General features: G+C 50.0%; 3 protein-coding genes across 5 annotated transcripts; 2 read left to right on the forward strand and 1 right to left on the reverse strand.

Moving 5' to 3' along the window:
* The first annotated feature begins 8955 nt into the window (after positions 1 to 8955).
* On the forward strand, positions 8956 to 21523 carry Gipc1 (GIPC PDZ domain containing family member 1). 3 transcript variants are annotated; one of them, XM_055621295.1, is made up of 8 exons: positions 8956 to 9034; positions 17861 to 18181; positions 18785 to 18970; positions 19065 to 19245; positions 19852 to 19964; positions 20655 to 20736; positions 20842 to 20978; positions 21401 to 21523. In XM_055621295.1, the coding sequence occupies exons 2-8, from the start codon at positions 17894 to 17896 to the stop codon at positions 21413 to 21415; spliced, it is 1002 nt and encodes a 333-aa protein (XP_055477270.1). In that variant the 5' UTR covers positions 8956 to 9034; positions 17861 to 17893; the 3' UTR covers positions 21416 to 21523. The 3 variants fall into 3 exon arrangements, with proteins under 3 accessions (XP_055477270.1, XP_055477268.1, XP_055477269.1); XM_055621293.1 differs by having other exon boundaries at positions 21405 to 21523; XM_055621294.1 differs by lacking the exon at positions 8956 to 9034 and adding an exon at positions 9054 to 9440 and having other exon boundaries at positions 21405 to 21523.
* A 3110-nt stretch (positions 21524 to 24633) lies between these two features.
* Ptger1 (prostaglandin E receptor 1) lies at positions 24634 to 26268 on the forward strand. Its single transcript, XM_055621306.1, has 2 exons — positions 24634 to 25581; positions 26002 to 26268. The coding sequence occupies exons 1-2, from the start codon at positions 24634 to 24636 to the stop codon at positions 26266 to 26268; spliced, it is 1215 nt and encodes a 404-aa protein (XP_055477281.1).
* A 557-nt stretch (positions 26269 to 26825) lies between these two features.
* Pkn1 (protein kinase N1) lies at positions 26826 to 55972 on the reverse strand. Its single transcript, XM_055621288.1, has 22 exons — positions 55758 to 55972; positions 49358 to 49658; positions 45851 to 46002; positions 45203 to 45347; positions 41622 to 41767; positions 41063 to 41276; positions 40387 to 40581; positions 37715 to 37824; positions 37484 to 37627; positions 34398 to 34473; positions 34172 to 34313; positions 33993 to 34086; positions 30257 to 30336; positions 30110 to 30185; positions 29931 to 30022; positions 28736 to 28912; positions 28528 to 28590; positions 28352 to 28428; positions 27945 to 28087; positions 27584 to 27691; positions 27403 to 27483; positions 26826 to 27100 (listed from the first exon to the last, which is right to left on the reverse strand). Exons 1-22 carry the CDS (start codon positions 55776 to 55778, stop codon positions 26897 to 26899), a joined length of 2841 nt encoding a protein of 946 aa, XP_055477263.1. The 5' UTR covers positions 55779 to 55972; the 3' UTR covers positions 26826 to 26896.
* Positions 55973 to 69456: the final 13484 nt, after the last annotated feature.

The following is a 69456-nucleotide window of genomic DNA, read 5'->3' on the forward strand; positions in this document are numbered from 1 at the left end:
ATGCTGCTGCCGTGATGATTACACTTGTTTACCAACGTGATGGGATCTAGAATTGCCTAGGAGACAAATCCCTAGGCAGGCCTCTGAGGAAATGTCTAGATTAGGTTAACTGAGGTGGAAAGACCTGTTCCCTGTGAGCAGCTCCATTCCATGGGCTGTGGTCAGAGACTGAATAAAGAGGAAGTGAGCTGGGTGCCAGCATTCGTCTCTCTGCTTCCAGACTGTGAACACAATATGACCAGCTGCCTCAGGATCGGGCTGCCTCAACTTCATGATGGACACCCTCAGACTGTGGGCTAGAATGCGCCCACCCTTCCACTGGTGAAGTGTCTAACATGGGGGCCTGAGGCAGCTGTCAGAGTCCCATCATCACCCCCTAGGATGTACAGAGAAGGCCTGGCTGTCACCTCAGAGAATGTGATGCTTCCTGTAGGGTTGAGCCTCAGTCCAGTCATCAGGAAATGAGCATATGCAAATGGATACAGCATCATTTTGTCAGTCTGCTGGCTTGGGCTCTTGGAAAAGGTCAAAGCTGAGCTACAGAGCAGAGGTGAGACCCTGCCAAATGAAAGGTGTCAAAGGGCAGGATGGGATATAGCCAAGTTTGTAGAGTACTTGCCTAACATGCACGTGTCCTGGGCTCCGCTCTCAGAAGTACTCAAATCAGGTATGGTGACAGATACCTGCAATCCCAGCATGCAGGAAAAAAGGGCAAAAAGATCCGCAGCAGTCCCAGGTCCAGCCTGGGTTATACGAGACTCTGTCACAGACAAGAAGAAACTCACAAAAATTATAGAGGTATACAGTTTCTGTATGAGACATGTGATAGAGAACATATTAGCACACATATGTCATTTTTCTGATGCTTCTATAAAACAGCATTATAGAATATAAAGGCAATATGTAGAAATATGTTTATTTAGGCTTCTGTTTCAGAGGATTGGAATCTATGATGGTGAAGTAGGGTCAGCAGGCAGCCGCAGGGTGCTAAGCAGGACACTGAGGGCTCACATTGGGAACCACAGGCACAGAACAAAGAGAGTGAACTGGGGGTGCCGTAAGGCTTTGAAATCTCAAACCTCCATGCCGAGTGATATAATTTGCTCCAGCAGGACCACACCATGTAAGTCTACACAAACAGCACCACCAACTGGAGACCAACTGTTCAAACATCCGGGCCTGTGAGAAAGAGCATAAATATGGCTAAAAATTAGCAGTTGCTAATTATTATCTCTCTCTTTCTTAGATGGTACTAGAATTGAGCCCAGAACCTTGACCATGCCAGGAAAATGCTTCACCACTGAGCTATAGCTCCATCCCCACCCTGCTCTCTTTTTAATTTTATTTCCAATTAAATAAAATTTAGGGTCTTTCCAATTCTAAGCTGGCCTTGAACTTGAAGTTCTTGGGAGTGCAGGTATGCTCCATATCCACTGCACTGGAACAGTTTTCTCTCAGCCACATCTTTTGTTATTGGAGATGCTTCACCCTCATCTTATTTTCCTGTGCCCAGGGATGGAAACCAGGAGCTCCAAGAGCCTTCAACAAGTCCCTGGTGGCCGCCTCTCTAGGAGGGTGCTCTTAATGACTTGATATCCTGGCCAGATGTCCCCAGTCATTCCTGAGAGCCCCATTTCCCCAAGCCACCTGTGTCTCAGGCTTCAGCTGGCTTGCTCTCTCTCTCTCTCAGTCTCTCTCTCTCTCTACCCGATTTTTGTTTGTCTGTTTTGTTTTGTTTTTGAGACAGGGTTTCTTTGTGTAGCCCTGGCTGTTCTGAAATTCGATCTGTAGACCAGGCTAGCCTTGAACTCACAGAAATCTATCTACCTGCCTCTACTTCCCATTTTAATATCTGACAAAAGAGACTTCAAAACAAAACTATCAAAGACATAGGGAAGGACATTGTATGTTCATCAAAGGAAAATAAAGTCCACCAAGAGAATATTACAGTTTTGAATGCCCATGCACCAAGCACAAGGGCACCTAAGTTCATAAAAGAAGCACTAAACAACTTCAGCTAAAATCACGTATTGACCCTCACGCAATGACAGTGGGTGACTTTAATACCCCACACTCACTAATAGACAGGTCACCGAGACAAAAGGTAAACAGAGAGAAGGAAGACAGAGACCTGTCAAGCACCATGCCACACGGTGTGGTTGGCAAGGACAGAGGCCCACAGACATGCCTTCTGCTGCACAGTGCAGGTGGCTCTAGATACACAGAGACCCACGTACCACCACGTAATGGGGTGCAGGAGGAACAGATGTCCACGGTCCTGGTGGACCCTTGCCACATGGGTGGAGCGTGAACACCCAGAAGCCACCACACCACACAGTGCAATCAGAGAATGTCACCTAGAGGACCACCGGCCACATGGCCTTCTTGCACTGGGAGCCACTCACTATACAAGAATGTGATGGACAGATGGGAGAAAAACAGAAGTGGAACCGTTTGAGCGTTATAAAGAGAGATGGAACTGGAGACTCGAGGATGGAGAGGAATATAGCCTGTTGTGTCACCTGAGGCCTTGGGGAAGTCCCAAGCCATGTTGCCTCTGAGGGCCATGGCTGGGTCCATGACAATTCAGTGGCAGGGTCTGTGTTGATGTCCGTGGCTTGTATTACCACTAAAGATCTATGGATGTCCCTGGTCTGGGCAGCAGCCTGAGGCCACGTGGATGTCCAGAGGCTGTGCAGAACTGGCCCAAGCCCTCACTGGCTGTGAAATTCTGGGGAGCTGGCCTGACCTCTCACTGTTTGCAACACTTGGGAGAGCAGGCATTGCACCTCTCCTGGACAACACAGTAGAGCTGATCCTGGTGGAGGGCACCAACCCAAGTACAAGCCCTTTGGTCTACAGTGGTGGCTTGCCTGCAGGATATGCTGGTGCAGGACTGGCACAAAGGCTATAGGAGTAACCAACTATTATCTGATTGGATTTAAGGCACTCTGTGAGATGGAACCCATGCCTGACACTGCTCTGGTGGCCAAGAACCTAGATAAGCTGTGGGCATAGGGGAGAACCAAACATCAATAAAATATACCCATAATGTCTTGCTCGGCCATCATCAGAGAGTCTTCATGCAGGAGATGGAAACTAATACAGAGACCCACAACTGGTCAATGTGCAGAGTGGGAGATTTTGTTATGAATGGAAAGGAACATACTGGCTTCTAGACACAGCAGGGCTGATGCACATTTGGCCTCATAGAGACTGTGGCAGCAGTAGAGGGCCTGCCCAGGTTCAAGACAGATGGTTCCAGTGCTGAGAGGGGAAGTGGACACAGCCCCCATTCCAACCAGAGAGCTATCTATAATCACCTGCTCCCAAAGGAAAAACTAGCTTTCTGCAATGGACTCTCATGGGGTAGATTAACCACACTTAAGGGCAGGCCCCATGCTCAGCAGTGTATGGCTGACACAAAACAAACTCAACTGAGTTCCTGTAGATATTTTTTTTTGTCTCATATTGATTTGTTTGGGCATTTTTGTTTCTTTCTGATATTTTGCTTGTACATTATGGTTCCTATGTAGCAGAGAGCACCAGTGGCACTCTTTTTTAAAACTCTATTTGGAGTGTTTAGGCCTCTACCTCCCTTCCATCAACCCCCAAGCCTTAAGTAGGAGAGAGAAAAGGTTAGTGAGGAGAGGGGCCCAGACCCCTTTACTTCTTCTGGCTATTTAGGATCACAGGGTTCTTTTAGGGCTCTGGACCAATCTCCATCAACAGCAGACGCAGCTAGCAGTCTCTTCTACACCACTGCACCCTGAAGCGTTTCTTCTGTCTGTCTGCTCCAAACTGACACACCATCTCTGGTCTCTCCAAACTGCTACATGCCACATGCCAACACCAAACTCCATACAGAACTCCACCAAACACCACACTGTCTCTTCCTAGGCCTCATATTTCTACTCTCAGAGTCCTAGACCAAGCCCTTCTCCATGCGGCATGTGGAAGGCAGTTACCAGCTGGCAAAGATCATGCTCCCCACGTAACAATTAACAGGTGTGGGCAAACTATAGCCCAACTAGAATTGAACACTTGGGATTAACACAAATGCATATTACATAACATACAAAGAAACCAAAACTGCCATTACATTTCTGTTTTGTGATTTTCATGGTTTTAAAATGTATGTCTATTATGTGTTTTTCTTGTGCTTTTTCTTTCTTTTGTAAAAATCTCTTTTGTTTTATTTGTCTGTTTTCTAAAAAGAGAGAGAGAGAGAAGGTTGGATGGGTTGGGAGGTGGGAAGGATCTTGGAGGTGGTATGGAAAGGGAAATCGTGATCAGAATATATTGTATAAATTTTCAACAAAAAATTTAAAACGAAAAAAGGAATGTGGATGGTAAAGTCTGTGCTCATGAAGTTTCAGAGTGGAACAATAAATCTACTAGGAACCGGGCCACAGGCTTTTGGTTACATTCTGGCAAAGAATATGACTGTATTATATCTAAAAATATGAGTGAAGCTGAATTAAAATGTAAGCAACTAATGTTTTATAGCAAAAAAAAACCTTCAGACCAGAATAATGTTCATGTGGTAGCCAGCATTCACAGTGTGGCATGGTTCTTGTTCACTGGTCTTTTCCAGCATTACATTGAGAAAGAGCAGGAAATACAGCAGAAAGAGATGAAAATTATTGTTTTGATGGGGAAAGGAGTTTGAGTGGTTTTAAAGTTTCACACAAGGTAAGTACAGAGAAAACAGCTGTAATTGTTTACAGAAAGAGACAAGCCCCATTAAAGAGACCCCTCCTGCTCTACACTAGGACAATGTGTACCTTTAGGGAAAGACCTTACCAACTGAAGGCTTCAACGTCTGAAAACTCAGATTCTTTTGAAAGCAGAGGTCTCAGACTGAACATGCTGTCACTGGGTGTGATGGTTGGAATAAGAATGCCCCCCATAGGCTCATATATTTGAATGCTTAGTCAAAATCAGGGAGTGGCACTATTTGAAAGGATTAAAAGGACTAGGAGATGTACAGGAATTGTGTCACTGGGTTCAAAACCTACACCAGGCTAGGCTCTCTCTCTCTGCCTACACATCAGGGTGTAGCTCTCAACTACTCCAGAACCACACTTACCATGCCTGCTGCCATGTTCTCTGCCATGATGATAATGGACTAGACTTTTGAAAGTGTAAGCCAGCCCCAATTAAATACTTTCTTTTATAAGAGTTGCCATGCCAAGGTTGTCTCTTCACAGCACTAGGACAGTATCTAAGACACATGAGTTCCCTGCCCTTAAATGACCACACATGGACATGTTCCCTCAGGGTCAGCCCAGAAGGTGTATAAAGGCCAGTGCAACTGTGTTCATTGTGGTCTACCCACAACATGTAGCTTGTAGGGACAAGCTACATCTAAAGCTGGCACTGGAATCTGGAAGTGTTATCTCCATGGTACTGTTTTAACATATAACCAAAATACAATTGTTAGTGGGACACAGAAGTTTGACCAAAGTTGCAGAAAGCCAAGAAATGTGTGGCAGAATTTGGTTCCCTGCAAGGAAGCCTTAAGAAGCCACTGAATAAGGCTAGAAAGGTACAGTTTAAGTTGCAATGGAAACTCCAAATTATTGGAGATGGCAGGACTATGGGACATCTGCCAAGGAAAGCTTTGTGTGTGGAGTGGTGCTAGCACATGGGAGAGGGGGTGTAACAGAGGCAGCAGAGCTGGGGAGGCAGGCCTACCTTCGCCCTTTGGAGCCCAGATGCTGCACAGTTTGACATTTTCCCTGCTTGGGTTTGGTTTGCTTTGAGCCAATCTTTGCCTGTGACATTCCCCACTACTCCCTTTTGGAATGGCAAGGTTGACTTTGTGCCATCATACATATTAAGTATGACTTGACTTTATAGGGGCTCTGTCTTAGTTTCTGCTTCTATGATAAAAATACCCTGACAAAAATAAGTTAAGTGACAAAGGGTTAGTTTTGGCCTGCTTTTCCACTCCATCATGGTGAAGAAGACCTAGCAGCAGGTGCATAGCCAGCTGTCGTGGTGCATTGGCAGTCTGGTAGCTACAAGTGGAACTAGGCTACAAACTTTCAGCGCCAGCTCTCAGTGACATGCTTCCTCCAGCAAGGTCACACACAGTAAGGGTTCCATAACTTTCCCACACAACACCCCCAGCCTGGGACCAAGTGTTCAAACATATGACCCAATGGGGGACACTTCAAATTCAAACCTCACCCCGTTTACAGTGCAGCCTGCTTTCAGTCTTAGAAGACACTTTGGACTTTTGAACAGAGTTGAGACTTTGAAGGCTTAAGAGCCTTTTAGAGATAGACTAAATGAGTTTTAAATGTGAAGTGACTTGGGGGCCAAGGGTCGAATGTTACTACTTAATGTGCTGTAATTTGGTGTCACATTGACAAAAGATGGAGTTGTGCTGGTCCATCTTCTTTGTCAGCCTGAATGGATTTAGAATCACTATTGCACTAGGTTTAACCAGGGGAACCCTGAAGAAGAATAGGAGGAAGAATTTTAGGAGCCAGAGGGGTGGAGGACACCAGGAGAACATAGCCCACAGAATCAACTAATCAGGGCTCACAGGGGCTCAGAGAGGCAACAAAGGCGATCCCTGTATGGCTCTGAGCTAGGGCCTCTGCATATACCTTACAGTTGCATTAGCTTGGTGTTCTTGTGTAACTGGTAGTGGTAGTGTCTTTGACTTTTTGGCCTGTGCTTGGTACCCTTTCCTCCTACTGGGTTTCTACATCTGGCCGTGACATGAGGGTTTGTGCCCAGTCTTACTGTATCCTGCTACGCCATGTTCAGTGGATATCCCTGGGAGGTCTCCTCCTCCTCCTCATCTTCTTCTTTTTCAGGGAAACAGGAGGAGCTGATCTGGGGGAGAGGGGAGGTTGGGAGGGAAGGGACTAGGACAAGTGAAGGGAGGGGAAACTGTAGTCGGGATACAATGTATGAGAGAATAAAAGTTAAATTAAAAAAAAAAAAGAATCGCTATTTCAGGCAACAAAGCGGGAAGGGTGGATATATCTAAGGCCTTTGACAAGAGATGTGAGCTACAGAATTCGGGATTTGCCCTGATGGGTTTTGGTCTTGCTGTGGTTCACTATTTCCTCACTATGTCCCCATTCCTTCTTTTTGGAATGGTGATGTATATTCTGTGTTGTTCTATATTGGAAGTATGAAATTCACTGTTTGTTTGTTTGTTTGTTAGTTAGTTAGTTAGTTAGTTTGTTTGTTTGTTTGTTTTACAGAGGGTTACAGTTAAGGGATTTCCGGGAGTCCCAAAAGAGACTTTCATTCTCTGTTGAGACTGTTACAGACTACAAGGGCTTTTGAAGTGGACTAAGTGCATTTGCATTATGATATGGCTACAAGCCTAAGGGGACCAAAAAAATGGAATATGGTACTTTGAATGAGGATGACCACCATAGATTCATGCTTTAATATGTGGTACCCTCACTGCCGGGTATGGTGGTATCTTTAATCTTAACACTTGAGAGGCAAAGGCAGGCAGATCTTTGTGAGTTTGAGGCCAGGTCTACAGATTAAGTTCCAGGACAACCAAGGCTGTTACAGAGAGAAACCAAAAAAGAAAGAGAGAGAAAGAAGGAAAGAAGAGAAAGAAAGGAAGTGAAAAAGAGAAAAAGAGAAAGGGGAGGGCATGGAGGGGCTTACAGCTGGGATACAAAATGAATAAGCTAATTACTATATTAAAAATAAAATTTTAATAAAAAAAGAAAGAGAAAGAAAGAAAAAGAAAGGAAGGAAGAAAAAGAAAAGAAAGAAAGTGAAAGAAAGAAAGAAAGAAAGAAAGAAAGAAAGAAAGAAAGAAAGAAAGAAAGAAAGAAAAGAATCCCCAGTTGATGGAATCGTTTGGGAAGGTTTAGGAGGTTTGTTCTTGTTGGAGGTGTGTTACTGTGGGAGGGCTTTGAGCTTTCAAAGATTCAAGCCATTCACACATACACACTCTTCCTCTCTCCCTCCCTTTCTCTCTCTCTTTCTCGCTCTGTGTAGAAGTAGGAAAGTGGATGACAAGGTGTGCCCACATTTAATGTAGATAAACCCATGAAAGGGAAGCAACAGACATGGCTTGAAGGAAGACTGTCTGCCTAGAATCCACCAGTGACAATGTCTCAATCTTGAGCACTTGCTCAGCATGCGCGGACAGTGGTTTGATTCCTAAAACAAAAGGAGGAGGCACTGAGAAGAGGCTCAACCTTAGCACACGTAGGAGAAAGAAGGGGTGAATATAGTCAATTTCCCGTGTGGGTAGAGGCCTGGACTAGTTGGTCACCATCTTTGATTCTGCACAGTAGGTGCTAAACTGGCAAGCGACTGTTCTACTGTTCTGATATGTCCCATAGTGTCTTCTTACATGGCTTTGGTAGCAAACGCTCTGTAGCTCTCTGTGCAGCTTCGGAGCCTTTGCACACCCTGTAGCCGACGTTGCGCATACTCCATCCCATTTGTCTGTAGAGATAGGACCGAGCCTGGTACCAGGCAGGCGCACTTAAATACTGAAAGATCGAATGAATGCACGATTGCCTTTGTCTATTGTGTAGACGGGAAGAAGCAGAGACACGCGGGACCCTCCCTATTCACTGCAGTCCACCCGTTGGAATCAAAGCATCTTTCTGGGAGGGAAGCTGGGCTGGGGGCTGCCCTCGGGGGGGGCCCTCGCTGACCTCCCAAAGAGCGCGCTTTCCTGGAAACAGAGCACAGTCCTCCAAACCCGGTCACCTGACTCTCCTGCCAGAGCTCCGCCGGGTCCACCCGTCTGCCCACCCGCGCAGCCCCCGTAATGGTTCAGCCCGACGTCATTTAGACCGAGGAAGGTTGGACCACTGCGCGCGCGGTAGGGGGAGTCCGAGGCGCGGCGGAGGGATCCCCCGGAGCGGACCGACGGGAGGCGCCCATTGGCCGCGAGTGCGGACGGCCGCCGCTGATTAGTCCTCTCGGGTCGCCGGCCCCGCCCAAGTCCCGGAGGCCGAGGGAGAAGCCGGGCGGAGTTTCCAGAGGACCGAGAGGGGCGCGCGGGGTGGCGGCGGCGCAGGTGAGTGTCCCCCGCCTGGTGTGGAGCCCGTGGCGGCGGGGTGGGGTTGGCCGCGTCGGGACCCCCAAATACGGACCGCTCCCCGCTGGCCGGGGCCTCCGGTCCGCCCCTGCTCTCTGCTCCCGGGACGCTCCCCGTTGGTGGTGGGTCCGTGTTCCCGACCCTTCCCAGGCCTCTGCCCAAAGCTGGCCAGCGGGGACACGAAGACCACTCAGGGTCGGATAACAATCACAGCTGCAGTGCTAGCTTGATGACTGCCCCCTCGCTAGCCCGGACCCAGCGCTTCCTCGTCCGATGTGCACAGCGTTGAATCAAAACACCCTCCTGGGAGGGGCTGTTAACTTCTTTTATAAGTGAGGCACCAGTTCCAGAGAGGTGGAGTGACTGACTCAAGGTCACACAGCCAGTAAGTGGCCGGTGGGAAGGAGGGGCTCGTACTCTTTGAGTCCAGAAACTAGTCCCAGAGATCAGGTGCTCCTAACCAGCCCCGGACTTATTGCCCACCCGTCCCTGAATTCACTTTGGAACTGCACCTGCTGGTTTTTGCTTTCCTCCTTGCGCCCACAGGCCACTAAACAGCTTCCAAGTTGCCCTCTGGTCCTTTCTCTGAGCAGGAGAGGCAAGGCCAAAACACGATGAGTCGTTTAATCCTGTTCCCTCTCCACCCACCCAGTCCACTCTGTGAAGAGAAATGACCGGGAGTGTAGAGACTGGGTGTCTGGGGAGCTGAGCTAAGGCGATCGGGCAAGCAGTGCATTCACGCCCCTCCGCCCCCGCCCCGGAAACACTGGAGAGCTGAAACCTTCAGGATCCGGTTTTTCAAGAATGAATCAGAGGCCTCCTGCCCTGCACCCCAAAGCAGTACGGTGCTGGGGCTTAGGAGAGAGGGACGGCTCGGGAGCAGGTGTGGTGTCTAAGCCAGGAGTTATCTGAGCCACAGGATAACTCTGCTTCCTGCTTCCCCCCACCCCCCACCCCTTAGCTTTTCTGTGACTGCCGGGTTGCTAACTTTCAGGCCCTTTTTGGGACGAGAGTACTGGACTCCGGAAATACATCCAACCCACTTCCCTTCAGCTCCTTGCTGAAAGACTGGAGGGGTGCTCACACTTAGATGTGTAGCAGTAGGGATTTGGCCCACAGTGGGTCCGGGATATATTCATTTTACAGTTCAGCTGCCGCTGCCTCTCCCCCCTCACCCCCACCCTGTGGAACCCTAGGCCTCACACATGCAAGGTAGGTGCCCCCCTGCTGAGCTACACCCCCATCACTTACAAATACAGAGCAGCCACTGTGCCAGGCACCGTATTTTGCTTGGAGGAAACTCCTCCAAATGCAGGATGGAATTTCCTGCATTCTGGTGGGGAACAGGCAACAAGTTAACATGAGCAGCCACGGTAGAGCTTTCTAAGTGCTGAGTGGCTTCTGAGAGAGCAGGGGGTTCTGGAACAATATGCCTTTTGCAGTCTGGAGATCACACACCAGGTAGAGCAAAGTGTAGAATAGCTGATACAGGGAATGAAGCTAGAGATGAATGAAGCTATAGGAGTTAGAGGTGCCTGATACACAGGACACATCTTTTATTTTTAATTTTTAAGGGTTCTTCCCTATACGGTGGGATCCCACTGTCAGATCGGACATAGATGAAGGATGCCATCTGGTTCGTGTTTTAAAGAGACATAGGGGCTCCAGAGACAGCTCAGAGAGCTGGGAGTTCGATGCCCAGCACCCAAGGGGTAGTTCACTACCATCTCTTAACTCTCACTTCCCTCTTCTGACCTCTGCAGGCACCAGGTACACAAGTGGTACACAGACAGACATGCAGCAAAGCCCTCAAAGACACTAAAAACAAACAAACAAACAAAAAACAGACACAAAGTTAAACAACAGCCGGTAGCTTAGAAGATGAGGTCTGTCGGTCAGGGCTGCAGATAACTAAGTTCGTAGGCCTGAGTCCTGTGAACCATGGGAGCTGCTCCACTGGGCTGGGGCAAGCCAGCTGCCTGGAAAAGTCTGGAGTAGGCATTGCCAGGCATAGGGCCTGGGGTGCTCCTGGGCCAGGGAAGGGGTGATGCAATGGTGGTGAAGGCTAGAACAGTCTTTAGGCATGGGTCGGCAGTGCAGCCCCTGCCTAGAATCCGTCAGTGAGGGTGGCATAGGGTGCGTGTGGCTCAGCAGTGGAGTGCCTTCCTAGCAGATAAACGTACTAGTGTCTGTTTCCTTTACTTGCAAATAACACTTCCTGAAGTGGTGAACTAAAGTACTGAACAGGTTGCATGTAGCACAGTTTTTAGAGTCCCTCCCGGAAGGGCCAGAATTCTGCCAAATTTTCAGATGGAAAACCGGAGCTTCATGAAGTTAAGCAACTTGGTTTTGTCTGTGCCACTGTTAAGTGGCAAGGGTAGGACTTGAAACCAGGCTGCCCCACTGTATCTCAGTGTCTGTAGTACTAACGTCTTAGTCACTCATTTTCCTCAAGACAAAACTGTAGGGTCCATGTAGACCATGGAGGTGGCTCACCAGGTAAATTGCTGTGCCAGCCGATTTTGACAGTCAGAGCCCACATGAAAATGCAAGGCACAGTGGTTTGCACTTGTTACCCCATTTCTGAGAGGACATAAATGGGCTCTTGGACAACCAGCCTAATTGGAAAGCGACAAAGTGGGCCTGGGGATATGGGCTATAACTTAGTGATAGACCCCTTGCCTGTCATATGCAAGGCCCTGAGTTCACTTCCCAGTACAGAAGGGGTGAGCACCCTGGAGAGGTGGCTCAGCAACGTGAAGGCGTGCTGCCATGCCTGTGACCTGAGTTTGGTCCGTGGGACCCACATGATAGAGGGAGAGAACTGACTCCCACCACCTCTGCAGGCTTACTGTGGGGACACACATGAACACAATAAAAAAAAGATTTGTTTTTTCCTTGAGACGGGCTCACGATGTAGTTCTGGTTGTCCTAGAACTTGCTGTGTTGAGCAGCCTAGCTTCTGCGTAATACTTTTTATTTTGTGTATGAGTGTGTTACCTGCATGCATGTCTGCACACAGAAGAGGGCATCATTCCCTCCCTGCAACTAGAGTTAGAGGCAGTTGTGAGCTGCCCTGTGGATGCTGGGAAGAGTAGGCAATGCGCTTAACCATTGAACCATCTTTCCAGTCCTCCTTGAGGACTGATACCCAAGGTTGACCTCTGAACTCCACACATACCCACACATCTTTGGCATGAATGAGCACAGTAGAGCTGGAGACATGGCTTGGCACTTAAGAATGCTTGCTGCTCTTCTGGAGGACCTGAGTTTGGTTCCCAGCACCCATGTTGGGCAGCTTACAACTGCTTATCGCTCCATATCTAGGGGATCCAGATGCGGGGAGTTCTGGCCTTTGCAGTCACCTGCACGCAGGCCTACACACCCACACAGAGACTCATACCTGTACACAAAACAAAATGCAGTCTTTTAGGAGGTGAGATGGCTCCATGGGTAAAGGCAGTTGCCACCAAACTTGATGGCCTGACCCCACTCAGGAAGGTTGTTCTCTGACTGACAAATATGTTGAAGCATGCACACCTACACACATGCACACAGAATAAGTAAATGTAAATAGAATATGTAAGTTAAAAAAATAAAAAAGACCGGGTGGGAGCGGAGCACTCCTCCAATCCCAGTACTCAGGAGGCAGAGGCAGGTGGACCTCAGTGAGTCCAATGCCAGCCAGGGCTACACAGACAAAAACTATAGGGAGGAGGGATTCACTAAATTTAGGCAACTTGATAAAAAGTGGATCAAGATCATTAAATATGTATAAAAAGGTGTTTGGCGCTATTGGTTAGCCCAGAGCGCAAAGGCAATCCTACAGCAAAAAGTCAGGTTGTGTCTCCCTGCCCAGGCGCTGTGCTGGGAACAGAATGAGGCTCATGAAGTGGCCTGGGGAAATGGCCAGTCCTGCCTTTCTTCCCCCAGCCACACAGGGCACTCCCGCATCCAACAGTGACTTATCTGTAACAACCGCTGTTACACAGGGTTAGACATTAGTGACACGCAGATCTCTCCCTGCAGCAGACAGTGGCATAAAATACCCAGCCTGGCTGGAGGGGCAAGGGGGCTCCTGGATGGCAGAGGGGGCGGCCAGTACAAAGACCCTGAGGCAGTTCTGGCCTACCTGTTTGAGCAGCATGGAGGAAGAGCGACTGCGGGAGTGTAGGCCACTGGGGCACAGAGGACAGTGGGATTCTTGGGGGAGGTCAGGGCACAGAATGAAGTGACATAACTGTGTTCATAAGGTCGTTCTGCTTCCTGTCTTGACAAGAAACTGGAGGGTAAAAGGAAGCCTGAAGACCCAGAGGGAACTTAGAGTGTAGGTGAGCAGGGAGGGGAGTGGAGATTTGGGTCAGTACAGGAATGCATGGCAGTTTGAGCACGGAACCCTCCGAGAAGATGTGATCTGGCCAGCTGGATTCCCTTGTACCTGGGATGGCCCCTCGGGGGTGAGAGTCTGCAGCGCACAGGAGGTTCCTAGCACATAGGATGTACTTTGATATGGAAGCTGAAGAAGAGGACCAGGAGTTTAAGGCAAGCCTGTGCTACTTACTTAGTGTGACCCTGCCTGAAAAGAGATGAATTTAGCCAGGTGTGCTCATGAGCACCTGTGTTCCCAGCTCTCCAGATAAGGCAAGCAGGTCACAAGTTCAAGGTCAACCTTGGCTATGTACCAAGTTTGAGGCCACCCTGGGCTACGTGAGCCCTGGTGAGGTAGGTGAAATGTGACTGAGGGTAGGTGTCAAGGCCAGGGAGCTTCCTTGGGAGATTGTAGATCAGGCACCCTTGAGGGAGCTGTGGCTTCTTTTGCTTTGGACAAGTGATTTGAATATGAAATCAAGGTCTGGGTGTGTGTGTGTGTTTACCTAGTGTGCAGGAGGCCTGGTCTCGTCCCATACTAGGAAAAGAAAGGCTCTGCCTTCTCTCCCCTCCCCGCCCTCCCTTCTTCCCTCTACTTCAACCATGCTATTCAGGCGATGTGAGTGTGAGTATGGTGGCATACGTCTGTAGTCTCAGCACTCAGAAGGCAGAGGCAGGTGGATCTCTGTGAGTTCAAGGCCAGCCTGGTCTACAGAGTGAGTCCAGGACAGCCAGGGCTACACAGAGAAACCCTGTCTTAAAAAACAAAACAAAACAATATAACCCCATAACTGTGAATAAAATAAGAGCGTGATTATAGTACATACCCTCCCTAAAAAAAGTTTGCAGGATAAAGGGAGAGAGAACAAAGACATAAAGAAAAGGGAGAAGAGCTGGAGAACTGCTCTTTTAACTGCTGTGACCGCCAGGGTTCTGATCCTGGTAGCAGTATGGTTGGGTTTTCTGGCTACTAGCCGTAGGGAAAAACAAACAGTCCTGGAGCCCTAGGATCAGAGAGAGTCCCTGCCTCAAAGGATAAAGAGGAGAGTGATAGAAGATGCCATGTGGCTCCCTTTGGCCTATGTGAGCAAATACTGCACACACATAGTAAAAATAAATAAATAAACATGGTAGCCCCAGACTTTATTGGCAGGGGTTGGGGGCGAGGTGACAGGATTTTTCTATGTAGCTCTAGTTAGCTTGAAATTCTAACAAGGCCAGGGTGGCCCTGAAGTCACAGAGATCTGTCTGCCTACCTTCCAAGTACTGAGGCTTGCCTTCACAAAAGTGTGCACACATGTGCACACATGTACAGTTTGATGGCTCAGCGTGAAGACACTGGCCAGCAAACCTGACCTGAGTTCTAATCCATAGTTCACATGGCAGAAGGAGAGAAGTGACTCCTGTAAGTTGTCCTTTGAGTGCCACTCGAACACAGTGGCCTGCCTGACAAGAGACAAAACAGACAAGAAAGAAAGAAAGAAAACAAGTACAGTCACATGCCACTTAATGGTGGATTATCATTACAGGATGTGGCCTTAAGGCAATGATTGCTAGGATCCCTCACAGCGATGGAAGCGTCTTGCTTTGTCTGTGTATTAGGAAGAGTTTTCTGAGTACAATGAAAGGGAGCAGCTACTCTCACCACCTGCAGCCTCTTTATTTTTATTCATACTTTTTGAGACAGGCGGGTCTCCCTCTGGAACCCAGAGTGGCCTGGAACTGCCTTCGTAGTTCAGGCTGTACTTGAGCTGCTCTCCTGCGTCGCCTCCTGGTGCTGGGGTTGCACATGTAAAGCCACTGTGCCTGCTGGAGTTAAAGATCGTCAGGGAGACTCATTGTGTATGTGGGCTCCACTGTTGGATAGACCGTTGCTGTGAGGCACGAGGCTCCATCAGGACAGCTTTTACTGCAGTGACAAACAATGCCCAAGTATCTGGCTGAATCCAACCACAGCTTCCATTTTGAAAAAGAGTTGTTTCTTCTTTTACCCCCCCACCCCCGTGTGTGTGCGTGTGTGTGTGTGTGTGTGTGTGTGTGTGTGCGCGCGCACGCGCGCGCGCAGGTACATGCATGCTCCAGAGCCTATGTGAAGGCTATGAGGACAACCTCAGCATCAGCCCTCACTTTTCACGTTGTTTGAGACATTTTTCTTGTTGATTCCATATACCAGACTAACTGGCCATAAACTTCTCCTGTCTGCACCTTGCTCTGTAAACATGCTGGGATCACCTCATCTAGTGCGGTGTCGTTCCGGGGGTTTGAGCTTAGGTCCTCCTGCTTACACTGAGCTTTCCCTACTAAGCCATTTCCCCAGCCCTTGTTTATTTTGTTTCTGAGACAGTAGTCACCTTGCAGTCCTGACGTCGAGCTTGTGGTAGTCCTACCTCAGTCTGAGTCCATGCTGCACCCTGTGCCTGCCTGGTGCTTTTGCTCTTCCTACACATCCACTGTACCTGGTCAGAGAACCTGTGTCTCTCTGTCTTACTGTCCTGCTGCTGTGAAAACTCAGCGTGACCAAGGCAACGTCCAAGAGCAAGCATTAGTTAAGGGCTTCCTCTCAGTCTCACAGGGCAAGTCCATGAATATCATGGTAGGGAGCATGGCAGCACGAAGGCAGGCGTGGTAATGGAGCAGCAGCTGAGAGCTTATGGTGTTTTCAGAGACAGACAGACACTGGGTGGGCCTGGCATGGGCTTTTGACATCTCAAAGCCCACCTTCTAATGACACATTTCTTCAAACAGTCTGTCATCGAGGAAGCAAACATTCAAATATATGAGCCCTTGGGGCTCGTCCTCACTAGAGCAGCACAGTTGCTGTCACTAAAGACCTGTGCAGCCTGATAATGTTCTTCCCACTGTGTCCATCGTCCTGGGCGCTGTCCAGGAACAGGAGCTCTGGAGAATTTTGTTCCAGTAATTAGATGTTTCTATGGGGATGTGTCACAAATTTCTTCCTGTTAGAACTCATTGGCAGAGCTGGTTATCTGCCTGTCCTATCCCAGGAGCCATGGCAGGGCCCTGCACTGTGTGCTTTGAGGAAGAGACTCTGGACCTGTTTCCCTGTGTGTGCATCACAGCTGTGCAAGTGCAGTTGTGTGTGGAGCCATTCCTCAGGAGCTGTCCGCTTTGGGGTGTATTTTTTTATTACACATGTGTATGTATGTATGTGTGTAGATTCATAAGCACAGTGCACAGGTAACGGTCAGACAACATTTACATGAGGAGGCTCTCTCTTACCATGTGGGGCCAGGGGATCAGACTCAGGTCTGCAGGCCTGATGGCAAGCGCCTGTACCCACCAAGCCATCTTACCAGTCACCTGCCTTGGCAGGGTTTCTCCGTGGCCTGGAACTCAGCAAGTAGGCTGGGCTGGCTTTGGGCCGGAGGGATCCTTCTCTCTCCAGCCCTAGGACTGCAAGGAAGCTGGGTGTGCTGGTATCCATCTGTTTTCCCAGCACTTGAGAAGCGGAGGCAGGAGGTCATGAGTTCTAGGCCAGCCTGCACTGCAGGATGAGAGTCTGTCTCAGAGAAATGAAAAATGAAGCCAAGGGCCAGTGCTTTACTTTCCCTTCCCTTACCGTGTAGGTAGCAGTGGTTAGAGCAGGATGCATTGAGGACTAAAGACGGAATGAGAATTGGGTGAGCTCACAGCAGTGTGCAGTTGTAATGGGTGTCCACTCATGATTATTCCTCTGCAGTGTGAGGCTTCATTCAGGCGTGGGGTGAGACCTGGGCTTTATTAGCTTGTGACCCACCACTGAATTGCTCCTAGTCAGTTCTGGGGACCCAGATTGAATCCATTTTACTTGGAAAACATCCAGGCAAGGCAGATGTGCTGGTAATCCCAGCCACTCTGGAGACTGAGGCAGGAGGATTACAAGTTCAAGGACAGCCTGCATAACTAACAACTGTGTCAATATAAAAAGTAAGAAGCAGTGTAGGCATGTAGCTTGGGAACACGTGTGCAAGGCCAAAATCAAACCCCAGGAGGGAGGCAGGCTGGCTGGCTGATTCAGGGAGAGCCTTGCACCTATGCTGAACAGAGAAAGAACTTTTTGTTATTGCTCTTTAAAATAATTTGGCAGAACAAGAGTGTTCATAGATTTAAATGGGTGGAGCTGACTCCAGTATATGAGAGGGGCTGTGGCTCTGGCTGAGCACTAGCCAAGCATGGGGAAAAGAGTAAGGCCCTCAGCAGAGCGCACACACAACACATTATGTGGTGGAGATGGTCTGGCACACCGTGCTTAGGAGCCTGAATCACATCCTCAGGCTCCTATGCTCAGTGGTAAAATGCTTTCCCAGCCTGTACCAGGCCCCTTGGTTAAGGACCCCCGCTTTGCAAAACATAACCATTTTGGTACCATGTAGTGGTGACGGGTGACACCCAAGGCTTTTGTCACTCAGAGCATGAAGACCAATTCCCTTTCTACAGGTCTCCTGGCCAAGTCCCCATTTCTGGCTGCTCATGCCACTGGGACTGGGGCGGCGGAAGAAAGCACCACCTCTGGTGGAAAATGAGGAAGCGGAGCCAAGCCGGAGCGGGCTGGGAGTCGGGGAGCCTGGGCCCCTGGGTGGAAGCGGAGCAGGGGAATCCCAGATGGGCTTGCCCCCACCTCCTGCTGCTCTCCGGCCTCGCCTGGTGTTCCACACCCAGTTGGCACACGGCAGTCCCACAGGCCGCATCGAGGGCTTCACCAATGTCAAGGAGCTGTATGGCAAGATCGCGGAGGCTTTCAGACTACCAGCTGCAGAGGTACCTGTGAGACCAGGGTCCCCTAAGAGCAAGCCACAGGCCTGGGCATGTGTTCTTGAAGCTGGGGCTCATACTCCTGGTTGGCCAGCAGCCCCTGAATCTAGAAGGTGTGTCTGTAGCACCATACTGGGTTCCCTTCGGGTCTGAAGTAGCCTGCCTGCAGCCCAGTAGGTGGAAGATATACAGCCAGAGGCGGTAGCTGGGTTTCTGTAAGGCATTGGGAGGCCTGTGCCCCCAAACACTGTTGAGGCTGGAGTCAGGAGCAGCTTCTATTTCTTCATGATGCACTGGAGGCTCCATAGAAGCAGGGAGGCCACAGGGAGGGCAACAGTGGAGCTGGGCATCAGGTGGAGGCAGGTAGTGAGGCTAGCTGGAGGTCCAGACCCCTTCACTCCTCCACATTTATGGGGTGTTCACTGGACATCAGACCAGCACTGAGTTCTTACCAGACAGAAATCCCGCTTGTAGCATTTGATGTAGTGTTGTGCCTTGCCTTGGCTCTGGTTTCACCAATCCATGGGATATGGGTGTTTTGTGACCTCCTAAATGTTAGTAAAGGGGCCCCAGGGAGGAGGGAGTGAGCATCTTGCCCAACCTCTGCAGGTGATGTTCTGCACCCTCAACACCCATAAAGTGGATATGGACAAACTCCTGGGGGGCCAGATCGGGCTGGAGGACTTCATCTTTGCCCACGTCAAGGGGCAGCGCAAAGAGGTGGAAGTATTCAAGTCCGAAGACGCTCTGGGGCTCACCATCACCGACAACGGGGCCGGCTATGCCTTCATTAAGGTGCCAGGGTGGGTGGCACACCCTTAGTCAGTGGCCAGGGTCTATAATGGGACCTAGAGTGCAGCTTCCAGGGCTGATGCCTGCCCCTCCACAGCGCATCAAGGAAGGCAGCGTGATTGACCACATCCAGCTCATCAGCGTGGGTGACATGATTGAAGCCATCAACGGGCAGAGCCTGCTGGGCTGTCGACATTACGAGGTCGCCAGGCTCCTCAAAGAGCTGCCCCGAGGCCGCACCTTCACCCTCAAACTCACAGAGCCCCGAAAAGCCTTTGGTAAGTAGTTCTTGCAATCTGGGCCACCCACTGGGATGACCTTGAATTCTTGAGAAATACAGGCTGCAGTACTGGGAACCACCAGCAGGTGGCACCCAAGCCTGCTAAGCAAAGTGAGGACAGCCCCACCCTACCCTGGAACCGAGGGCTGGCTGACAGCCCAGCTTGAAGGAAGTTGCCCCCACACCCAACTTCCAGGAGCCATTAGCTTAGCCAAGTGCCCCCAACCCTGGCCAGCCCCTCAGCCTGGAGAAGTGAGGCTTGGCTGAACTGTACAACTCCGGTGCCCTACCCCCATCACTCCCTGGCTTCACTAACTCTCAGGAATGGGCCTGAGGCACCCCTGGTATGAGTAGAAAGGACTGACCTGGGCCCCAGCAGTTATAGCCGCCCCTTCAAGTAGAAGCTACCCTCATTTTCTTCCCCAGCTTCTTTTATGCCTGACCCCCAGCTGTCTGTCTCTATCTATGCAAAATCCTGCCCTCCTAGAACCCAGCCACTATCCCAGGCACCTGTAGAACCTGGAGGTAGTGAGATGGCTCTGTCCGGCTAGGTGCCTGGGTACTGTATTTACTGTATGCTAAAATGTGCCTTTACCTCCCACAGATATGATCAGCCAGCGCTCAGCAGGTGGCCACCCTGGCTCAGGCTCACAACTGGGCACTGGCCGAGGGACCCTTCGGCTCCGATCCCGGGGCCCTGCCACAGTGGAGGATCTGGTGAGTGAGCCACCTTGGGCCAGTGTCAGTCTCCTGATTACCTGAGGGACTGTGGATACCTTTGCTTAAATCTACCTTCTCCCAGCTTTGGGACCTTCCTTGGGCAACTGAGCCTTGGTTTTCCTGCCTGTAAAATAGGAGTCATAGTACCTTCCAGTCAGAGTGGACTGTGGTGAGACAGATGAGAGCACAGCCAGGCATGTACTTTTAGGCAGGAGGATTTCACGTTCAAGCAGCTGAAGCCAGAAAGAAAACCTGTGACCAGCAGCCCAGCATGAGCATGCACCTGTGGTCCTAGCCACCTGGGGGCTGAGGTAGGGTTTAGTGTTCACAGCCGGAGACAGGTCTGCATTATAGAGCAATGTGGCCCTTTCAGAGAGAGGACCCAGGTTCAGTTCCAAGTACCCATATTAGGTGGCTTAAAACCATCTGTTAACTCCAGTTCCAGGGGTCCGGTGTCTTCTTCTTATCTCTACAGGTACCAGGCACACACGTAATCCACAAACATATGTGCAGGCAAAACACTCCTACACGTAAAATAAATAAATGTTGAAAAACGCAGTACCTCTGGGTATTGGTAGAGCTGTTGGCCAGCAGAGCCCCTGGGTGCTGCCCCCAGCACTCAGGCACTCAGTGTGTACAACAGCAGTTCTGTTGACTTTATCGTGCTGTCTTGTCCCCATCCTCCAGCCATCGGCTTTTGAGGAAAAGGCCATTGAGAAGGTGGACGACCTGCTGGAGAGCTACATGGGGATCAGAGACACAGAACTGGGTGAGTGTGGGCACCTGTGCTTGGATGATAGGAGCAGGCTGACTTGAGCCTGTACCTCTCTGTCCTTCATGTCATCGGTGCCTCCATCTTTCTCTTCCCTGACAGCTGCCACCATGGTGGAGCTGGGAAAAGACAAACGGAACCCAGACGAACTGGCAGAGGCCCTGGATGAACGGCTTGGTGACTTTGCATTCCCGGATGAATTCGTCTTTGATGTCTGGGGAGCCATCGGGGATGCCAAGGTTGGCCGCTACTAAGACTGGAACTGAACCTGGACCTTGAGATAGCCTGGGCTTGGCCTGGCTGAGGCTTCCAGAAGGGGTGCCACAGCCAAGACCTGAGTATCCAGCTTAGGCACTAACTCAGCAGCCTGGGGATGGCATGGGGTGGAAGTGGCCTGTGGTCCTGGCCCCACTCCAATCAGTGCCACTACGGTGCCCAGCCTGGTTGGGGTCCCCGGCAAACCCCTGCCAGCTTCCCCACCTACCTCAATAGAGTAAGTGCATGGGAGGGACCAACACTCCGGGTAGCCACCTCTGTCCCCAGCACTTTCCACCATCAGCTGGCAAAACTGCCCCTTCTGTCTCCCTGGCCTCAGTTCTCTTCTGTATCAGTTCTCTCATGTATCCTCCATGCTTTTCTTTTTTGCTTTGTTTTTTTCAAGACAGAGTCATTCTGATGCTCCAGCTGTCCTGGAACTCACTGTGTAGACCAGGCTGGCCTTGAACGCACAGAGATCCACCAGCCTCTACCTTCCCAATGCTGGGATTAAAGGTGTGCTCCACCACTCCTGGCTCTCCCTACTTCCTTGACACCAGAAATGCAGAAATGCACAACACCCCTTAGTAAAGGCAGTAGTACCTTCCCCTTTGGCATATCCCACCAGAGAGGAGTTGAATTTGTTAGCTCCCATTGGAGTGGACACTGGCTGTGAACCCTCGTTCCTCGTCATCTCCCTTAGACAAGCAAGAGGGAGGGTGAGCAAGGCAGTGGGCTTTCGTATCCACACAGACTCTTGGAGATTCTACTCCGGGAGCTGTTTGGCCTTGGGGTTGGAGGGGTGGCCGGGGAAAGAATGCAGCAGCTGAAATCTATCTCCTGGATTCCAAATTGAATTAGGAGTTGGCTGACTCGCTGCCCCCTCCCCCTGGCTGTAGGCCATCAAGCTTCCAGGCAATGGTGGAGTTTCTGGCTTACTTTGAGGTTCAGACCTGGTTCCCCATTCACAAGGCCTCCCATGCCCCTCTTGTACACCTAACTACTCCTCTGTGGGCAGCAATGCCTGGTGCCCTGTTGCAGCACGCTGGTTGAAGCTGCTTGTACACAGGGCACAGGCATCATGGCACAGTGCTCCACAGGGATATAAACCTGCCAAGCTTGTTTTGACAGTCCACTTTGTCCCAGGATTTAGGGAGATCAAGGAAAGGGTGGGGTGGGACCCTGGCCAGACCTGGGGAGAAGGGAGGCCATTGGAACAAGGGGAGCCTGGCCAGAGGTCCCTCTCCAGCGCCCAGGAGGAATGTTTGGGGGTGAGCCCTGCGGAGATGCTGCAGAAAGGCTGAGTGGGCTGGCTCTCTGGTTCCAGGCAGGAGATAAGAATCTGGATACGGGATATTTGCATGCACAAGCCCTACAGACATCCACTGTCAGGGTGACTTGCCAGCCCTGATGGCTATGCCCGTTTTTTAGTGCTGATAGTGGAACCCATGGCATCACACGTGCTAGGAATGCACTCTGTCACTGAGCTCGGCCCCAAGTCCTACATTGGGGTCTTGCACACCTAATGGAAGCAGCTGGGAATGTGTGGCTTTGCTGGGTGGAACTGTGTAAGTGGATGGTTGGGAACTGAGCAGAACCAGGGCTGTGACTATTGTAAGCCTGGGGTCCCTGAGTTTCAGGGAGCTGTGTCCAATGCGTGCATGGCTCTCAGCTGTATTCTTGTTTGGGGATCAGGATAAACAGTCAGGCCTTAGAGTGTCTGAGATGTGATTGTGTGGCTCAGGTGGGACAAGGTCTGGGTGTCCATGGGCATTGGTTTGGGGGAACTATCATCAGGAGGCGTGCCCTGGGACTGGGAACAGACTTACAGTGCCAGTGAGATTTATACCTGGTGCTAAGGTGTGGGTGAGCATCAATTTCAAGGGGCCTGGATTTGGAGGGAGTAGACAGTACAGTCAGCATTGATGGGTACTATCCAGTGTTTACTTGTTATCATAACTGCTCTGACAGTGTCTGCATGTGCCCCTTTTCAACACACAGGGTGCAACATTAGACTCGTGCCCTACAGATTGCTTACCCCACCTGAAGACAGGATGCAGATGCTACCCTAACCCCCTGAGCTATTCAGCCACCTCCCTTTCTCCTAGGATGACTGACTCCTTGTTGCCCTAGTCTAGGCTTCCCACCTCCACCCCAATGTGACAGTCACAAAGGTTTGAGGGTGGGCAGCATTGCTGGCTCCCATCACACCCAGGCAGCTCCCAAACCCTTAAGCCCAATGAGGACAGCCCCCACCCCCCCTCACGGGAGTGGGTAGCCCTCCCAGCCTGCCCCAGGCGATGCTCACATTTTCCAGTGTTTAGATTTTATCCGCTTTATTAATGAGGCAGGCAAGAGGCCCGGGTGAGGGGGGGGGGTTGCTCCTGCCCCGCTGAGAGGAGGGGGTCACAAGAGACCAGACCAATTCAGAGAACCTCAGTCCTTGGTGGGAAGGAGCTGGGCTTAGTTGCCCTGATCATTACCGGCAGCAGAGATTTTGCCCACTTCAGGCTTCCATCCCCAGAGGGCAGGCATGCGTGGGGTGGAGCAGCCCCTGGAGGCCAGTGGGGTGCGGGTGGAGGCGGCACGGAACCGAGGAGCCGCCCCAGGAAGAGGGAGCGGCCTGCCGGGAGCCAGGGAGTAGCTGGAGCGGGCAGCAGGAGCCAAGTTCCGGGCCATGGGGACCCTCATCCTGAGCAGCCCTGGGTAAGAAGCTGGGACTCTTCAGGGGGGCTACAGCCATCCTGCTCTCCTTCATGGCTCTCAGCCCTAGGCTTTCTATCCTTTACATCTGCTTTAGCCCTCTCAACTGGAGAATGAACGGCAAGGGCAGACAGGTTCAGACAGGGGCATGGGATGGGCATCTGAATGAGGCAGTTCCAGACTGATGAGAGATCGCCATCGAGACAGAGATGGGACTCCAGGAAAGAAGTGGGCCCACGGGGTCTGAGAGCACCAGAGAGATGAGAGATGGGTCTATTACAGCAAAGGTCTGTGGGGAGATGAGATGCGGCTACAGGGCACAGAGGCCCTGTGGCACAAGAATGGGTCTGTAGGTATGGAGAAGAGCTGTTGGGGAAGAGGTGAAACCAGCTCGAGTGGGTCTCTGGAGACGGACATGGCCATTGGAAAAGATGAGCTAATGTATTTGAGATAGTGGGACTTGGACATCAAAGATAGGATTAAAAGGTGACCAAAGCTGGTCATGGTGGTGTGAGCCTTTAATCCCAGGACACGGGAGGCATAGGCAGGTGGAGCTTAAAGCTATCCTGGTCTACACAGCCAGTTCCAGGACCAGCCAAGGAGATTTCCAAAAAGAATGACGGCGGGCAAACGCGGTGAAGGTTGGAATTGGGATCAGAAGTGGGTCAGGGTCCATGGACCAGGAATCTGATGTGCTAGAGGGTGGGGTAGGGATGAGGACAAATACTAGGGACCTGTGCCAGGTCAAATCCCCCCCAGCAGCCAGGTGATGTGAGGGCAGAGTGAAGCCAGGAGCAACAGATGGGTGCCAGTGACTGAAGTAGGATTTTTAAAAAGAGCAGCCAGGGTCGTGTAGAAGTGCCCTGGGCACAGAAGGGTGGGACCCTAGCTTCACTGTGCCCTCCTCTTATCTACGCAGCCCTCTTGGCCACTGATATGAGCCCCTGCGGGCTTAACCTGAGCCTAGTGGATGAGGCGACGTGTGCAACACCCAGAGTCCCCAACACATCTGTGGTGCTGCCAGCAGGCGATTCTGGCACATCACCAGCACTGCCCATCTTCTCCATGACACTGGGTGCTGTGTCCAACGTGCTGGCACTGGCGCTGCTGGCCCAGGTTGCAGGCCGTCTGCGGCGCCGCCGCTCGGCTGCCACCTTCCTATTGTTCGTTGCCAGCCTGCTGGCCATCGACCTGGCAGGCCATGTGATCCCGGGTGCCCTGGTGCTTCGCCTGTATGCTGCAGGACGTGCGCCTGCTGGCGGGGCCTGTCATTTCCTGGGCGGCTGCATGGTCTTCTTTGGCCTGTGCCCACTTTTGCTTGGCTGTGGTATGGCTGTGGAGCGCTGCGTGGGCGTCACGCAGCCGCTACTCCACGCGGCGCGTGTGTCGGTTGCCCGTGCACGCCTGGCGTTAGCCATGCTGGCCGCCATGGCTTTGGCAGTGGCGCTGCTGCCGCTAGCACACGTGGGTCGCTACGAGCTACAGTACCCTGGCACCTGGTGTTTCATTAGCCTTGGGCCTCGTGGAGGTTGGCGCCAGGCGCTGCTTGCCGGCCTCTTCGCTGGTCTTGGCCTGGCCGCACTCCTTGCCGCACTCGTGTGCAATACGCTCAGCGGCCTGGCGCTCCTGCGTGCCCGCTGGAGGCGTAGCCGTTCTCGACGTTTCCGAGAGACCACCGGTCCGGATGATCGCCGGCGCTGGGGCTCACGTGGACCCCGCTTGGCCTCCGCCTCGTCTGCCTCATCCATTGCTTCAGCCTCCGCCACCCTCCGCAGCTCTCGGGGCGGTGGCTCGGCGAGGAGAGTTCACGCGCACGACGTGGAAATGGTGGGCCAGCTCGTGGGCATCATGGTGGTGTCGTGCATCTGCTGGAGCCCCCTGCTGGTGAGGGGCGCAGTCGCTCCTCAAGCCGCCCTCCTTCCTGTCCCCTCCTGGGCTCCGCCCCACTTAAGACCCAGCCTGCAGACAAAGACAACTCCTCTGCTGTCCCTGGCCCTTACCTCCACCCTCTTTGAGATCTCTGTAATGACTCCTACCTACTCAAGCCTCTCCAGTCCACTTTCCACCCTCCTCTGCTTCATTTATTCACAGTCTTTTTCCCCAGCCTTTTGACGTTTCTTGTGTGTTTGGATACTGGGTCCTGTCTAGCCAGACTCCACACTCACTGATGACCTTTACTTAATCACTCTCCTTCCCGCACTCTCCTTCCCGTATTTGTCCTGCTTGGCCCTCCCCCACATCCTAACCTTTCACCCCACCCTTCTCTCCCACCCGCTCCACTTCTCACACCTGCTTTTCTCGCAGGTGTTGGTGGTGTTGGCCGTCGGGGGCTGGAACTCTAGCTCCCTGCAGCGGCCGCTCTTTCTGGCTGTGCGCCTCGCGTCGTGGAACCAGATCCTGGACCCTTGGGTGTACATCCTGCTGCGCCAGGCCATGCTGCGCCAACTGCTTCGCCTCCTACCCATGAGGGCCGGTGCCAAGGGTGGCTCAACGGAGCTGGGCTTAACCAAGAGTGCTTGGGAGGCCAGTTCACTGCGTAGTTCCCGGCACAGTGCCTTTAGCCATCTCTGAATGTGCCCAGAAGCTAAGCCAGACCTCTCTGGGCAGGGCTCAAGGGCATACAGTTTCAAATACAGTGTGCCCAGGGCGATGTGTCCTGGAGGGCAGCAACACTGTGGCAGCACAGGGACCAACCACCCTGGGACGAGTGTAATTCTAATGCTGGCCACGAGATGGCGCAGATACATGGGATGCTCCAAATATCAGAGGTGGGCTCCCCAGTCCTGCCCCAATAAGTCTGCCCCCTTAGCTTGGGGCTCCCTGCAAGCAGAGTGAGGTCCTGGATTCACTTTCCCGTCTCTGCCGCCACCACAACAGACTCTTGCAACCATTCTGCTCATTTTGCTCCCTAGCTAGCCCAAGAATCTCAACACCCTGTACCCGTAACAGCCCTAAAAACCCAACGCTCCCCAACACAGTCCTGAGCCCAGTCCTCGCTCCCCACTACTGCAAGTTCCCATGTTAACCTTTCAAATAAGCCCCATCACAGTCCTGCCCCAATAAGTCTGCCTGCCTCTGTCACCTACTCCAAGCACGCCCCACCCCAGATTGCACACAGAGGCTGAAAATGCATGTTAGGGGTAAACCCCAAAGGCTTTTTTAAAAACCAAGAACTCTTGGGCAAGGCAGGGGCTTGGGGCTAGTAGCCTCCCGCCACAAAATCGAAATCCCGGAAAGCAGCCTGCTCTGCAGCTGTGAGGGGTCGCGCATCCCGGGGTGGGCTCAGTGTGGGGGCCTCCCCAGTGAACTCCTCATCAAAGTTGCTGACATCTGTACGCCCCGAAAGCGTAGGCACAAAGGGTGGAGGCAGTCGACGGGCCAGCAGGTCTTCCCAGCCCAGAGTCTGTGGAGAAGGGGACAGAAAGTCATGATGGAGGCTGAGGGGTCTGAAGGGAAACCTGGAGATCAGCAAAGTAGACAGGATACGGAGGGACTGGGAGCTCAGACAAGTTAAGGTAGTCTGGGGTGGTCCAGGAAGCCCTGCAGACTGACATGGCCTAGAGAAGCAGTTGGAGGAATGAGTAAGGCTGGGGGCGGGCGCAACAAAACTCTTGAGATGAAGCAACTAGATTTGGGGTAGGAATGAACTGGGACAAACACTCAGGTCCTTGGGGTGACTGACAGGTTCAGAGGGGGTCTGCTCACCCTGAAGAAAGGTTGTTTTTTCACATCTTCTGCATCCCGCTCAGTGGATCCCAACCTCCGCTCTGGGTTTCTTCGCAGTAGCTGTGAGAGGGTACAGTGTCAAAATGTATCTGTTCTAGTCCCCAGGCCCCTGCCCAGCCTACCTTGCACAAGGTGATAGAGTGGTCAGAGGCATGCTTACCCTTCTCATGATGCCAATGGCCTCTGCTGACAGGAAGCGGGGATAGCGAACCTCATCGTTGACGATGCTGTCAAATACCTCCTCCTCGTCGTCCCCAGGGAATGGAGACTGGGGACAGAAAGGGCCAGGCTGAGTAAGATTCCACTTTTTAGCCAATCCACCCATCCAGCACTGCCAAAGGGCCCCCGCCCTCAGGGAGCACCGTGCAGTAGTGCTGGTTTTCAGGGTAAGTAGCTGCTTACAGTTACAGAAACTGAGGCCAGAGAGGCATAGCTCCAGATCATACAGCATGTGGTAGGAGCACATTCCCATCCCATCCGGGGACTCATGTCCTCAGAAACTACAGTAGCCTGCATCTCACCTCTCCAACCAGCATCTCATAGAGCAACACGCCCAGTCCCCACCAGTCCACTGCGCGTGTGTAGGATGTGTCTGTCAGCACTTCCGGCGCCAGGAACTCCGGAGTTCCACAGAATGTGCTAGTCCGGTCCCCATAACCCATCCCTGGGTAGGTGGAGAACAAGCCCACATGAGCCTAAGGTGGCTAGGGGAGTAGAGCATGAGATACTCCCAATAGCCAGCCCTACCCCGAATCAGTATGGAGTGACCCAGGTGGGGCTAAGGCCGGTGAACTACCCTGAAGCTGTTAGGGTGAGCAGGTAGCTGCAAGCAAAGCCCACAGAGAAGAAAATGTCATCTGACCACCTAGGTACAGCTGCACCAGAAGTAGCCCACCCCCTATTCCTCTCATCCCAGGCAGCCCCTCACCCTCCTTGCAGAGGCCAAAATCTGCGATCTTGACGTAGCCCTCAGTATCCAGGAGCAAATTGTCCAACTTCAGGTCCCTGGGGAATGGGGGTGTCAGGGGATGTAAAGAGGGTGGGTGGGGTAGGGAACAGGGCTTTGCATAGAGCTTGAACATGTCAGACTATGGGTGTACACACCTGTAGACAATCTTGTGTTCATGGAGGAACTGCAGGCCCAGCACCACACAGGCTGAATAGAAGCTGCAGAGACGCATAAGATCACACAAACCTGGCTCCACAGGCACCAAAGTCCCTGACCCCTGGGGTCCCAAAGCTGTGCAGGAGGCAGGCCTCAGGGTGGAGGGCGGGGCCTCAGGTGGGCAGGAAGAGGCATGGGGGGACTCACACAGCCCGAGGCTCTGAGAACACATCACTGTGGATGTGCAGCATCAGGTCCCCACCCGCGGAGTACTCCATCACAAAGCACACGTGCTCTGGGGTCTGGAAACAGCCGAAAAGGTTCACCAGGAAGGGATGTCCTGCCCTGGTCACAGCCGCCAAAATCCGCTTCTCACACATCAGGCTGGGCAGGAGGAAGAAGTCAGAGAGCCCAGCTGCCCCGTGCCCCTACGCCCATGCCCTCTGGGGCTCACTCACAGATGTCTGCTGAGTTGCATTGCTGTGCAACTTTGGGCAACTGAATTAATTTCTCTTGTTTTGGGTAGCCTTGGTTGCTAAATACCCAGACTCAACCCAGTGTCTTTTGGGAAATGGGGAGGGCACAAGGCTGAGGATCACAGCAGTCAAGTCTGTGCTGGGGAACCGGCAGGCCTATTAAACAGGGCGCATGAGGACGGATGCAGGAGGAGATGGGACCTGATCTCTGGTGTGGAGAGGCTTCCCTGTCTGTGAAGACTGCAAGCACATCCCACAGAGGAACACAACCAGCAGCACCCAAGCACCCGGACACAGTGGCACCTTAAGGCAGACACAACTGGGCTTCTCTGGCTCAGATCAATAAATAAGCTCTTACTTATTCAAGCTCTTGTTACTTATTAAAGCTTCTGGTTATTAAAAAGGTGGCTGGGAAGTCTAGGGACAGCCTGATGCTTCCATAGAGATCAAGAAGGCCTGTGAAGTACACTTTAAACAGACCTTCCTCCTTGGTCTGCCAGACAATCCTAGGCGGATGGCAAATCCATGAGCGCCTGACAGATGAGGAAACTGCATTCTAAGGGAAGCCTGCCTTCCCCAGCATCTGGAAGCACAGCTGTCAGAGGCATGATTTTAACATGAGACCTGATCCCAAAACTGGGGCAGTCCCATGTCCTACATTTGAGTGCTGAACCTCCTGCTTATGACCATGTGACCTCAAACAGACTGTTAAAGGATGAGCAGGATGGGGAACAGTCTGAGTATTCACTCTAGAAAGGGAGAGGTGGTCACAGATGAATCACAATAACTACCTCCACAGTCATTGCCCTTAGGTAAGAGGGTTGTTAAGTTCTAGTACTTCTGAGTTCCTCTCACTGAAATGCTTGACAGTGAACTATTCTTGGTCTGCTTACCAAAAATCCCCAAGAATCAGGGCAGGGCCTCACCTCTCCACCTCGTCCCGGGCTACAATGTCACCTTTCTTCAAGGCTTTGATGGCAAAGAGCTCCCCACTGGAGCGAAATTCAGACAGCAGCACCTGGCACACAGTGGGCACAGGGCCTTAGTGGACAGACTAGGCCCTTGGGGGAAAACTCCCAGCCCCTAAATCCTTCCCCTGCCTCACCTTCCCAAAGTGACCCCGGCCTAGCACTGCCAGAAACTTGAAGTCCTCAAGTGTCAGGGGAGACTTCCTCAGGGGGCTGTGAAGAAAGAGCTTGTGGGGACTCAGAGGGCGTGCAGGGGTGCAGGTGGGGGCTGGGGGGGGCATCACCTGCATAGGCCAGGGCCTGGGGTCTCCTGGGTCTCTGAAGGCAGCTCTGGAGAGGTGGTGGATTCGTGGGTAGGAGAACTCTGTGGTGCAGAGGTCACAGGAGCCATAAGTCAGAGCTGTCTACCCCAAGAGCCAAGAGGGCCCTGAGCCTCACACCACCTTCCCACCTGGCCCACACCCTCCTCCCCAGGACCTTCTTCTTAAATTACTTTGCCTTCACATTTACAAGACTTTTTTCTTTTCTTTTCTTTTCTTTCTTTCTTTCTTTCTTTCTTTCTTTCTTTTTCTTTCTTTCTCTGTAGGACTAGAGATAGCCCTGGGCCATAACGCATAACCTCCAACACTGTTTCACTTTCTTTGAGTAGGCTCTCCCCAAATTGCCCAGACTATCTTGAACTTGTGACCCTTCTGCCTCCACCTGCCAGGTAGCTTGGACCCAAGGCTTGCATCACCAGGCCCAGCTCTCCCTCCTTCTGTCACCTTTTCTTTAGATGTTACCTGTGCAGGCATCACTACGCCTGCATTGGAGCACAAAGCCCCTTAGCACACCCTGTCCATCTTCGCTTCATTTTCCTCCCAGTAAACTTCATATTCAAATATCTTTTTGTCTGCTCATTATATTTACTGGTTTTCACCTGGACAGACTGATGGACTGATTGATTTATAATACTAGGCATGGAGTGGACCCCGGGACCTCACATGTTCGCTCTGCTACAGAGCTTTGTCCCAACCTAGCCATGTCACATGAGCATATGACTGAAAAGAATCAGGGACAGGGGCAGCCTTCAGCATGGCTCAGGAAAAGGAAAGATGCTTACTACACCAAGCCTGGTAACCTGAGGTAGATCTCTGGGACACACTAGGTGGAAGGAGAGAATCAATTCCTGCAAGTTGTCCTCTGAGCTCCACACACTTGTGAGGTATAACCCAAGTGTACCCTCCAAAACAACACCACCAAACACAAACACATAAATGAAAAATAGGAGGAGGCTCTGAGGGTGCAGCTCAGTGGCACAGCACTGAGCTATGTGAGACCTTGGGTTCCACCTTCCATCCCTCCTCCAAATGGAAAGAAGGTGACAAGTAGGCACTCCAGGCAGGCACGGTAGTACACAACCTCAGCACTTAGCAGCGTGAAAACTGGGCCAACAGCACGGCTTTGTGGGTAAAGGCTCTTGCTGCCAAGCCTGGCAACTCGAGTTTGAGCTTTGGGAACCACAGAGTGGAAGGAGAGAACTGACTCCTGCGAGTCGTTCTCTGACCTCCACATAAGTGCCTATATACTCACAAAAATAAATAGAAAGGCAATAAAAAGAAGCCAGGCATAGCAGCACACGCCTTTAATCCTAGCACTCAGGAGAGAGACGGCAGTATCTGTGATTTCAAGTTTGGTCTACATAGTGAGTTCCAGGGTAGCCAGAGCAACATAGAGACCCTGTCTCAAATAAACAGGTGTGTGTGGGGCGGGGTGCATGAATAAATATAAAAGGAAAAGAAAAGGAAAATTGCATTTGGTGAAGGTGACAAAGGGTCAGCCCCTTTACACTCACACCTGACACCAGCAGAGGCTGACTCTCAATGGACAGCAGTTAGATACCCACCAGAGCCAGAATGGTTGGAGGGAAAAAGAAAAGGTGTCTGGTAACACACGTAAGTTCTACCCACAACATTCCTACCATGTGATCAATAGTAGTATCTTCCTTGGCTGCGACTGCTTACCCATGCAGCACTCATCAGGCTCACAGACCTTGACTTTTAAAAAACACCTATCACCACAGAACTAGAGGAAGGTCCTGACATCCCCACCCCCATTTCATTTGGTAACCCCTATCAATAGAGCAACACAATTTGTTCTTGAAATAAATTGTTTGGAACAGCTCTCTAACTAAACTTAAGAGAAGCTCAACAAGAGAAAACCATGCCAGGTACTGGAAAGCTAGCCAGCTGCCTAGGGCTAGAGTGTGGGTCATGGAGGTGAGCCTACAGCCAGCATGACTATAGCAGCATAGTCCCAAACATCCTAAATGTCCTTACACCAGTGCTTCTCAACCTGTGGGTCACGGCGGCTTGGGGGATGGGGCTGAAACCATTTCACAGGGGCCACCTAAGACCATCACAGATATCTACATTATAATTCATAACAGTAGCAAAATTATAGTTACAAAGTAGCAACAAAAATAATTTTATGGTTGGGGTCACCACAACCTGAGGAACAGTATTAAAGAAGGAACTGCATTAGGAAGCTTGAGAACCATTGTCTTATACCCACAGAAAAAAGTGGTCCTCATCCATCATTAAGAAAACTTCTCTAGGGCTGGAGAGATGGCTCAGCGGTTAAGAAAACCTCTCTTTGCTACAGATGGAGACCATGACAGAAAACCACAATCAATCAAAATGCAGAAGTGTGGAGCTCAGTTCCAATGGATCTATCCACAAAATGCCCCATACCTAAGGCTCAGAAAACATTCTGGAATAGGAAGAGTTGTGGAACAACTACTGGAAGCAGAGGATTCGGGAGTTTGCTGTGAGACTGTGTGTCCTACAGGTGTCAGAAGCTACAGCAGTCTCAACAGCATGACTGCCCAAATGTGAGCTGAACAAGGACAATAACAATTGACATGCCAGAGTGGCTGGAAAAGCCCACGAGGCCCCAACCCTTCTAACAGGACTACAGCCAACTGAAGTGTGCCGACAGTGAGAGAAATAGTCTTCCCAAAAAAAGAGCACACTAGCTGGTTATCCAACGTTAAATGGCCAGCCTTGAAAACATATAGAAAAGTGATGTTATACAGATTGAGCAGGATGTATTTAGGAATATATAAATATTTGCACAATCATAAATGTATACAATAGCAATTAATGAAAAAAAACCAGGCCATTAATTTGGCAGAGAGCAAGAAGGGGTCTACTGGGGGATTTGGAGGGAGAAAAGGTATATTATAATCTCAAAAATAAAAGAAAAGCATTCTCCATCCCCACAAAATCTGCTACATAGCCAAGAATGACCTTCAGGTCCTGATCCTCCTGCCTTGGCCTCCCAGTGCAGGGACCACGGCCAGGCACTTTCCTGCCCTCTTTTCACCAGCTTTCTTTTCTTTTCTTTTCTTTTCTTTTCTTTTCTTTTCTTTTCTTTTCTTTTCTTTTCTTTCCTCCCTTCCTTTTCTTCCTTCCTCCTCCTCCTTCTTCTTTTCTTCAGTCTAGGATGAAACCCAGAGCTGCACACACTACTCAAGAGCTCTGCTAGTGAGTAAACCTTTAGTCCCCAAGTGAACATCCCCTCTAGCTTTGTTTCTGAGACAGGGTTTGGATGTGTATCCCAAGCTGGCCTAGAACTTACTATGTAGCTGGACTTGTGGTGAGCACCCTGCCTCAGCCACTCCACTGCTGGGGTGATATGTTCAATGTTGCTGGCCCAGCTTCCAAGCTGACATTTTTAAGCAGGGACAGGAACCAGCTGAGGTGCTGGGGACATAGTTTAGTTGGCAGAATACTTGCCTAGCATGCAGAAAGCTCTGGATTTCACTGGTACCCTATAAGCCAGTCATAGTAATCCCAACACTCAGGGGACGAAGGCAGGAGGATCAGGAGTTCAAGAGTTCAAAGGCTGAAACTACTGAACAAAACAAAAGAACAAAAAGCCTGGGTCTGCTGTGTGGTCCTGGGTTAGTTCCTGGAGGTTTCTGAAAAAGAAGCAGGTGCCCTAGGCTGCCCTGGCTAGTGGAGGGGGGACACTCACCAGGCTACCTGAGATGGAAGGCAGCCCCAGCGGGCTCTTCTGGGATGAGCTGTCTGAGTCAGCACCGAGATTCAATTTCTCCATGGATATGTCTCTGCAGGAGAGGGGGATGAGTTGGAGACCTAGCATCCTGAGAAACAAGAGGGACTGGCGAGACTGGGGCCATGCTACTTCCTTACCCAGTGTGCCGTATCTCGGAGCCTGGAGATGCGTTGGGGCTGAAGGTGCCTGTGGCCGCAGCATTAGGGATGAGTCTCCGGAGCAGCCGCACCCACGTCGCCACATCGATGTTCATCTGCCTGGCACGCTGAAATGCCTTCCCTGGGGTTACAAGGGTAGGATCACCACCCATGACACCCTGGAATTCTTGGCTCTCCAACCCTGCTCACTCCAGCCACTCCTTACCTTGCTGCTTGGAGAAGATTTTTTTCTGCCTTTGGAGCCTAGGGATCCGCTCAATGATGGGATTGTGAAAGGTGACCTGTGGGGACACATTCAGCTGCAGTGGTCTCAGGAACAGAGGCACACAACCTGAGCACGGGGAACCAGGGCACCAGGCCTCCCTGAGGGCATGTGGCTTGGCTCTAGCAGCTATGTGCAAAGTTGAGCCTTCGGCAGTGACTATGCACAGGTCAGTGATCTCACTCATGGTTCACCTACTGATGGGTTCAGAGCCTGGCAGACTGCTGGGAACAGGGAAAGTTCACAAGGAAAGATGTCATCACAGGAAGGAGAGTGAGCACCAGCCACCAGACCTTTCCACTCCCCACCCCGTCATCCCCATCAGCCTGTGAGCAGCTCTGCTCCATGTCACACTTCACCGAAAGGCCAGAAGCAATGGGTGAAAAGGCTGTGATGCCTGAAACCAGGAACCCAAAGAAACCTGCTTCCTTTAAGTTTATTTCTCTCAAGTATTTTGTCAAGAAACAGAGAGCTGAATGCACATGGAAGAGGTGACTAATACAAGTCACTGAGGTATGCATTGCTCTGCTCCTCACTGGGACGAAGGACCTGACAGACCGCTGAAGGGGAAGGGCCGCTCTGGTGCAAGGCTTAGGGAACAGTCAGCCATGGGAGAAAGACATGGCAGTTCAGGCAGCACTCCACAGAGGCAGAACACCTGGAGCCCAGTCACACATCAGAGGACCAGGAGACAGAAAGCCAGCAGGACATAGGGCCTAAATATTGTCCTCTCCTGGTCTGTCCCCACATGTTCTTTCAGTGAAGGTCCACCTTCTGAGAGTTCTATACCCTCTCAAAAGAGCCACCAGCTGGGGAGCCCTCATGGGGGACTATAATAGTTACTGTTGGCTGCCAGCTTGACTAGACTCACTAGGATAGCAGCCTCCAAACACACTTGTGAGGATCACTGAAGGTGGTTATGCCTGATAGGGAAAGACCCACTGCAAGGCATCTCTCCCTAGATGGAACCCGGAGCAGGATAACAGGAGAAAGCAGACTGAGCAGCAGGCAGGCATCACTCTGCTTCCTGACTCACTTCCTAGGTACTGTGACACCACTCCTACTGCCTTGACCTCCTCACTATGATGGACTGTGAGCCAAAGAAACCCCTTTTTCCTTAAATTTGCTTTTGTTAGGGTACTTTACCACATTCATATTCAACACAACAGGCTTCTATCTTGGAAATGGAGGAAGCAGGCAATCCTTCCATCCTCTGGAGGGATGGAAGGAGTCTGGAGCAACAAGACTGACATGTAGGTCTAAAGAACAAGTCTCGCATCAACCACAGACTTGATCCCCAAGTGCAGTTCCAGGCTGGCCACCCTGTCACCATCAGGCTCTGCACTTAGGCTTAGCAGCCCCCAAATGGCCCTGTGTAGCCAAGATTTGGTTCCAAGCCTGTGGCTCTGTTTGGGAGGTGGTGTAACCTTTAGAGGTGGGTCCTAGTGGGAGGAAGTGAGGTACATCCTCATACAGGATATCAGGAGTCTAGCCCCTTCCTGTGTCTCTCTTTGCTTCTGCACTCCACTGGATGCACAGGCTTCCTACATTGTGCTGCTGGCATAACAGTAACGTACTGAGCTACAGGCCCAGATACACAGGGCTGAGGGACCATGGTCAGAAGCCATGGGCCAAAACAAACCATCCTCTTTCTAATTATTTCAGAGAGATGCCTCACATACCTGGGAACTTTGAGAACTATATTCTCAGGTCCCTATATTAGACTGAATCAGAAATATTAGGGATGGAGCCTGGCCCTTAGCTTCAGAAGTCCGGTGACGATGGAGCACCATATGGGGAAACCATGACGAATTAGCTTAGTGTTCCCAACTCCAACATCTACAGGCATTGAATTCCCTGTACAGTTGCCATATGTGGAGATCAAATTTTAAATTACTCAAAATTTCAGTGAGTTAAAAACTTTGATTTCCAGGGGCTGGAGAGATGGCTCAGAGTTAACTTAACTCTGCTCTTCCAGAGGTCCTGAGTTCAATTCCCAGCAACCACATGGTGGCTCATAACCATCTATAGTGAGATCTGGTGCCTTCTTCTGGCCTGTAAACATACATACAGGCAGAACACCGTATACATAAATAAATCTTGAAAAAAAAACACCCGAATAAACTTTGATCTCCACTTACACTAGTCACTCTTCAGACATAACATTCTAATCCACAGTGGAACTTAGAGATACTCTTCCCTCAGCCTCCCGAGTGCTAGGATTAAATGTGTGCACCACCACATCCAGCTTTTCTTTTCATTTTTGTTTGTTTTATTCAAGACAGGGTTTCTCTGTGTAGCTTTGGTTCTCCTAGAACTCATACTGTAGACCAGGCTGGCCTTGACCTCAGAGATTCACCTGAATCTGCTACTCCAGTGCTGGGATCAAAGCTGTGTACTACTACTGCCTGACTTTGATTTTGTTTTTGGTAAGTCTTTATATTCCTGGCCTCCTGCCATGTGGCTCGAGGTCATATGATACCTAGTTTTAGTGTCTGTTTATTTAATGTGTGTGGGTGTTTTGCCTGCATGTATGTCTGTGCAACACATATGTACCTAATGACCAAGATCAGAAGAGGGTGTTGCATCCCCTGGAACTTAAGTTACATACGGCTGTGAGTGGCTGTGTAGGTGCTAAGAATCAAACCCAGATCCCCTGGAAGAGCAGCCAGTGCTCTTAACTGCTGAGCCATTTCTCCAGTGCCCATACCTAGTGTTATCTGGAACTAGAAATGGGACCCAAGGCTTTGTGCATGCTAGACAAGCATTCCACCCACAGAGCCCTATCGCCAGATCAGAATGTAATCTGATGAGGCACAGCCTTGTGGGAACACTGTCACACATGCGGTTCATTACTGCTGAATCTTCCTTATGTGAGATGTGCGGCTCCTGGCACCAATCCCAGCTCTCATGAAGCTGACTTCCCATTAAGGCTCGGAAAACCTCTGAAGTTAATCTCCCCTTGCTGGACAGTCAGGGCAAGGAGGCAAGAAACATCTTGAGGTCAGAAGTCAGAGACCAGGCTGTACCTCAGCCACCAGGCAGCCCTGGGGTTCCATGTCCAGCTGCACCTCATGCCTCTCATTGTCCAAGAAGTCCTCCAACTTCAGAAATTTGAGTGCACACAGGCCCCTCTGGTCACGCCAGAACACAGCCAACTCCAGCTCCCGCGCCTCGAGGAAGAAGAATGGGCCATCACTTTGTGTGTCTGAAAGCTAAGCTCCCCTTCCTGTGTTCCGGATGGTCCCCAGCACGCTCACCCTCTCCAGCTCCAGCGTAAAGCTCTGGTCCCAGGCATTGGGGCCACATGGCTTCCAGGCTGTCTGCCCCACCACAGCGTTGTCCAGCTTGAGCACCGTGCTGACCTCAGCTGAAATCAGGAGAGGGCGTGGGAAGTGGAAGGGGCATGGGAAAGGGAAGGGGAGTGCTCGCTCCACTTCCTGTTAGCGCCTTTCAACTCCCCCACTGTTCTGCTAGCTCTCCTTTCACTGTAAAACCTTGAATTCAGATTGCAGGTTTGGGGAGAAGGGTTGTTCATGTGTGTGTTTTTTTCTTTTGGTTTTGAGATAGAATCTTACTCCAAAGACCAGCCTAGAACTTACTAGGCTAGAAACCAGACTGGCCTGGCTGCCTTCTGCCTTAGCCAGCCAAGCATTAGGATTATAAGCATGCACCACATGTCAGCCCCCAAGGGTGTGTTGTTTTGGTTTGGTTTGGTTTTCAAGACAGAGTTTCTCTGTGTAGTCTTGGCTGTCCTGGACTCACTTTGTAGACCAGGCTGACTTTGAACTTACAGTGATCTGCCTGCCTCTGCCTCCCCAAGTGCTGAGATTATAGGCGTGAGCCACGTTTTTGTTTTATGTTTTTAGAGAGTGTTTCATGTAGCCCAGGCTGGCCCTGAACTTCTAATCTTCCTGATTCTACCTTCTAATTTCTGGAAAGCTTGTATGACCACATCAGACAAGCATTTGGTTTGTTTGTTTTTGAGACGGAATCTTATGTAGCTCAGGCTGACCCTGGATACTGTTTTTAGGATCATTATGCACTTCTGACTGTCCTGCCTATACTTCCAAGCCTGCTGGGATTACAGGTGTGTGCTCCCATACCTGTTTTATGTGCTTGGCATCAAACTAAGGGGCTCATGGGTGCAAGGCATACACTCTGCCTCGCCTGTGCCCCCAGCCCGCTGGGCTCACTGCGAATCCATGGAGCCCAGCACATTCATATGTGTGCCCCACCAGGCCCGCTCATCTCCTTCATCTCAGATGGGTTCTGAGCTTTAGTTCGAGAAGATGAAAACATCGTTCCCTACTAAACACACTCCAGCCTCTGCCATCTGCCATTCTATTTCCTGTCTCCATGGGTCTGATGGCTCCAGGGCATGCTATAAGCAGAACCAGGCAGTCCTTGTCTCCTTGCAACTGCCTTTCCCCGTTTCCCACACTGTCCTCAGTGTTTATCTGTGCTATGGCATGGCACATGGCCTCCCCACTTCTAAGACTGATTCCTAATCCACTGTGTTCGTTAAATGCAATGTGCCAGTCCAGCCACAGCATAACTTCCCCTTCTTGCCATTGTGAATAATGCCACAAATTGGGTGTCTACCGACTCAGACCCTCACTCAGTTCTTTGATGGATATGCAGAAGCTGAACTGCTAGGTCGTGTGGTTAGTGCTAATTTCCCCTCTATCTTTGCTAGGCTTAGGATGGAACCGAGGTCTCAAATATACTTGGCAAGTATTCTACCCCTAACCAGTGACTCCATCCCCTCACATTCTAGACAGATGCTCTACCACTGAGCCATGCTCTAGCCATTCACTGGGGGATTCTAAGCAGCTCTTTCTCATTTTGACCATCTCCCTTTACATTCCCACACCCATGTAAAGATTCCATTTTCTCTACATCCTCTGTTACATTTGTGAGGTTTTTGTTTGTTTGTTTGTCTTGTTATTGTTTTGGTAAGTCATCACAATGAATGTCACATAGTTTTGTTTTGTTTTGTTTTGTTTTTGAGACAGGGTTTCTCTGTGTATCCTTGGCTGTCCTGGACTCACTTTGGAGACCAGAGATCTGCTTGCTGCCGCCTTTCCAAGTGCTGGGATTACAGGCGTGTGCCTCTGCTCCCAGATCATATTTTTTTATTTTATGTATTCATTTCAATTTTTATTTAATTTTATTTTTATGTGTATGTATGGTTTACATGCATGTATGTATATATACTAGGTGTGTGCCTGGTACCTGCAGAGATCAGAAGAGGGTGTCAGATTGCCTAGAACTAGAGTTATGGATGGCTGTGAGCAGCTATGTGAGCTGTAGGAATCAAACCTCACATCTTCGCGAGCAGCAAGCGCTCTTAACTGCTGAGCCCCTAATTTTTCTTTTTTGATTATGTGTGTGAGAGAGTGGACATGGGTATAGTGACCAGGAAGGTCAGAAGAGGGTCTCAGATCCCCTGAAACTGCAGTGATAGCAGTTAAGAGACACCTGATGTGGATTGGGGTCCTCAGCCAGCTCAGTACATACTTGTAACTGCTGAGTCCTTGCTCTCATACAATGTTTAAATAGCACAACAGCCAGATCCCTATGATCCCTACGATCCCAGCTTAGTCAGTTGGCTGAAGCAGGAGGATCACTTATGTGCAGAGTTTGAGGGCAGCCTGGGCAACATAGTAAAAGCTTGGCTTTAAATAAATAAGCAAATAGACAAATCAACAAAGAAAATGCTACAAATGTAGCCAATCTACCCACTTACCCACTCCTCCCCATTCTCAGCTTCCCTCCTGACTACCCACCCCCCCCCACTCAAGTTCTCAGCCTCCCCCGCCCAGCCGCCCACCCACTCACTTGAGTTCTCAGCCTCCCCCGACCTGCCCATCCACCCACTCACCTGAGTTTTAGCCTCCCCCGACCACCCGCTCACCCACCCACTCACCTGAGGTCTCAGCCTCCCCCCTCAGGCTGCTCCGTCCGCTAAGGCTTCCACTTCGGCTGTAAAGCCCCCGAGCTGGGCGGCTTAGGAAAGGGGTACGGCCGTCAGGGGTCCCAGATGCCCCCACCGAGGGGGAAGGGTTCCAGGGGATGGTCTCTGGAAGGTTCCTACAGCCCACCACTCGTACTTCCAGGGTCCCTGCAGGAGGGGCAGGCTCATGGAAGGCAAGCTGAGGAGATAGGTCAGCAGGGAGGGGCCTCTCCTCTTCCTAGCGGCAGCTGAGAAAGGGCAGCCAACGGGGGCTTTGATGCGGTGTCAGAGTATAAGTCTAAGGAAGTTCAGGGTACTGAAATTTTGAGAGAGCGAGACATTCAGAGCAACCAAAGGCAAGAACTAAGAAGAGAGTAGGATGGGGGTGGTTTGCTAAGATTTGATGAATTGTAATGGGCTGTAGAGAAAGGTACAAAGCAGGGCCAGGGAGGATAGGTGGGACAACAGTCTAGAATCACAACAGAGCAAGAAGATGGGGGTTGCTTGGCTGGCACTGATGGTAATGTGGACCGGGATAGGACCGGGAAGGAGGCAACAGATAGGCTGCGTTGAAGGCTGGGGAGCCTGGAGACCCAGTTATGTGGTCTCAGAGCTAGGTCCCCCGGGGTGTGCTCAGTCTGGAGTCTACCTGTGAGTGGTGCAGGCTTGCTCAAGGTGCTGTAGTGTGTGGCTGGGAAGGGCCCAGGCAGTATGGTGCTGAAGGCTGCTGAGGACGCCATGGTGAGCTCCTCCCGAAGCAGCCGTCCCTTGGGGTGATCAGCAGGTAGCTCCCCGAGGCGCCGCTCTAGTGACTCACGCAGCAAGCCCAGCTTCTGGTTGGACTCAGTCAATTTCTCCTGAGCCTGATACAGGAAGGCAGAGAGCTGAGGACAGGCAAAGGCCCTTCCCTAAGAACCCACCCACCACCAGCAACTTCTTCCTCTGGCCTAAACCTCAAACCTTCTTGGTCTAGTCAGGTAGAGCCTTGTAAAGCAGGCCTTGATGGAGCTAGGACCCACTGAGCAACCGCCCTCATCAAAGCCTTTTCCTTTCTGGAGCCTTGCTTCTTCTATTGCCAGGCCTCTCCCTGAGACTCTACCTTGCTCCTGGCTTAGATGCTGCTGTTGACTCCCTGCCTCGCCTATGCCCATCCCCCAGCCTCACACCTCCCTCGAATGCCCCACCCCAGCAGAAGCCCTTAGTGTCACCTCACTGACTCCTTTGCGGTCTGGGGCCTTGGCAGCACTGAGCAGGCGCAGGACGTTCTTGGCGCCTTCTGCCACCGCATGCTCCACTCGGAAATGGTGTCGCAGCTCCTCAATGCGCAGCTCTACGGCTCCCAGGTCTGGACCCCCTAGCACATGGGGCACAGGACAGTGAGACAACCTTCGGACTAGCCTGACCCCAGTCATACCGCCCTGTGCAGGCACAGCACAGCACACACTGCCACCGATGTGCACCATGGTTCTTCCACTGGAAGGGACTGCCATTTCCACACAAATTCAGTCACTCTCCCTCAAACACCAAAACTGCTAGGGACATGATTCCTACATCTGTAGAAAGGACGCACAGGCATATTGTCAACCTAGGCTTAGGGACAGACACATTGTAGCAGTCCCTTGCCATTCTCAGGGAAGACCACAGCAGGAAGGCAGCACTGCAATCGACAGCAGATACTATCTACACTCAGGGACATCACCCAGACATTATATTTCTTACCAAGGAAATGTCATCAAGACCTAACTCAGACTCTCATATCATTCTGGCATCCTTCATGTCCTACTGAACTTCCACCAACAGGGATACAGTAAGAACCCGAGTGTTTGAGCCCTGCACCAGTTTACTTGAGGGGATGGTATTGGAGACAGGGCTTCTGGGTTAGACAAGGTCATGAGGGATCACCCTTAGAGGAACAGCAGAGCTAGCCATGTGACTCACCCACTGGTAAATCAACTGCTGAGTGCAGGAGGACCCAGTCTATCCCTAGCACCAAACAAACAAGCAAACAAACAAAAAGCAGCAAGGACAAATCAGAACAAACGTAAAGCTGCGTGTGGTGGCGCACACCTACAATTCTAGCACTTTAGAAGCTGGAACTAGGTAGTGAGTCCCAGGCCAGCCTGGGGACAAGACACCAAAAAGAAAAAAGAAAAAGAAAGCAAAGGGGCAGGAAAGATAAAGGAGGCTGCCACCAAGACGGAATCTGATTCCCAGAACCCACATGGTAGAGAGAAATGACTCCTAAAAGTTGTCGTCTGGACTCACTCATGCCAATATATACACAAAAGTAAATAAATAGGAAAACAATGAAACAAAAATTAAAAAAAATGTTGGTCATAATAGCACATGCCTATAATTGAAGCATCTGGGAGACTGAGGGAGGAGAATTACCAAAAGTTCAAGGTCAGTGACCAGGACAGATGACCAGCTCTTGGCATCTGAGATGGTTGTTTTGTTTTGTCTCACGCGTTGCCCTGGCTGGCCTGGAGCTCACAAAGATCTGCCTGTCTCTCCTCTGCATGCTGTGACTGCAGGCCGCCACCGATGTGCCGAGCACTGTGGTGGTTAGTTTTAAAAGTCAACTTGCCACAACCTAGTTATCTAGGGAGGGAGTCTCCAGGACGATTGTCTGGATAAGGATGGCCTGTGGGGATGTGGGAGGGTACAGATTGCTGGGAGTGCCCGCGCACTGTGTGTGGTATCATTCCTGGTCCAAGGAGCCTGGATCATTCAAGAGTGAAGAGAACTGAGCCCCAGCATGCATGCGTTCATTTACTGCGCTCTTCTCTTGGCTCTGGCTGTGATGTTACGAGCCCCTCCAGCTTCCTGCTGCCCAAACTTCCCTAACGATGGGCTTCGTTAAATTGCTTTTGTCGGGATATTTTTTATCTTTTTTCCATTTTATTCTTATGTTGTATATGTATGCCTGTGCACCATGAGCACACAGTGCCCACATTAGCCAGAAAAAAATGTATTATATCCTCTGGTGTTGGAGTTACAGACTGAGAGCCACCATGCGGATCCTGGGAACTGAACCTGCATCCTCTCAAAGAGCAGTCAGAACTCTAACCACTAAGCCATCTCCAGGCCCTCAGAGTGTGTGTGTGTGTGTGTGTTAGATTTGAGAACAAATCAAGGAAGACGCCTGACATTGGTTTCGGGCCACACGCACAGGTGCACTCGGAAAAGTAATATGCAACCACGCTCTGGACCCCTGAGAGCGGCGTGACAAGGAGACAGCATGATCCAGGCCCCTGTGTCCCATTTCCACAAGGAGCTGGGCAGAAGATATACTCAGCTTTGTGGCCTTTTTGAGACAGGATCATACTAGGTAGTTGAAGCTGACTCATGGCTCAAAATTCCTCCTGCCTCAACCTCCAGCATGCTGGGCTGTGTCACTATGCCTGGCTCACTAAGGCTCGGTCACCCCTGCCCAGCTCTGTGAATGTGGTAAAAAGCAAATATGAAAAAATAGTTATACCTGTGTGCCAGTACAGTTTTATTTACAAAGATACCTAGCCTGGTATTGCAAGCCTACGATTCCAAACATTCATAAGGTGAAGGCAGGAGGACTGAAAGTTCAAGTCTGGCTTAAGCTACATAGAGAAACCTTTTCTCAAAATAAAAGATAAAAATAAAAATAAAGAGGTAAAGTGGGGAATACTGGCACATTCATCCTAGCACTTTAGAGGCAGAGGCTGGAGGATCGCTGTGAGTTAGAGGCAGCCTCCTCTACAGAGTTTAAAGCCAGCCAGGGCTAAATAATGAGGCCCTGTCTCAAAACACAAAAACAGGATGAACACAGTAATACACACTTTTTTTTTTTTTTTTTTTTTTTTTTGTAATACGCACTTTAAATTCAAGCATTCAGGAGGCAGAGACAGGAGGAGCTCTGTGTGAGTTAGAGGTCAGCCTGGTCTACATAGTAAGTTCCTGCACAGCCAGGGCTATTGTAGAAAGACCCTGTCTCAAAATTAAAGTAAATGGGCTAGAGAGATGGCTCATTGGTTAAGAACACTGTCTGCTCTTCCAAAGGACCCAGGTTCCTCTCCCAGCACCCACATGGCAGCTCACAACTGTCTGTACCTCCAGTTCCAGGTGATCTGACACACTCACACCACTGCACATAAAATAAAGAAATTATATTTAAAAAAACTAAAGTAAAAGCAACCAAGGGATGGGGCTAAACAGGTTGTTTGATTGTGGAGAAAGCTTGTTGGTCTTCCAGAGGCCCCGAATTTGGTTACCCAGGCCCACACTGAATGACTCACAACCAGCTGTAACTCTAGCTCCAGAGATCTGATGCCGTCTTCTGGCCTCTGCAGCACCTACACATATTCACACATGTACACACACGCAAATAAATCTTTAAAAACCAGGGCTAGCATATGGCTGAGTGGTACAGTGCCTACACAGAACCTCCAGCAAAGGTTGGGGACATGACTCAGTAATACAACACAGGCCTAGTATATAGGAGCCCCTGGGTTCCATCCTAAGAGCAACAAAAGAGAGGGAGGGAGGGAGGGAAGAAGGAAGGGAGAGGAGAAAGGAAGAAGAAACAAATAAACCAGCAGGTACAATTGGTCTGAGGGTGGCAACTGGCAACCACTGTCCTAGCCCAACCCTCTAATGGGACAAAAGGAAATCAGCCAGAGATAGGCAGGGCTAGGCTCCATTCCCAGTGAGGTTAATTCCGGCTTCCTTGCACTCCACAGCAAAGCTTTATAGGTTGAAGGTTGAGTCCCAGAAGGCTGAATGCAGGCAGGCAATGTGCAGGTGAAGGTCTTACCTGGGGCCTCATCAGTAGCTGCCTGGCTCTCCAGCTGGCCAGCCTGTAGTGCCTGCAGCGCACGACGGAGCTGCATGCGGATGATGTCAATCTTGGTCTTACTGTCCTGCAGCATCTGCTGGGCTGTCAACAGCAGCTTCCGGTCCTGCAGAGAGACATGCAAGGTGACAGGAAGCCTGGGGAACCCAAGCCTGACCACTGACCCTGCTATGCATGCCATGAAAGCCGTGGGTAAGACAGAGCACCTGTGCAGGCACAGATGCATACAAGGACACATATTCCACTGTCCTGGAGCCAGTGTGGTAGCATAGAGAATCCACGGGCTTCAGTTCTAGCTGCTACACAACAGCTGAGCTCTGTGACCTCAATCATGCTCTCCTACTTCTCTGGGCCTGAACTCCCTCATCTTCAAAGTCTGGACCACACTGGACTGAGGACTCATAGCTCAGCTTGGACCAGCTGGAGCTTCAACCTCCTCAGTTCTCAGATCACCTGTGAGCAGGCGTCTGCAGGGCACAGACAAGTGGCTGTATTCTGCAATGATATAAGAGGCCTAGAGCAGGCCAACCAAGAGACAGGAAACAGACTAGCAGTTACTAACTGGGACACAGCCTCCTATCCAGTGTTCTTTTTAGAACACTGTCTCACCTTGGTGCTGCCATTGCTGTAGGTCTGGATCATGTTTTCTGCCCCCTGCTTGACTTTCAGCTCAATGGCCAGCTGCTTCTCCAGGCCAGCCACTCTGTTCAGGTTGGTGGATGAGCAGATAGGGCTGCCCTCTGTGAGAGACTGGGGAGCATCTGAGGAAAGAGAATCACATAGTTGTCATTTCAGTGTACCCAGGAGACTTTGCCCCACCCAGTAGGAAGCCCTCAGCCCAGCCTGGTGCTGGGGGCCAGTGTACAGGCAGAAGACATCTGGCCCTCAGTGACAGAGTGGACCTCAGCATGAAGGAAGTTGGGTCAGTGCCAGGTATGCAGGGCTTCAGGGTTAGCTGGAATAAATGCCTGCATCTACCTAAGGGTGTGTAAGCCCACTGGTGTGAGTGTGATTGTATCCATAAGCCACAGGGGGTAGCAGGAGTGTAGTTCCCTAGATGTAGGTGTAACAGGTGTGTATGTGTGAGCTCACATCATTGCTTCTGATGGTACAGCTCAGTTCTGATCCCTAGGGGCCTCTGGGGTGCTGTTTTGAGGCTTGGCTGTTGTCATGATCACAGGTGAGGTCTGTATATCAAGAGTCATGTGGGGGGCTCGCTGCAGAAGGGGCTTATGAGGTTCATGGTGAACTCCACCCACATGTTGTTGGGGTAGTATTGGACCCCAATGGCTGACACAGTCATATGGAGAGGCTCTGGAGCTGAGCCCGCTGACTGTATGTAAAGTCTGCTGTGGCTGGGACAATGGTGGGACACCTCTGGGGTTGGCATGACCAGGTGGACAAGCTCTGGTGTCGCTGTTGGTCAGTGTGTCTCTCTAGGTGCTGTCAGGACTGTGCTGCAGTCTTTGGAGTCATGTCATCATGTTTTCTGTCTTGCTGAGGTGGCATAACTGACTGTGTACTTCTCTAGTCGTATGTGACAGTATGAACTCACTGGTATCCTCTGCACTTTCTGTGACCATGAACATCTTACCTACAAGATGAAGGAGCTGTGGCCTTGTTTTATTGCTGCATAAACACACATAAAACTAATGAACTCTGCCAATGATAAATTACACTGTGGGTTTTCTTTTCATGTGTGAGTGGAAGCCAGAGGGGCAGTCCTCAATTGCTCTCCACTTTTTTTTTTTAATTTTTATTTTTTTATTTTGAGATAAGGTTTCTCAGGGAGCCTGGAGCTCTGATTCGACTGAGTATGACTGAGCCGAGACCCTCATATGTCTACCTCCCAAGTGCTAGGATTACCAACACATTCAGCTTTACTTGGGTGCTTAGTGTACAAAGCCAAACATTTACACAGGCCTGACACAGCAAACACTGTCCTGGCTAAGTCAGCTCCTCCGAATGTGGGGTTTTCACTTTTAACACAATAAAAAAAAAATGTTTTTGTTTTTATTTTTCAATACAGGGTCTCTCTCTGTAGACCTGGCTGTCCTGGAACTCACTCTGTAGATCAGACTGACCTTGAACTCACAGAAATCTACCTGCCTCTGTCTCCCAAGCGCTGCTGGGAATAAAGACATGTACCACCACCAGCCAGCCCTAAAAAATTTTTAATTTAATTCTGTCTTGAGGAAGGAACTCAAGAGCCTTCCACATGTGGAGTGAGCTCTGTACCATTGGGCCTCACCCCAGCGCTCTTCTCGTTTCTGCTTTCTCTCTTTCTTCCTTCTTGTTTTTTTTTTTTTTGTTTTGTTTTTTTTTTTTTGTTTTTTTGTTTTGTTTTGTTTTGTTTTGTTTTTGGGGGTGTGTGGTTCCAGACAGGGTTTTTCTGTGTAGCCTTGGCTGTCCTAGACTTGCTTTGTAGATCAGGCTGACCTCAAACTCACAGGTATCCTCCTGCCTCCCTGGCTTCTTCTCATTTTCTTTATATGTTTTTGAGATAATATGTCACTAAGTTGCCCAGGCAAGGCTTGGTCTCCCTTTAGTCTCCTAAGTAGCACAGATTACAGACCTGTGCCCCCAAATCTGGTAACGGTCATTTTTATATTTTTAAAAAAATTTAAATTTTGGCTGGGCAGTGGTGGCATACACCTTTAATCCCAGCACTTGGGAGGCAGAGGCAGGTGGATCTCAGTTTGAGGCCAGCCTGGGCTACAGAACAAGTTCCAGGACAGCCAGCGCTACACAGAGACCCTGTATCAAAATTAAATTATATTAAATGTGCAAAAGTCTCAGGCTGGAGATGTGGCTCCACTGGAAGAGTGTTGGCCTTGCATGCACAAAGAACTGGGGTCCGTTCCCAGCACCACATAAACTGAATGTAATTTTACAGGCCTGTAACTTCAGCCCTTTGGTTCTCAGGAGATAGAGGAAGGAGAATCAGGAGGCCAAGGCTAGCCTAGGTTACAGAAAATTCTGTCTCAAACTGCATACACCTTTAATCCCCACACCTGGGAGGCAGAGACAGGGGGATCTCTATGAGTTTGAGTCTAGCCTAGTCTACACAGTAAACCCGAGAACAGCCAGAACTACATAGTAAGTGAAAACTTACTATGTCAAAAACAAAAACAAGGGTTTGAGAAATGGCTCAGAGGTTAAGTGCACTAGCTGTTCTTCCAGAGGTCCTGAGTTCAATCCCCAGCAACCACATGTTGGCTCCTACTACCTATAGTGAGATCTGGTGTGCAGGTGCACATGCAGGAGGAACGCTGCACACATAATAAATAAATAAATAAATCTTAAAAAAAAGAAAGAAAAAAGGGGGGAGAGCTGGGACTACAGTTCAGCACTGAGAGCGCTTGCTGCTCTTGTGGAGGACCAGGGCAGATTCATCAGGTGACTCCAGTTCCAGGGGCTCCAATGCCATCTTCTGGTCTTCTCAGGCATCTGACATGTGATACACATGCAGACATTTAGGCACACACATACACATACGTAGGCTTTTTTTTTTTGGAAGGGGGCGGTGTTTAAAACGGTTTCTCTATGTAGCTCTAGCTGTAGGGGAATTCTGTAGACCAGACTGTCCTTGAACTCAGACATCCACTTGTCTCTGCCTCCCCAGTTTTTGTTTTTGCTTTCTGAAACAAAGCTTCACTTTACGAGGTAGCCCTGACTGTCCTCAACTCACAGAGATCTACCTGCCTCTGTCCATTTACATACACATATATAAAACAAAGCAAAGAACAACAACAGAAAGATAGCCTCCAAGTGCTGTTTTACTGTTATGATTGTAGAGAGCTTTGAGAGTAATGAGTGTGCAATATTTGGGTGTTAGTGTGACTATGAGTTTCTGGGTTCTCATGTTACTCAGATGTGTGTTGTCTGGGAATAGCTGTAGCTGTGTCCTTAGGTACCTGGTGACAGTGCATGGGTCTCCGGATGCTGGTTTGTGTACCTAGGTACTCCTGGATCTGTGAATAGCTGTGAATGTGTGTTTACCTCAGTGTTAGTGGGCCTGTGCCTCCCGTCCACAGTGTGTGTCAACAGTGTCCTGATGGCATCCAACTCCGGAAGGTCAGTAGACCCCTGCCTGCCCCCAAGCTTTCTGCTCACCACTCCCTGCTGTAGGGTCAGGCAGCACCACGTGCGCGTGCAGCTCCTGCAGCTGCTGGTGCAGCAAGTCAAGGCGTCGAGCAGAGCCCCGCAGCAGCAGCTCCACGGGACCCAGGCTGCGGCCCAGGTCAGTGGTGGCTCGCCTCAGGTTCTCAGCACCCTCCTTCAGCTTCAGCTCCTTTCGGATCTCCCGCTTTAGCCGCTCTCGTTCTAACTCCAACTGTTGCTGCACCCCGGGGGCTGCCAGGTCTGCCCCAGCCAGACCCAGCTGCTCCAGCAGCGACCAGCTGCGTGGCTCACTCTGCAGGGGGATAAACCAGACACACAAGGTCAGAGGCTGGTAGACAGGTGGCCTCACCAGGGCAGAGCTCACCTGACTCACCACCACCCTGTTCCATCCACCCTAGAATTCCAAGGGCAAGGGCCTGTTCCTCCTCCCTGACCCTCAGAAATGGGGCATCTGGGCCAGACAGAAGTTCAGGGAGTAAAAAGTTCTTGCTTGCCAAGCCTGGTGACCTGAGTTCACTCACCATGAATCTACATAGTGGAAGGAGACAATCAGCTCATAAAAATTATCCTCTGACCTCCACCACACCCACGTACACACACAAATAAATAAATTGGAGCCTTGCAGAGGAACTGAATTCCAGATCCAGGGGTCCTGATGCCTCTAGCCTCTCTAGGCCCTGGTGTGCATATGTACATAACCCCACAGACACATATGCATAATAATAATATCAATCAATAAATAGGAGGTCAAAGAATAGGCCAAGAATAGTTTGCATGGACCAGGGTCACCACAAGTGTGCCCTATCTCCCTTAATTTGTTGCCTATGCAATGGGATTTTGGCAGAAGACTCCAGCAGATTCTTCTTCTCCTCTAGTTTCCTGCTCTCCTAACCAGGAGGTCCCCAGGGCAGGCTACTTGTTTCTTTTGCCATCTCCAAAACCAGGAGGGCCTTAGAGACATATCCTCACTTCATCTGCATTCCCAAACTGGAAGGTCCCAAGGGCTGGTCCTGCCTTGCAGACCTCATCTCTTCCCACATCTCCCGAGCCTGAGAGTGACACGGCACCCAGGTTTCACCCTCCCCCTGGAGAACTCTGTCACTAGTGCGCCACCTCTTCCTATCCTTAGTCTCCAACTGAGAGGTACCCAGAGCAGAATTTCCAGTTTCTGCCCCGTGGGGTCTCCTCCTGCCCATCCCCTGGAGATCCCAGCCTCACCTCCAGCTTCAAACGCAAAGGGGGATCAGCTGCCATCTGGGTCCTAGGGTTTGTCTGAGGGCCACGCCCTCTTCCTGAACCTCAGCCCTGCCAGGGCCTCTAGACTGCCACTTCCTCTTTCCTGCCAGTTCCCAGCATCCTCTGTGTCAGGCCATCTCTAGGGCATGTGTTTTTTCTGTTTTGTTTTTTGGTGTAGTATTTTACTTGGAGGGGGAGTGTGTTTTGGTTTTTCCTTTGAGACAGGGTCTCTCTACATAGCCCTGGCTGTCCTGGAATTCACTATGGAGATCAGGGTAGCTTGGAACTCACGGAGCTCTACCTTCTTCTGCCTCCCAGGTGCTGGGATAAAGGTGTGTGCCATTTAAGAGGTTCATCACACATCACCCCCTAAATGGCTATGCCCACTTCTCTGGAGGCAAGCCAGGGACAGACAGTCCTCATCCCTGACCTGAGAGGGCATCCTGGACATATACTCCCACAGTATGTACTTGGCAGGGAGGATCTCATGTGATACACAGTATGTGTGTGGACCACAGGCTCATAGTGTGGTCACATTCCCAGCTTTGCGGGGCTGAGATTTGCACACAGGCTCATATATGCACAAACAGTACAGGCTCATATATATGTATATCCTTGCCACCGCTGGCTTCAGTTGTGAACTTGAAAGACCTGTAAAGAGGGAACTTCAGCTGAGGAATTGCCTCTGACAGATAGGCCCAGCCCTCTGTGGGCAGTGCATCCCTGGGCAGGTAGGCCTAGACTGTATAAGAAAAGGAGCTGAGTAAGCTAGAGGAAGTGAGCAACGTCCCTTCTGTGGTTTTGCTTTAAGCGCCTGTCTTGAGCTCCAACTGACTTCACTGCATGAGGGACTATAATTTATAAAGGCAAATAAACCCTTTCTTTCCTAAGTTGCTTTTGGTCAGTCTTTTATCACAGCAACAGAAAGCAAACTAAGGTAATCCCTGGCTCAGGAGTGTATGGGGAGAACATGGGTTCACATGTGCAGCTTCTAGCTCTGCAGGTCTGCACCTTGCTCGCTGAGTGCACGGAACACTGAGTCCCATGTACGTGCACTTCTATACCTGCAGGCGTGTGCCTGGAACTCAGGCTGGGGTTTGCCCAGAGGACTCTCACACATACTGCGCTCCCTCCCGTATCTGCATGGGGGTGGAACACAGCCTCAAAAGCATGCACACTCCCGTGCCTGCCTGCACAGATTCTCATAAACAAGCAACAGTGAGTACTAGCTGAGCTCCCCTGGAAGCCACTCAGATGCACTCCCCCTGCCAAGGGCCACAGTCTACAACCTCATGCACATGTATATACTCAGACCTCTCACACTTTTGTTTTGTTTTGTTTTTATTTTGTTTTATTTTATTTTATTTTTTGAGGTTCAGGGCTTGCACATGATCACACTTTTTTTTTTTTTTTAGTTGCACCGCTCATGCTCCAACAGCAGCCCTGAGGTCCCTCAGGCCCTCAGCCCTACTACTGCCTGTCCATGTTGATACGGAGAGACCCTTCCACTTGTCCCTTGTCTCCAACTTCCCCTTAAGGATCAGAACAGCCAGTTCTGTAGGGTGTGTGTATATGTATGTACTTCCTGTAGACAGGCAGCACCAACTTCCTGCTTCCTCCTACCCAGAAGTCCACCATGGCTGACCCAGCTTGAAGGCCTAAGGAGCCCACCTGGCCTAGTAGTAGCTCCCTGAAGCTAACACTAGGAGGAAGCAGCCCTGAGGGGCCCAAACAGCATCCCACAACTGTTTGCCAAATATACACTAAATCTCAACTATCAGTGGTAGCAGTTTCAAAGCCATACATACATATCAAGGTCAAGGTACATATGAGAACACTCTATTTCCCACTGAATTTCACTGTGAACCTAAAACTGCTCTAAAAAAACAAACCATATTTTAAAGTAGTAGTAGTGGTGTTAAAGAGATGGTTCAGCAATTAAGGGCTCACACTTTCTTCCAGAGGACCGAGGTCCTAGTACCATGACAGATGACTCCTGATGCCTGTAACTTCAGTTCCAGGTGGATCTGATGTCTCTGGCTTCTGTGGGCAGATACTACCCAACATACATAATTGAAAACAACAAAACACAGAAAAGCAGTAGTAATGATAACCACAGCCACAGGCAGAGGGTGAAGTTTGGTAGCATGTACAAGCTCTGCACCTCAAAACTAACATTAACAGCAGCTATGACAGCTATTACTCATCTAGGTCCATGGTACAGGGACTATCTGTTTTGTTTGGCTTCAGATTGTTTTATGTCTGGGTCTTGTGTAACCCAAGGTGGCTTTGAACTCTATACATAGCTAAGGCTAGCCTGACCCTCCTGCTTCCACCTTACCGGTGCTAGGATTGTGACTCATGCCTTTGTGCACCTAGCATAGCATGATATGGGTGCTATAGATGGAGACATAGACCAATAGATAGGAAACCATCTTCAAAATGAAGAAATTGAGTCCTAGCAAGGCCTGGTGCCATGCCTTTAATCAGAAAACTCAGGCCAGCTGAAGCTACACAGTGTGACCACGTCTCAAAAAAACCAAACCAAACCAAACCAAACCAAACCAAAACAGGAAGGAAGGAAGGAAGGAAAGAAGAGCAAGGAAGGAAGGAAGGAAGGAAGGAAGGAAGGAAGGAAGGAAGGAAGGAAGGAAGGAAGGAAGGAAGGAACTAGCTGAGGCCCCTTGCTCCTATGTCCCACAAGCAACAAGAAACAGGGCCAAGATTCGCACTGGCTGGGAGGAGTTCCATGTCCATCACGCTGTGCCGCTGTGAGCTACCGTCACAATGAGCAATGTTCCAGCCTCTTAAGCCCTCCTGCAGGGTGTATAAAGATTGCAGGCCAAAAGCACAGATCTTGTGACCCTGTCATCTCTTCACTGTGTATCTGTATCTGAATAGTGGCCACTGAGGGGGAAAACTGAGGCTCAGAGAGGCCATAGCAGCAGCTCTCAGTGAAGGCGGGTTGTTTTCTCCTCTCCTCTAGAAGTATATGTCATTGTCTGCAGCCATTCTTGGTTGTCATCACAACCAAAGTATAGAGGGGACATCTGTCAAGTGTCAATGTCCTGACGGCTCCCACCACCAAATGATCCAGTCCCAGATGACAGTGCTGGGATCTTGGGAAGGGACATGGGCGCACAGCTTGGACTGGCAAGCTCCATATTCAGAAGTAAAAATGTCACAGAAGCCATTGGAGCACTGGCTGAGGCTCCAACTCTCTCCCTATAACCACTACCGCAACTCTCCCACCCCCTTGCCCTCCCCAAGAGTTTCTCTGAGTAACCCTGGCTGTCCTCAAACTCTGAGATCTGCCTGCCTCTGCCTCCTGAGTTCTGGAATTAAAGGCAACCACCAGGCCCTCATAACCGTTCTCCCCATCCCCTTCTCCAAAACAGAAATAAGACTCAGAAAGGTAAAGACATTTGACCCAAGAACTCATCAGGGTTTAATCCATTGGGATTCAAACCCAGCCTCACTGAACAACACTGGCATGACCAGGCCCCACCCACTGTCCCCCACCAGTGCTCCCAACCCCCCAGCCGGCAAAGCAGGTACACAGCCAGGAGCAGGGCCAGCTCAAGCACACAGGCAAAGAGGAAAAGTGAAGGCCCTTGGCCCCACCTCTAGCAGAGAAGGGCTGAGAATATGAAAAGCATGCAGGGAGGGAGGCAGGTGCTCCTGGGTCCTCCCTCCTAGCCTGGGTGATTCACTTTTGCCCAGGGACAAAGAATCACTTGAGGGCAGCAGGGCCAACGCCCGGCCTGGTCTTTAAGAATTAGAACGTCAGCTTCTCCCCCTGCCATCCCAGACCTGGGAGACACCAGACAAGAGCTCTCACCTTGGGGAAACCCTCTTGGCAGAGTGGCTAGGAACCCCAAGCCCCACATCCTGAGATTTCAATGCCTGGGGCGTTTCCAGTATCTAGACAGGACATCCGTTCGTTCGCCAGACACAGAACAGACAGGCATGGAGGGAGCAGGACAGGGCGGCGAGTCCAAGCAGGAATGAACACAAGGGAGAAGACGGGAAGGAGACCGAGATGTAGGTCCAGTTCTGGGATCACAGCCTCCATATGCGTCCTGCATGGGACATACCAAGCACATGCATGCACTGGGAGCGCCCTACACAGCCCTCTGGGCCTGAGGGGAGCCGGCACCGGTGCAGCAGCCTGGAGGTCTGACCTTGTGGGATCGGCAGCACCAGATACGCCCAGCTCCTCGGCAAGGCCGGCAGGCCATCAGCAGGACTGGGGAAGAGGGGTCAGGACGGTATAGGGGAGACACGGGGGCAGGTGTAGAAGGAGATGAGAACCAGTTACACAGGACAGTGGACTGCACAGTGAAGAACTAATGGAGCCACAAAGATACACTGATCTCGGATTTGGGGTCACTGAATTAGAGGGTGGGAAGCCAGTCACCCCAACTCCTATTCCTCTTGGGAAGGTGAGTTCAGAAATGCCAACAGGTCACACAGGGAAGGCCATGCGACTGGCAGATGCCAGTCACAGGTGTCTGTTGCGGAAGGGGGGGCGCAGTAACCCAGCCCTGTCACCTTCCAGACATAAAATCCTTCCTGCTTGTGTGACAGGATGAGCCCCACCTGGGCTCCATCTTTCAGCCTGAAGGGTGGCTACGGGGGCGGGGGGAGGGGGCGGCGCGGAAGGAGGAACCCAGCCTCTGGCCTAATGAAGTGACTTGGGCACTTCCTCCAACAGGTGCCCATCTTGGTGGCGTCAAGACCATCGTAAAGACGTCTGCTGGCGGGGGTGGCCCGGGATTTGTTGTGCGGGGGGAGGGGCATGGGTTCGGGGCAGGCAGAGTGCCAGGCACCTGCTCCAGGTGAAGCGGCACCTGCCAGAAACCGAACGCCGGACGACTAGGACGTGGGGACCAGAGGCACTGGGACCCGACGCTGGCCGCGGACGCTGGCAGTGGGGGCCTCCCGCTGCTCCTGCTGACTCTCGGGGAGGCCCGGAGGAGGGGGTGCGGTGGTAGAATCGCGAACGGCACCCCTTCCTCCGACCAGGTCGGCGCCTCCACCTGCTACCAGGGCCCGCGCGGGCTCCCGATGGGGACCTCATCCCAGGCTCTACCGGTGCCCCGGGGTCCTCCGCGCCGTCCGGCCACCCCGCGGGTGCGGACAAGTCGCCTACCTGCACAGCGTCGCCGGCCATGTCCTCCGGCCACCCTCCAGGGGTCCCAGCGCCGAGGGAGTGCTTGCGAGCGCGCGAGCGGGCGGGCGCGGCGGGAGGCGCGGCGCCCAGACCCTCCCTAGCGCGCGGCGCGCTCCGGCCTTGCTCGCGTTCCGCCCGGCCTGGCCAGGCCTCCGCCGAGCTGCGCCCTCGGGCCCCGGCGGCTGCAGGACGGGTCACGTGAGCGCTGAGGTCCGCGCCTGGGGAGAAGGCGGGGCGGGGGCGGGGCGGGGCTCCCGGCGGCCCCCGGGGCTTGCAGCCGGGAGTGGGGTCCCTATGCTCCGCGGAGCTTGTGCTCCTCGCAGCGTGCGGGAACTCTGAGCAGGCCTAAGCCTCCACGAGCTGCAGGAGGCCTTGTCCCCAACCCCCGCCCTGGACCCCTATGAAAGCAAAAGTCACTATCAGTCTCCCTACCGCCCAGACGCACAGACCTACTTCCCATTTACCCAAAGGCAAGCGCTGGGAGAACCTGACTTCAAATCCCAGTGCCCCAGGACTTGGGAGACCACCGCACCCCTCAGGGCAAGGATATCCGTAAAACTTAATGAGGAAGAGCAGGCCAAATGTAGAGAACTCAGTGCACAATAAGCACCAGCGGCTGTCACTTTTATCTCGTTTTGAAGACTTGATTTATGTGTATTAGAAGTAAGTTCAGGGTGGCAGAGAGAGAGCCCACCATTCTAACGGAAATGTCTGAATGAGGCAATCTTTACTGGACAGTGTGCTGGGGAAAAAAAAACACAAGGAGACAGGAAGTGCATTTGGCTTTTATTCTTAACTCAGGTGACCTCACAATCTTATTCAATTGGCTAGTCTGGAAAAAATTGATGCAGAGGAAATGGAGGAGGAAGGGGAAGGGGATCACTGCTTCAAGCCATCAAATTCCTAGAATGGAGGGGGGGCTTTATGTAAACAAAAGTTTCACTGGATGGGGAGGATTTATACATCTCTGTAAGTCTTATAAGGTAGGGGACAAAGATTTTTAATTACTCTCCAAACCACAAGTTCTATAGTATTTGCTTGATTTCTTACTTGTGTGTATGTGTTTCTGTGTCTGGGTTATGCATATATCTATGTGCAGGTGCTTCTGGAGGTCAGAAGATGACAGGGATCCCCTAGAACAAAATTATAAATGGTTTGTGAGCTGCCCCACCTGGGTGCTGGGGGGGTGGACTTGGGTTTTCTAAAAGAGTAGTATTGCTCCTAAACTCTGACCACCTCTCCAACTACTATTTTAATTTTTATTCCATTTATTTAGTGTGTGTGTGTGTGTGTGTGTGTGTGTGTGTGTGTGTGTGTGTTCACGTGCACGTACACGAAAAAGCCAAGGCAAATGTGTGGTGGTCAGTGAATATCCTGCAGGGTCAGTTTTCTTCTTCCAGCTTATCATTTTCAGGGGTGAGGGGGCAAACTTAGGACATTGGGCTTGGCCCTAAGTGCCTTTACCTGCAAGCCATCTCACTGGACATGATGTCACTTTTAATAATATTTGCTACTACTAAGGGGTTTAAATCCTGATGGCCTCTGATGCCCTGGCCCTGTGGGTCCCTGCTGGGCTCTGGCTTTTGCCCTCTGTGGAGTTTGCCAGCTTCTTTTTCCTGGGTGCTGCATTCACATGGTGTGCAAGCCCTGCACACTGGTGTCCAGGTGGAATGTAGGGGCTTCCGCAGAGTTTCCCTTGGGTGCCCAGAGTAACTCGAAGGCAGTTTGCATTGTGGTCGCTGCCAGGACTTCTCACTCAGAAACCCAGTAAGGGATCCAAACTTTGGTCCCCAGGGCTCCAGGCAGGAAGCACTGAAGGCTACAATGGATGCCCTCCAGGAATCAGTGCTGGCACAGGGGGACAAGATTATTTTATGTGTCTGTTTTTCCAGTGACAAAGCTGTGGGGTTTCTCTTTCTCTTTTGGCCGACTCCTTGGGGGATTTTAACAGAGAGGAGGGAAAACTACAGCCATAGAGAAGATGCTCTCTTACCTTCTCTAAGCCCCCAACAGGCCCCACACACCAGCCCTGATCTATCTGGACCAGAATAGAACCCTTTTTCCTCGTACCCCAGCCTCCTCTTAACTACCTACAGTCTGCTTTCCAAACCACAGACCAGGAGGGCCTGTGGACACCTAAAGTCAAGACATTTCTGGGAGGAGTCCACCAGGCTCTGTGTGATCTCCTGCCTTTGCCTTCTCCACATCTGTGTTCGATCACCCCTTCAGCAACTTAACATCCTTATCACAGGCCAGATGTTTGTTGAGTGAATTAAATATCTTGCCAAACTAGTCATGTAACTTCCCTTTTTGCAGATTGATAAAAGAGAGGAGACCCTTGCCTTCACCATCAAGCCAGGATGTTCGTGGCTCCTTGCATAATGGGCAAGGAACCCACACATTTTACAGATGGGGAGGGCATGGAGATGCTAGGGAAAAACCTTGCCCAGGGCCCTGCCTGCCAGGTTCTGAGCTGCCTCTGGGGACGGGGCTTGGGAATCCAGCCAGATTCCCCTTCAACCTTCCAGCATTCATTTACTCATCAAGTCTTTAACAGTGATTGGAGTGTGTTGGAAACAGCTATACTCTAGGCTTTAAAAGGGACTGACAAAGACTCTCCACACAGCATGAAAAAAGCCCCACCAGATGCCTTCAGCATCCCTGGCCTCTCCCCACTCCACTCTGGAGCCTGGAAACACTAGATCCCAGACATATTAGGTGTCATCATGGTCTGCCTCTCCATGCTGGAAAGTCTGATCCTACCTCTGAAGCAGCCTAAGAAAAGGTTTCTCATCCTCATTTGGTCTCTGTTGTCTCTGTTCAGCCACTCTGGTCTCTTCATAATGGCCAGCCACGGGTCCTTGGCACAGGCTCTTCTATGGTCTAAAATGTTTTTCTGGCATATTTCCCCAAGGCTAGCTCCCTTTACTCATTTGTTTTTTAAAAAATTTAATTACATTAAAAATGTATTTAAATGTATTTTTAAATGTGTATGTACGTATGTATGTATGTAGATCTGTGCCCACGAGTCCAGGTACCCATGGAGGCCAGAAAAGTTTATCAGATCCCCTGGAATTGGAGTTACAGATGGTTGTGAGCCACCAAGTGGGTGCTGGGAACCAAACCTGGGTCCTCCACAAGAGCAAAAAACACTCTTAGTTGTGGCATCTCTCCAGCCCCAATTTTTATTACATATTAAAATGTATTTAGTATCTGTATGTGTAGGGGTGGGGGTGTGTAAGAGAGAGAGAAAACACAGGTGCCATAAATGGCACATATGGAGGTTAGAGGACAATTTTCAGGAGTCATTCTCATCTTTCACTTTGTGGGTCCTAGGCTCAAATTCTGGTTGCCAAACATCATGGTGAGTGCCTTCACCTTCCAAGGAATCTCACTGGCCATTTTTAAAATGACTTTTGTTTTAATCAACTGTTTAAAAGTCACCATTCTGAGACTCTCTCAGTCCTCCCCTATGGCTTGACTCTGCATCTTTGGTCCTGGGCATGGTTTGACCTAATTTCAGTTACTCTTCTCTGCCTGTGGTGGTTTGAATGAGAACGGCCTCCATAGACCAGTGTTTGGTCCCTAGTTGGTGAACTGTTTGGGAAGGATTAGGAGGTGTGACCTTGTTGGAGGAGGTGTGTCACTGGGGGTGGGCTGTGAGGTTTGAAAAGGACATGCCAGGCCCAGACTAGCTCTCTCTGCACCATGCCTGTGTCAGGAGGTGGGCTCTCGGCTGCTGTTCCAGCACATGCTGGCCTGCCCGCCACCACCATGATGGTCATGGACTAAGCCTCTGAGACTCTGATCAGGACCTCAGTTAAACACTTTCTTCTATATGTTGCCTTGGTCATGATGTCTCTTCACAGCAATAGAACAGTAACTTAGATACAGGTCTTGCTCTCTCTCCTCCATCTGTACAAAGGATGAGTGGACACTGTGAGCGGAACACTAGCTCTACAGAGGTCTGAAGACAACCACACCATGGTAGGAAGTGAGCTAGGATTCTCAGAGGAGCTGGCCCTGTAGGCGAGTATTAAAGATTGAGTAGAAACATGCCAAATGTTTGGAAAATTCCAGAATCCAGGGGATAGAAGCAGATAGATCTCTGTGAATTTGAAGCCAGCTGATTCATATAGTAAGACCTTGTCTCAAAAGAAGAAAAAGAAAAAAGAAAGAGATAGCAGAGGGAGAGCCTAGAGATTCGAAGAAGAAGGAGGAGGAGGAGGAGGAGGAGGAGGAGGAGGAGGAGGAGGAGGAGGAGAAGAAGTCAAGTCCTGGGGTGCTGTCAGCTTCTTTGGCTCCTCATTGTTTCCTCAAGCCTGTCCTGACCTCAGGACCTTTGAACTGGATGCTGCTATCTGTGATCTTTTCTCTCTCCCCCTTCATGCTCACCTTTGTTCAAATGTCCCCACCTAAACCAGACCTTTTCTGGCACCTTCACCTAAAAGAAGTGTGGGGATCAGGAACCAAGAGGCAGGGGGCTAAGTAGTGACAGAGTCCACAGAATCCTGGGAATCAGACTCCAGAGACCAGACTCAAAGGTGCAGATCTAACTTTATTGTCCAGTGTAACAGTCTTTAAATGACTAAGAGGCTGATCAGACCATCCCATGCTAGCCTCAAGCACCAGTAACAATCAATCAGCTTGGTGCAACTATAAGGAAATGTGAGAGATGGGGGGGGGGGTGTAGGGTCACGTTAGGAGACTTCCGTAAAGAAGGGGGAAGCAGTCACCCCCTCGCCTCATCCATTTTGAGACTTCACTAGTGTGCTAGGAGTCCCTCGTGGATCAACACTGTAGGCAGTGGATGAGGATCAGGAGTCCCAGGAGTCACTGATGGTTCACTCGCCGTTCCATTTGGGTCTGCAAAAGGCTTACCTCCACATTCCCCACACTACACAGAGAAACTTGGTCTCAAAAATCAATCAATCAATACATACATACATAACTAAATAAAAATAATAAATGTTAGATTTTATTTTAGTATGTAAATTATAAGTAATAAAGGTTTAATGAAGGCTTTTGTGCACTCTTGACTGCTGAGCCATTTCTCCAGCCCCAGTGTTTACTTTAAGATAGAGTCTGGCTACATAGCCCAGGCTAGCCTTGAACTCATCCTATAGACTAGGCAAGTTTCAAAACTCCTTGTCTTCCTAGCTCAGCATCTGGAGTAACAGGTAACGGGATTACAGGCCTGTGCCACTAGGTCCCACAAATGGTTAACAAATTTCCTCTGTTGTTCCTTGTTTCTCGGACACTAGAGATTCATCTTGTTCATAGCTGAATTTCAAGTTCCTACAATGAAGTCCAGAATGTACTAGAAACTTAGTCAACAACTGCTAGATGCAGATAGCTCTTTCCTAAAATCCTCCAGTGAGGAGCTAGGGACTTGTCTCAATGGTAAAACACTTGGGATCCATGTCCAGAACCACCAAACGATAAATAAATATTAACAACAAAAATAGCTGCCAAGTGACTGGAAAGAGGTATAACCTGGACACAGCTGGAATCTGGTCTGTGTGTTTGACAGAGGGGTGTGGCTGTGGGGTACAGGCCGGCCTGAACTGATGAGCCTGCTAGAGGAGTTCACTGGAGCAGAGTCTGTGGTGCCTCAGATGGTAGTTCCACTCCATGTGTTAGGACATTTTGTTTTCCAGAACTGGCTGGACGGAACCCACAGCCTGATACATGGCAGGCGAGCATCTAGCTACCAGAGCCACATCCCCTGGGCATTGCTATAGTATTTGAACTAGATGCTGAGTCAGAGAAAAACAGAAAATTCTTATCAGGGAGGAGCTGAATGAGGTTGTTTCTCCAGAGATAAAAATTCTTTACCAACCAAATACTAAGCTGAGCACAGTGGTGTGAGTACTTCATCCCAGCAATCAGGAAGCTGAAACTGGAAGATTGGTACCAGTTCAAAGCCAGCCTGGGATAGTCAGAGAACCTTGTCTCAAACAAAACTAAACAACAACAACAACAACAAAAATTCCAAAACATCAGGGACTGGAGAGATGGTTCAGAGGTTAAGAGTGCTCACTATTCCTCCAAAAGACCATAGTCTGATTCCCAGTACCCATGTTCAATGGCTGTCACCCTAGCTCCAAGGCAATCTTCGTACAGACATAGATATGAAAATAAAGCTGAAAATAAATTAGCCTTTCCCTTTTTGCTAGAGACAGACAGACAGACAGACACACACACACACACACAGAGAGAGAGAGAAAACAGGAGATGGCTTGATTCGTAAGAGTGCTTGTTCGGCAAGCATGAGGACCTGACTTCAAGTCCCAGTGCCCATGAGGAAAGATGGGCATGAATGGGGGAGCCTGGAACCCCTGCACTGTGAGATGGAGACAGGCAGCAGCCTAGCAGACAAGGCAAACTTCCCATGTGCTTAGAGATCTTGTCTTGTTGAAACAGATGGAAAGCCATCTGGTATCTTGTTTGGTCTTCACATACATAGGTGAAAACAGAGTGTGTGGCAGGGAGTGTAGTCTAGGCCTGTAATTCCAGGATTCAGAGGTGAAAGCAGAAGGATAAAAAGACCAAGAGATTAAGATCAGGGAGCTGGAGAGATGGCTCAGCAGTTGAGAGCACTGGCTAGCAACCTGAATTCAATTCCCAGCAACCACATGGTAGTGCACAACTATCTATAATAGGATCTGATGCCCTCTTTTGTCATGCAGGCATACATGCAAATAGAGTACTCATGTATAAATAAATAGATCTTGATCTTAAATAAAAGAGAGATTAAGATCATTCACCTTAAACCAGGCATGGTGGCACATACCTTTAATCCCAGATCTGGGGAGTCATAGGCAGGCAGGCAGAACTCTTATGAGTTTGAGGCCAGCCTGGTCTACAGAACAAGTTCCAGGACAGCCAGGGATTTGACGAAAAACCCTTTGTCTTGAAAAACAAAAGAAAGCCAGGTGTGGCACATGCACTTAATTCCACTTGGGAGGCAGAGACAGGCAGATCTCAGAGTATGAGGTCAACCTGGTCTACTGAGCAAGTTCCAGGACAGTCAGGGCTACACAGAGAAACTCTGTCTGAAAACCAAAACACAAAAAACAAATATCATCCTCTTTGGCTCACTTTCCTCAGCTACTGAGTGAATTTCAGGCCAGCCTAAGCTACATGAGGCTAACAAAAACAAAAGAAAAACAGGGCTGGAGAGGTGATTTAGTGGTTAAGAGCACTGCTTGTTCTTCTGGAGGACCCATTTTAATTCCCAACATCCACACAGTGGCTAAAAATTGTCTCTAACTCCATCCTATGCGACCTGATGCCCACTTCTGACCTCGGTGGGCACCACAGACTTGCAGGCAAAACACCCATACACATAAAATAAATACATCTTAAAAAGCAACAGCCAGGAGAGAGAGAGAGAGGGAGCATGTATACCGTGGGATAGGTTTATCTAACATCAACACTAAATATTATCACTCACAGGCAGGAGAATCCAGGATTTCCAGGCCAGCCTGGGATACTTAGCCAGAACAAATTTGGCAGGGGTGTATGGACTCAGTGACAGAGCACTTGCCTAGTGTCTTAGGGTTTCTATTGCTATGACCAAAAAGCAAGTTGGAAAGGAAAGGGTTTATTTGGCTTACACTTCCAGATAGTCCATATAGTCCATCATTGGAGGAAGTCGGGACAGAACCTCAAGCAGGGCTGGAACCTGGAGGCAGGAGCTGATGCAGAGGCCATGGAGGGGTGCTGCTTACTGGCTTGCTTCCCCTGGCTTTCCTCAGCCTGCCTTATAGAACCCAGGACCACCAGCCCAGGGATGGCACCACCCTCAATGGACTGGGCCCTCCCCGACTGATCACTAGTTGAGAAAATGTCATACAGCTGGATCTCACAGAGGCAGTTCCTTAACTGAGGTTCCTTTCTCTGTGATGACGCTAGCTTCCGTTAAGTTGACACACAAGACCAGCCAGTACACCTAGCATGTTTGAGGTGCTGGGCTCCATCCCTAGCACAACAAAACAAGATGAAATAAGTGTTAAGGTGAGAGACGTGATGTTGCATGCCTGTACTCTTACATGAGGGAGGCTGAAGCAGGGGGACCAGAGGCTGAAGGCTCAGGCTGAGGAAAACCCTGTCTCAACAACAAACCCACAGGCAAGAAGTGCTTTGTTTGGCTACAGACTGAAAGCTTAGAAGTAAACCCTGTGTGAACAGATTCCTGAAAAAAGCTGTGATTATAAAGGCTGATTGATTAAGACTTCAATGCCAGTGCAGTTTGGAATTCTGGCAGTCCAGAGCCTAATTACAGCTTCTCTCAGGCTCTCCTTCAACCTAAAGAACCATCCCTTACCCGCCAGCATGTCAGATGTAACAACCTGATAAACGGATAAAAAAAACAGTGGATGTGTTTACTTAGAAAACCCTCTTTGCTTAGCGGAAGGCTAAGAGGGCTGACAGACAGCATCAGAGGCCTGTCTCCTGGCAGTGACCCACCGCTCTGATGTTTCCACAGGTGCATTTTTAAAATGCCTTCATTTAGCTAGGTGCCATGGCCAGGGCCTTCGAGCTCAGCATTAGGGAGGCAGAGGCCTTGAGATCTGAGTTCCATGCTAGCCTGGTCTACACAGGGAGTTCCGGGACAGCCAGACATAGACTCTGTCTCAAAATAAAACACAAGAAACAAAATAAAGTAAAAAATTCTTTGATTTATAACTTTGTTCTGTTACCATAAAAACTCCACAACACTGCTTCCATGTTGGAACACTGGACATTGCAGTGACCTAAATCTCTGTTCCTGGGCCATCCTCACTCACATCTGGCTCCAGAATAAACTATCACTTACTTCCTTTGAGGTGAGAACTGTGTTTGGGAGCTGACATCTGCCATCATCATGCAACAATTCACACCTAATTCTAGCATCCCAGCCTGGGCTACATGTAACAAAACAAAAGGTGCATGGGGGCACACACCTTTAATCCCAGCAGAGTCGGATCTTGGAGCTCAGGGTTAACTGGTCTACGGAGCAGACTCCAGGATAGCCAGGACTGCACAACTACACCCTGTCTTAAAAAACCAAATCAAACCAAACCAAACAAACACACAAACCCCCAAACATGTTATAGCAGCAGCTCCCAGTTGCGGGTTCCTGGCAGGCTTCGGCAGCTTGACCCTGGCACCCTGAGCAGCAGGGCTAGAGTCACTGTTTAGCAGGGTCTGTGGCAGGGCAGGTGACCCAGCCCAGGAGACTTTAACTATAATGTGATAGTTCAGTATTTATTTTTTTATTACATTTATTCAGCATGTGTGAAAACAAACATGACACTCTATATGTGTTCAAGTCAGAGGATAACTTGTAGGAACTGGTTTTCTCCTTCTATTTTGGTTCCTGGGATTGAAACTCAGGTTGTGAGGTTTGGCAGTAATCACCTTTACCCACCAAGGTATCTCACTGGATATCTGCAGCCAATCCCTCCCCGCACCCCTTTTTTTTTTTTTTTTTTGGAGGCAGGGTTTCTCTGTATAGCCTTGGCTGCCCTGGACTCGAATTGTAGTCCAGGCTGGCCTCAAACTCACAGAGATCCACCTCTGAGCCACCACAGCCTCACATGTTTTTGTTTTTTAAGATAGGGTCTTGCATAGCCCAGGCTGGCCTCAAACTCACTATATAAACAAAAAAAAATTTTTTTTTGTTATTGTTTGTTTTTCAAGACAAGGCTTCTCTGTGTAGCCCTGGCTGTCCTGGAACTAGCTCTGTAGACTGTCCTCAAACTCACAGATCCACCTGTCTCTGCCTATGTGCTGGTACTAAAGGTGTTGGTTGGTTGTTGTTGGTCACAGTTTAAGTAGTCATGTGCACAAAGAAGAAACAACAAGAAATTAGATATTCTAACAACGAAGATCAAACTTGCCCCAAACAACTCAATGACCCTAATCAGCAGAAAGAAGTCTAAGGATAACATAAACCCCTTTCCCTTTCCCTTTTTTTCTATCCTATCTAGTGTTAGGGGGTTGAAAATGTGGAGGAAAAGGGTAGAAGAAAGAAGGACCCAGCAAAGTAGCCAAACAACAGCTACAAGCCTTGGCTTGGATTTTATCAATTTTCACAACCTAAGCTAATGCATAGCTGTAATCTTAATTTATGTACTGGTCTATGTATGGCCCTGACCCAAGAATAATGCATATGTGTTTATACATTGGTTAGGAGAATCACTTTACCGGAAAGAACAAATACAGTAATATGCACCATAAATGTTGAAATCAATATACAGATACTGCTTGATAAACAATGATATTTGTAATAACTTTTGTTACCTGTGTCAGTTGGATTTACTGACTTAATCCCTTGTAAAACTCTGAACAAAGGTTTCCATAAGATATCCCTCATTCCTTCCCTATGTGATGCTCTCTGTGCTGGTCAATAAAAGAGTGAGTCAAGCTCTTTCTTATGGACACACACAGGGGAAGACAGGATAACCTTCAAGTAGGCAGATTAAGGTTCAGACAACAGACAGGGATGATTGAAAACATAAGAAGAGCAAGGAAAATTCAAAGTAGGGCTTGCCCTTGACTTAATGACACCAAGTGGAAGTGCTTTGATTTCTTTCCTTAATGTGACACAGATGCATTATTGCTGACTCTGAATTAGTAATTAATTCGTTCAAACCAATTGCACTTTTGGAGACAGGGTCTCACTGTCCAGCCCAGGCTAATCTGGAATCTCTCCTTTGCCTCAGCTTGCCCAGTGCTGGAATCACATGCCTGAGCTACAACACTGACAGCTCTCATCCATGTGTTCCTGAGAATAAGACATGATTTACCAATCCATTTCCTATTTGGGGGTACCTGTGGGTGCTTGGGTGCGGGCTGTGTGTGTGCACATGCCTCTTCTACGGCACACCCATGGAAGTCAGAAGATCACTACCAGAGTCCATTCTCCCCGTTTTCTACTTTTATTTAGTTTTCAGATGACTGAAGGTTTTCAGACTACTTAGGGCCACATAAAACCCTATCTCAAAAAATCAGAGCTGAGTGGTGGTAGCTCTTGCCTTTAATCCCAGTGCTGGGTAGGCAGAGTCAGTCAAGCAGATCTCTGAGTCCCAGGACAGCCAGGGCTACACACCCTGTCTCAGGGAGAGAGGACGAGCAAAACCAGGGCTGGAGGTGTGTCTCAGTGGTAACAGCCTTTGCTGGCTTCTGCTTGTAGCACCCAGAAGACAACTCACAATTGTAACTCCAGTTCCAGGAGCTCCAATGCCATCTTCTGACCTCTGAGGGCACCAGTCATACACGTGATACACATACATACAGGCAAAAGGCTCATACAGATAATACATATTTTTTTAAAAATCTAAAAAACAAACCCCCAAACCAAATCAAACCAAAACAATGACACTGGGACAGTAGCTCAGAGCAGAAGGGTTGCCTGGCAGGCGTGAGGCCCAATTCCCTTCTCGGCACACCAAATAAGAAAAACAGAAAACACTGAGAACCCGCTAATTATTAGACACATGTGTCATCCCGGTACTTGAAAGGCTCAGGCAGCAAGATGGTGAGCTAGCTGTGGGTGCCCTGGGCAACTTAGTGGTATAAAATAAAGTATGCTGAGCATGGTAGCACCACATACTTCCATTTTCCCACCCACTCAACCCCCTAAAATTAGGTAAGAGAGAAAAAAGGATAGAGAAGAAAGGAAGGAGATCCTTGAATAAAGTCAGGGGTTGGAAATGGGGCTATGTTAGCTTAGACTAATTCTTGCTGATTGGGAGCATCCAGCTCTTTGGGGGAAAATGTGATCTTCACTATCAGGATATCTAATTTCCTCTTTTTTTCTTTTTTCTTTTCTTTTTCTTTTTTGGCTACTTAACAAATCACAAACAACATATATAAATGCTCTGGCATTTATAGTCCCTCCGAAAAGTCCCCAGAATTCCAAACCTTGCATAATCAGAGAAACTATCTGCAGCTGGCAAAATAACGCCTCTTGAAGGGCCCGAGGCAAATCACAGTCAGTTGTTGCAAAGCAGCCCTATATCCCCAAACCGGAATGAAAATAAAAACATATTCTTATAATATTTCAGTGTTTTTTAAAGAAGCCAAAATTCCAGAATTCTAACTACATAGATCTCTGAGTTTGAGGCCAGCCTGGTCTACAGAGTGAGTTCCGAAACAGAGCTACACAGAGAAACGCTGTCTAGAAAAATTTTAAAAATAAAATAAAATAAAACAAAGCCAGTTGTGGTGACACAGGCTTTAAATGCCAGCATTGAGAAGCAGAGGCAGGATCCAACATAATCTACATAGTAAGCTCCAGGCCACCCAGGGTTGAATAGCGAAACCATGCCTCAAAAGTAAATGAAAATCAGGTGTTGCTTACCTGGTTAATCCCAGCACTCAGGAGGCAGAAGCAGCCACTATCCCTCTGAGTTTGAGGCCAGCCTGGTCTACATGGGGATTTCCAAACCAGCCAGAGTTACATGGTGAGATCCTGTCTCAATAAACAAAACAATAAATAAAAACAAAGGGCCTGTGAAATGGTGCTTGCTGCCAAGCCTGAAGAACCTGTGCTTGAGCTTCAAAACCTCCATACACACTATGGCACGTGCTCCTTTTCCCAAAAAACAAAGAAATGTAAAACCTAAAATGTTCCCCTATGTGCCACCATGCCCCCGACATAATGATAATGGACTAAGCCCTCCATTAGCAAGCCCCCCATTAAATGAGTTGCTGTGGTTAAGAGCCGTATTGGCTCTGCAGGGATGGAACCGCCAACTTCAGGCATACTCGGCCAGTGCAGCGCTCTGTCATTCAGCTGCAACCCAGTTCTGTTTGGATAGCTGTTGTTTGTTTTTTGTTTTGTTTTGATTTTATTTTTGAGACAGAGTCTATCTTTGTAGCCCTGGCTATTTGGAATTTACTGTGTAGACCAGGCTGGCCTCAAACTTAAAGAATTGTGCCTGCCACTAACTACACTATGTAGAGCAGGCTCGCTGAAGTCACAGAGATGTCTGCTTTTGGAGTGCTTGGATTAAAGGGGTGTGCCACTATGACTGGTTTTGTTTGTTTTTTGAGACAGTCTCTCTAGGTAACCCTGGCTATTCTGGAACTCAGTATGTAGACCAGGTTAGGATCAAATTCAAAGACCTGCCTACCTCTTCCTACCAAGTGCTAGAATTAAAGGTGCATTAAAACAAAATTATTTTTTTCAATCTAAGTGTGGGACACAGGACCCTGTGCCTGCTACATAAGTGCTCTGCTACTGAGTTACACCCCAGCTCTTGCTGAAGTATTGTTAACTACCTGGCTGAGATGTCACGTGTTTGATCCCAGCCCTCAAGAGGCAGAGGCAGGTGAATCTCTGCAAGTTCGAGGCCAGCCAGGTCTACAGTGCAAGTTCCAGGCCAGCCAGGGTTACATAGTTCCAGAAGTATTCAAAGAAACTCTGTCTTGAAAAACAAAAAAAAAACAAACAAAGGAATTGTAGCTGGAGTATTTCAAGTGTGAGGCTGCCGTTGCCTCACACTTCTCCCAATAAAGAAAAAGAAAATCAAGAGAAGTCTTTTACCAAGGTAGCATCTACTGTGTTATTTCGTTTATGTGAACAAACAAGATTACTCTCTAGTGGTCACTTCAACTTCGGTCTCTCCATCCTCTAAGCCCTTTCTGAGCTCCTCCCGGCGAGGCGGTGGATTCAAGAGCC

The sequence above is a fragment of the Psammomys obesus genome, unplaced genomic scaffold, assembly GCF_907164565.1.
Source record: "Psammomys obesus unplaced genomic scaffold, mPsaObe1.curated_primary_1811, whole genome shotgun sequence".
Lineage (NCBI taxonomy): Eukaryota > Metazoa > Chordata > Mammalia > Rodentia > Muridae > Psammomys > Psammomys obesus.

Coding starts and splice junctions, on each gene's coding strand:
- Pkn1 (XM_055621288.1), bottom strand. CDS start 55,778: ATGGCCGGCGACGCTGTGCAG. Junction 34,314..34,397: donor AATCTTCTCCAAGCAGCAAG/GTAAGGAGTGGC, acceptor TTGTAACCCCAG/GGAAGGCATTTCAGCGTGCC. Junction 28,591..28,735: donor TTCTCAGAGCCTCGGGCTGT/GTGAGTCCCCCC, acceptor GCGTCTCTGCAG/CTTCTATTCAGCCTGTGTGG.
- Ptger1 (XM_055621306.1), top strand. CDS start 24,634: ATGAGCCCCTGCGGGCTTAACCTGAGCCTAGTGGATGAGGCGACGTGT. Junction 25,582..26,001: donor TCTGCTGGAGCCCCCTGCTG/GTGAGGGGCGCA, acceptor CTTTTCTCGCAG/GTGTTGGTGGTGTTGGCCGT.
- Gipc1 (XM_055621293.1), top strand. CDS start 17,894: ATGCCACTGGGACTGGGGCGGCGGAAGAAAGCACCACCTCTGGTGGAA. Junction 19,965..20,654: donor CTGCCACAGTGGAGGATCTG/GTGAGTGAGCCA, acceptor CCCATCCTCCAG/CCATCGGCTTTTGAGGAAAA. Junction 20,979..21,404: donor GAGCCATCGGGGATGCCAAG/GTTGGCCGCTAC, acceptor TTTTCAAGACAG/AGTCATTCTGATGCTCCAGC.